The 60,948-nt window shown below is 35.7% G+C and overlaps 2 protein-coding genes across 2 annotated transcripts; one reads left to right on the top strand and one right to left on the bottom strand.

The window, feature by feature from the left end:
* The first annotated feature begins 661 nt into the window (after nt 1–661).
* LOC132303113 (uncharacterized) lies at nt 662–25,130 on the top strand. Its single transcript, XM_059800200.1, has 10 exons — nt 662–1,160; nt 8,763–8,997; nt 9,166–9,252; nt 9,405–9,574; nt 10,502–10,644; nt 11,650–11,827; nt 11,911–12,502; nt 13,581–13,693; nt 17,309–17,552; nt 24,739–25,130. The coding sequence occupies exons 1-10, from the start codon at nt 970–972 to the stop codon at nt 24,961–24,963; spliced, it is 2,178 nt and encodes a 725-aa protein (XP_059656183.1). The 5' UTR covers nt 662–969; the 3' UTR covers nt 24,964–25,130.
* A 3,053-nt stretch (nt 25,131–28,183) lies between these two features.
* Nucleotides 28,184–34,972, bottom strand: LOC132303112 (uncharacterized). Its single transcript, XM_059800199.1, has 4 exons — nt 34,544–34,972; nt 34,061–34,114; nt 30,325–30,456; nt 28,184–28,581 (listed from the first exon to the last, which is right to left on the bottom strand). The coding sequence occupies exons 1-4, from the start codon at nt 34,643–34,645 to the stop codon at nt 28,453–28,455; spliced, it is 417 nt and encodes a 138-aa protein (XP_059656182.1). The 5' UTR covers nt 34,646–34,972; the 3' UTR covers nt 28,184–28,452.
* Between the last annotated feature and the right edge of the window lie 25,976 nt (nt 34,973–60,948).

The raw sequence follows: 60,948 nt of genomic DNA, 5'->3' as shown, positions 1-60,948 counted from the left end.
AAAAATCGGACCGGATTGGATTGAATTGGACGGTTTGGGCTAATTGTATAGCGGTTTGGTCCGATCCTAGGCCAAAAATTATAGAACCGTAATTTTTTGGTCCGATCCTGGTTTAGGGTCCTACTGGACCGGACTGGCCCGGACCGAATTGTTATTATGTTATATATATATATATATATGTATATGTATATCATACCCTAAACCTAAATCAAGTAAATTCTCACGTCTCACGAGTCCTCCCTAAATGTTTAATTTCTAAAATTATCTTTAATTTTTTCTTTCTTTTGTTCTTTAAATTTCTTTAAGAAAAAGTCAATTTTTTTTTTTTTTAATCATATCTCAATTTTCTTTCCTTTTAGACATATCTCAATTTTCTTTCATTTTTTCTTTTTTTCAATTTGCTTGTTATATCAATGTTAGTTGATTTTTTTTTTTTATTTTAAAAAAACTTTGCCCCTTCTGAATTAAAATCCTAACTCCGCTCTTGGTTGCCATGAAACCTTACATATCAGGAAAAATAAGAAATTTTGTTTTTAAAAAATAAAATAAAAAAGAAATCATAATAAGATCAATTATGTGATAAAAAAGATTAATTAAATTAATTATATATATATATATATATTATAAATATTAAAAGACTTTGAGATAGCACTCCTAACTTGAACGATGCATCTTAGTAATAGGCCAGGAGTCCCTGTTATCAAGCAACGACAACTTGTTCCATCTCTCCCCACTTCGTTCCTTCCATCCACAGTTTTCTTTCTTTTCTATCTTTTTCAGGGAATTACAGTAGTTTCGTTTTCATTCACGTGCTTCGTCTCTTTTTGTTTTTGCGCATTCACACACATATATATAGCTAGATATTGTGTTTCGCATTTGGCGGGGATGCGAAATTGGATTCAAATCTTGCTCGCGTGAATGCTGAAGGAGGAGGACTTGTGATAAAGACAGACATTCATCGGAAAAAAAATGGAGAACGAAAGCGGAATATTGGAGAATTTGATGGGAGGCCAACACAAGTCCAGCAACAACTTCTTCATGAAATCAATCAACTTCTTCAACAACAAAAAGCGCGACGATGATGAATTTGCTAAAAATTCCCCAAAGCCCCTAACGTTCCTCTCATCTTTCGCTAATTCCGTCGTATTTCGCTGTTCCAAGTAACTACAATTTCTATCTCACACACACATATGTATGTATGTATCTATGTGATTAGCTGGATTCTTTAGTTATAAAGTAAAATTAATATATAATCTTGATCTGGGTGTTAGTTTTTGTCACCAAACTGGGTTCATGACATTGTCTTCTTACATAACTAGGGTTTGATGTGTACAAACAAGTAGGAAAGTACAAATGATCAACGGTGCATCTGCAAATGCGCACACCCCCCACAACATTACCCCTAGCAGGGCTAGAAATCTCAACCTCTCCTTTGGGAAGGAGAGATCATACCATGGGCTAATGGCCCGGTGGTGTTCCATGACATACATTATCATATCTGTCATTATAGATATTTCTGTATATTGCATTACTATTGGCAGGATGATGGATGGTGCATTTTACAGTAACGTATTGGAAAATGTGGATGTGTACCCTTGGTGAAATTTTTTTTTTTTTTGATAAGTACCGTTGGTGAAATTGTCACCTGTTGTTTTGATGGATCCCACACATCATCCTTTAGTTCTAGACCATTCGGATTTGTTGGCTGACATTTATCACAAATTGTTATTTTGTTTATCTTTTCGTTATAGAGTTATTTTTTGAAAAGTTCTCCTTAGCTTATTATTGGGGTAATAAGGAATTATGTTTTTTGTCCAAAAATGGACTTGGATTGGAACTCTATAAATAGATGTAACTAGTAAATTAGTTGAAACTTATGAGAATGAAAATGGGAATGAGAATGAGAGAGATGGAGTTGGAGTGTGGAATGCTGTAAATCGGAGTTACAACAATGCATGTGACTTTAGGGTTATCATTTGGACTCGTGAGATCAGTTTTACTTTTTTCTTTATAGTGGATTTGCATGTTCTGGACTAGGGCCTGGATTCTTCTGTTATAGGTTTTCCATATGAAAAATCCTTTTTTGTGTGCTTGGTTGATTGTGTTATTTTTGCTATAATGTATTTTTTGATTAATATCAAATGGTCGTATAAAATATGATAATAAATGGAATATACCTATGCACCCCACTTGAGGTCAAAACTAAACTATAATTCAACAGTCTCAAATCTTACACATCACGTCTAAAAGATTGTAACACATTTATTTCTATGAGATAGGATGATTTATCTTAGTTGTTTGAGTTGTAAACTCGATATCAATGTGACTGCATATGAAATGCATTAAACTAGATTTGATAAGTTTATATCATACAGAACTGTTATAAATGGTATTTACTTACATTAGTAAAGAAAATAACTCTTAATCTCTGAGAATAATGGACTCTTGTTTCAAGTTTTGTTTTTTGATAAATAAGTATGTAACACATTTATTTCTATGAGATAGGATGATTTATCTTAGTCATTTGAGTTGTAAACTCGAGATCAATGTGACTGCATTTGAAATGCATTAAACTAGATTTGATAAGTTTATATCATACAGAACTGTTATAAATGGTATTTACTTACATTAGTAAAGAAGATAACTCTTAATCTCTGAGAATAATGGACTCTTGTTTCAAGTTTTGTTTTTTGATTAATAAGTATGTATTAGAAAGCGTTCAAAAGGGGAACGCATCTCGAAAGTTACACAACAACCAAAGCCAAAAAGGACCTAAGAACCCAAGGAGCCCAAAAAATTAACCATCTCTTATTCTCCTCTATAGATTTACAAATTGTCCCCAAAACCTAGCATAAAAGAGAGCTAACAATAAAAAACTTTAATACCCCAAAAGAAGATTCCTCTCCATCAAAGGATCTCCTATTCTGGTCCTTCCAAATGCACCACCAAACACAAAAGGGTGCCACCCGCCAAAAATCATTGGAGTGGGGCCCCACATGGCATCCTTTCCAAGCATTAATCAATCCTCTTGAAGACCTAACCATAACCCACTGAACACCAAACAAGCCAAAAAAATGACAACAACAGTCGTGAATTGCGGGGACAATGCAAATGAGGGTGATCAACTGATTCCCCATCCCTTTTACACATGTAGCACCAATTAACAGTAACCTTTTTCTCAATCTTAGGTTATCAAATGTCAAGATCTTGCCCCAAATTGTTGTCCATACAAAAGAAGGCCACTTTAAGGGGGGCCTTTGAACGCCAAACCACCTTCCAGGGGAAGTTAGCCCTTGAAAAGCCGGATAGACAACAATACAGAGAACGGACATCAAATCTTCCTTAGGAGGAGGGCACCCAAATGAGAGAATTCGACCCTCCACCATTCAGCTTCTGCCTATATAAAAGCTCTAGAAAGGCAGAAAAATCATCCAATTCCCAGTCCTGAAAATGTCGTTGAAATTGCACATCCCAAGTAATCCTCCCATTATCAAGATGATAGTAGTCGGCAACCAAGGTGTGTCTATTGGCACCAACGGGCCAGTGGCCTAGCGGTATCAGACCCTTACCTCCCAAAGGGAGGTCAAGGGTTCAAGTCTCCATGGAGGCATGTGTGTGTGAGTATCAACTATGAAAAAAAAAGGTGTGTCTATTGGCAGCAGTCCTGAAGAGCCTGGGAAAAGAACAAGCCAAAGAACGGTCTCCACACCAAAGGTCCTCCCAAAAACGGATACTCCCGCTACTTATCCGAAAAAAAAAAAAAAACCGGATACTCCTGCTGTTTCGAACTCTGAATCTGATGTGTTAAGAAAATTCATTCCAACCATTCCGAATGCATTTTCAAACGCCAATACCTCCTGCAGGACTAACTACTTGGGAGCACGACCGGCCTCTTTCCTTCCCAAAGCGGCACAAAATAATTCTCATCCACAATCTATGGCACTCACCACTAAATCTCCACAACCATTTGCCAAGGAGAGCTCTATTGAGGGCAACAACCTCCTAACTCCCAATCCACCTATCTGAATAGGCCTGCACACCTGCTCCCCAGCGAAGATGATGCTTGAACTCCTCTCCCCTACCACCCTGTAGGAAATTCTGCTGAAGCCTCTTGATCCTTCCGCCCACCGATGAGGGATCTGAAAGAGAGAAAGAAAATATGTAGGGGGCTCGACAATGTGCTTTTCATAAGCGTGACTTTCCCAGATTTTCCGAGATCAACACTTCCGTATTTGGGCAATTAACACTTGGTTCATTTTTATTTTCTCAAGATGGAATCCATCTAACTTGATTCACCTTGGTTAATTTGGTAACATCATAGAAATCTGGATCTCATAAGAGTTTGATATAATAATTTTTACTATATTTATGCATAACAACCATTCTATGTTGATTAATTATCTTTTTAGAAAAGATTAAAGTGTGAAACGTGATAAGTCAAGTGACCAAACTGATTAGAAGTTAGACATAGGATATTCAGCAAATTTTTTATGGATCTCCATGGTTAATACATGGGGAGTGGCATATTTGTAGTTACTTAGGGACTCATTGTAATTATCCTAGTGTTGGGGTGCAATTATTTACCATATGGTGATGTTTGAAATAATTAATCAACCAAATAGTGAGGGTTAGAGTTAATTAGACAACTATTTGGCTCCATTGGAGTCAAGATTATCTAAAGATGCCACTCCTAACCCAACTAGGAGTGCCTATATAGACACAAGGGGAGTATGGGGCCGTGCATGAGGTGACATTAGAGAGTGAAAAAGGTTGAAGATTTCATAGCCTTAATCTGATGTTTTAATGATGGAGAGACCCACTAATCTCTATTTTGGTGCTTCATCAAAAGGAACATAGTAATGAAAACCGCAAGGTGCTTTAACGCTTTCATCTTCATCATATTTTGCAAGAAAAGGTATATTTGTAATTATATATATAATCTATTCCTAGTATAATACATACAAACTTGTGGGGAAGGATCCAATTGTTTCTATAATATTTTGCTTCTGTGATACAATTTTTCAACACTTGGGATGCATTCAATTGAAAGAGTAGGAGGAGCTTTGTTCTTAAGTGAAAGGTCCTACAGTAAGAGTTGGCTTGTATAAATGATCCCTACGTAAAAGTCTGAAGCAAAAAGAGAGTGAAAATAGTCCACTTACAATTGTAAGTAAGACTGGATTACTCCAATCACCGGTGGAGCCTAGTTTTCTAGAGGAAAATATGGGAAAAATTTGGAATAATAGTTGAAGAACTGAAAATGTGTTGAATTTGTATTAACAATACTTATTACAACAAAGAAAGAGGCAGTTATTCCCTTTTATAATATAACCATTAATAACCCTTAATTTTGCTTAGAATGACTTTTAGAATATCCACACTGAGTGAATACCACTTTTACCACTTCCTCTAAGTAATCACATTGTACTTCCAATACTTTTCATAGAAACAACGATGAATTTTGAGCCTTTTTTTTTTTTTTTTTTTGGGAATATAGTGAGCTTTGACATATTTAATAAATAACAAGACATTTTCAAAGCACTATTTATTATCTGCATCAAACCCTCCTCCTTGGAAAAAAGATTCACTCTCATGTTTCAAGCAAATTTACCATGATCTTAAAAAAAGTAAAAATAGAGTTTTCAAAACATTTTATGTGACCTTTCAACTCTCTTTTGCCTTTATGCTAGTTGTGTGAGTGGATCAATTAATTGACGCACAACGATGAATTTTGAGCTTTGAAGCTCCGCTTGGACAAGACCCAAATTAAAACAAAAATTACAACTTAGTGAGGTTTTGATTATTTAATTTGCCAAACATTATGCTGATTCTTAATGAGGATAGTATTTTTTTTTTCTCCTCCCATTTTTTCTTCTTCATTTCGTTTGAGCTTGACATGTTATCTTGGTTTCATTTTCTCTCATAGGTCTGCTCATGTAGATGACTGCTCAAGTTCTTGCCTTTTTTTTTTCTTGGGAGTTTGTAATTATATTATTACTTGTTCCCTAAACAATGACTCAAGAGTGGGGGTGAATTGCTATCGGGATGTGTTCCACTTTTGAACGCTTTTATATACACTTTTACTTATCAAAAAGAAAAGAAAAGAGGGAGGGGGGGGGGGGGGGGGGGGGGGGGAATAGAGTCTTTAGGCAAACTATTGTAGTTCTTGACCTTCTTCCCAAACACTTGGTGTGCAATCAAATATAGCAATAATATAAACAACAACCAAATGTAAATAGGTATGGGATAGAAGAATGAAAACACTAGGCCAAGCAACTTTCCGTGGTCCGGCTCCTCGTTCCTATGTTGATGACACAAGAGCACCTCTCTCGAGATCTCCAAACCTTCACTACCAAGCTCTCCTTCACGGATCAAGAGCAAATCCCTACAAAGCTTTACAAGCTTGTTTCTTCTTTGCTAAGTGAGCACCTCTCACCTAGACTTCTGGGTTCACAACCCTTGTACAGCAATCTCAAAGATATATAAGTTTGAGCACAAGTTGTATCCTCTTCAAGGTTGAACGTTTACAATCAAAACTCTCTTTTTAGAGCAGTAGATGTAGCAATTGATGAAAGCTCAACTCTAGATGATTGTGGTTAGTTGTGAAAGATATACAAATGTGTATCACACACTAGCAATGATCTCTCTAAGAATATGAATGCGGTTGTAAAGATCTTCTTGGTACTCTCCTTCTATGAACAAGAATGAGTGAGCTTAGCTTTTCAAAATATTTCAAATGTTTCTCAATGCTTGGATTCTCCCTAAAAGGGTCGGAGTGCTCTATCTATAGCAAGGGTGAAAAATTTGATCGTTTGACAACATTGGTGTGTGTTTTGATATTTCATTTTGAAATCCCCGACTTACAACAGATGTTTGTCTATAAAGCATAGACATCTGTGAGACTCTAAGCCCAAATAAGCACCCTATATAGGTGTTTTTCTTCTGGTCCTGAGATTATCCGACTCTTGGACAACCCTGAAATCACAGAGCCATAGACGTCTGTCAATACATTTTCAGAAAAGGTATAAAGATAAAGCTGATGGAGATCGTGAGGTGTTCCGCAGGGATATTTTATTAGGGATATTTTAGTATTTTTACTTTTAGTGTAGAGTGATTATTTTTAGTAATTATTGGGATTTTATTTTATTTTATTAGGTTTGCATATAAAAGGCCTTTATGTAATAGACTTTGGTAGTTTTTGGAGATTATTGATTATTACTTCCTCCAAGTTCTCTCTTTGTGTTTTTTTTTCTCCCATTTATTTTCTTGCCTTTTTCACCCATTTCGTCTATCTTGCCTATCTATTCACTCTATTCTCACCTCCTTCGTCCGACTCCTCATCCCCTTCTTCTACTCTCATCTCTTCTTCTATTTTCTCACCCCTTGCTTTCCTTCTTGTTCGTCATCAAAAGCTATTCGCTCATAGACTTCTGTCATAGACGTCCTAACTTCTATGAAAATGCTAACTCTTGGTACTTGGCCAAAACACTAAGGCATAGACGGTTGTTTATTTTCATAGACGCCTGTCCCTATAGGATTTTGCAACTCTAGTCCTGAGGCCATACAAACATATCCTTGATGTCTTCGTTACTTGCATCTCTAGATATGAGCTTGTATAAGCACATAGTGACTATCTCCTAGTCAAATGACCATTTTTCCCTTGAGATATATTTCATCCAAGTCCAAGGGTCAAGTCTTCCTAGGGTCCATGTATGATATGCATGCATGAATCATTTTGGCCCTAAACCAATTTTAGTGTCCTAAACTTGAGCCTTCAGTGCATATGATACATTTTCCACTTTACAATCAAGTAGCACACGCCACCCATACTACCCATGTCTTGAACTTTTATGTTCCACTGTCATCATGATCCAAGGTCCACATGAGTCTTTGAATACTTGAGTAATATGATACATCTGTGAATAACAACACGAAAGTAGATTGTCAATTCGTTCACATTAGTAGGCTGTAATCATCAAAACCATCCAACGAACCATGGGTTGAAACCTTGGGGTCAACATTACTCTCTCTCCCCCCCCCCACATGCCCTTCTCTATACTCTCCTTTAGTTACAAGTGCAACCTCAGCTGCAATACTAGTTTACAAAAAGGTATTAACTTGCACCACCATATTGTGATTCATCAGTGCATAATGTTGATGTATCAATACGTGGTATTGACATGTTGTAGCACAACAGCTGTGATACCTTGTGATTTTGGTCATGAATTAGCATATTATGCAAGAAGGTAACACACTTTTATTTTTTGTTGTTTGATAAGAAACTTCTCTAGGCTTTAGGATGAAATATTCCAGATTTATATTTTCATGGATCTGATGACATTATGAACTTTAAGCTTGGGAAAAGCTTACTGGTTGACATGGAGCATAGGAATATAATGTATGTATTTATATATATTTATAGGTATTAACCAGATTAATTGTTTGATTTAGGATGCATTTTTATTTGTCGTCTCACCGGAATATCTAGAATTCTTTAGTTGTTCTTACTATCATCCAGTTCCTTGTAGTTAGCTGTTAGATTGGAGCTTTAAAAAATAAAACTAGATAAAGGGTCTGTTGTATTTCCCAAAAACTTATACCTGACATTCGGCTATTAAAATTTCCCTTCTGAACATGCTTCAAAGAAACTTCTAGGTGCTCTGATCTAGTTAACCCCTCAGTTATATTATAAGGAAACTCCACAACTAAATGTTTTCTCTTGTTAGCTTTAATGGATAAAGCATTTTTTCTTGGCATTGCAGGATCCTTCTGATCCCTACTGAAGAATTACAGCATCGTTTTGACACCGAGTTACCTGACACCGTTAAACAACCTTCGACTTATGCGAGGAACTTTTTAGAGTTTTGTTCATACCAAGCACTGCATCTGGTAACTGGACGTCCAGATTATTTTAGTGATAAGGAGTTCCGTCAATTGACTTATGACATGATGCTTGCATGGGAGGCCCCTGGCGTGGAGAGTGAACTACTAGACAAAGTAAGACATCATCTATCACTATTTCTTACGAGTGTTCGTAAAGACATGTTAATGTTTCATATTTGCTAGTGGTGTCTTTTCCCTGATTGTTCTTTAAGGAATTTAGTACTGAAAGATTTTCTGCCTTTTTGGCTTGACAATGCTGCCTTAACTTTTCTCTGCTGACAGGAAACTGCTTCTTTCCATAACCAGGAAGCAGAGGACGAGGATAGGTGGTCGTTATTTTATTCTAATCCTACAAATATGGCTGTTCAGGTTGTGTTTTCATTTTCAGTTTAGTTTATTTCACAGTATGTGGTCTTAATCAACTGTGGTGATATCATTCTGTCTTATTCTTTGAAATTTTTTGTTACAACTAATATATTCGGGGATTGTGTATTTCTCATTCATTTCATTTTCTCCTTCAGGTTGATGACAAGAAAACTGTTGGACCAGAGGCTTTTGCAAGAATAGCTCCTGCCTGCGCTCTTGTGGCAGATATAATCACTGTCCACAATCTTTTTGATATACTGACAAGTTCTTCAGGCCATAGACTTCATTTTCTTATATATGACAAGTATCTCCGAAACCTTGAAAAGTATGCTCCAGATCCTTGGGCTGTAGCAATTGTGTAAAATCTAAATACATCGTTTTTCCCTTTTTAGTGGAACTGCCATGCCACTCACTTTTATTTCAATGTGGCGGCTATTTAAATGAATAATTTGGCTCTATATATATATATATTTATTTATTTCCTCTAACATTTGCCACCTAACACCATTTAAATTTTGCATGATGCACTTTTTAGAACTCTTTTGATTGGTAGCACATGAAGATATGTTTTTTTTTTTTTTTTCCCTTAGTTGGTACTCACACACATATGCCTCCACTGAGGCTTGAACCCCTGACCTCCCTTTGGGAAGTAGGGGTCTGGTACCGCTAGGTCACTGGCGTGTTGGTCATATGAAGATATGTTCAAACACACATTTGAGCCATTTGACTTGATTGGATGGCAGGGATGATTTATTTCCTTTCATTTCTTCGGAAACAATCTATCTTACAAATTTAAACAATTTGGCATGATGCACTTTCAATGTTTTCATGCATGGCAAAAACTCATCAATCATTCTTTGGATAATGAATGCACTTGTAGAAGATGTTTTTGGAAGGTACATATTTGGTTTGGAGTTTCTGTATGCTTTACGCACTTGTACAGTGATCATTAGTGCCTGGGTACTGCAATTTTAGATTGAACAAAAGCTATATATTTCAGGTTTTCTATGTATTAACTATTGACACAATCTTCATACTTTGACGTGGCAGGGATGATTTATTTCCTTTCATTTCTTCAGAAAAAAATTATCTTATAAATTAAGCGTACTAATAGCAAAATCTCATCAGAGGAAAAAAGTAGAGATAGATAATTGCAAAGGATGATATTGCAACATTCAAAAAAAAAAAAAAAAAGGATGATAATGCAAGAAATTCTTAATGACTCATTCAGTGGGTGCCTACTCTTACACAGGGTGATCAAAGGTGCAAAAAATGCATTGGGGCCTCAATTGTTATCCAACCTTAAGCTTGATGAGGGAGAGATAATTTTAGATGTTGATGGCACAGTTCCCACTCAACCAGTTCTGCAACATATTGGCATTTCTGCATGGCCAGGTGAGTCGTTATTTGTATTTGGATGTTTTTCAAACTTTTGCAAGATTGATTTTGTTTTTGGATATATTTACTTCGACTGTTCAAGTATGAATTATATCACTAGACTTCTTCCTATGTGATACCAAGGTCAGTCATTTGATATGCCTAGGAATATACCGAGTGAGATGGACGTGTCAAATAATGTTGTTCAAGATGGAGCAATTATCTCCTGTGGTTTGTATTGATCCTGGGTGACTTGGAGCATAACTATGATTTGCTGATCAGATTTTCTTTCATGGATGCTTTGTGATAGCCTGCCTCAACTAAGTCAGTCAGATAGGATGTGATAGAGAACGATATATGATTGGAATACATGAGATATGACTGGCATACATGTGTTAGACGTGTTTCACCTCAACTTTTGGAGAAGGGGCAATGATAGATAATAAGGGTTAATTTTTATTTATTTATTAGTTCTTGTTTTGGTAATGTTTGATTTTAGTGCTATTATAGTACTTTATTTTTTAGGTTTCTTAGGGCTTGCCTAATAAATTTTCTATATAAAGGGTATTATGTAATCAAAACAATTCAGTTTTTGAATATTGAAAATTATTGATTGTCATAATTCTCTTCTCTCTTATTCTCCTTCAGTCTATCCGGCCTATCTTTTCAATCTGTCTTCTCACACCCCCTTTGTTTGTCTCTCATCTCTTTCTTCTAGCCTCATCTCATCCCCTTCTTTCTTCTATTCTATGTCAACTTGGTTCCAGAGTATTTTGGTCCTGCATCGGGATGAGTTGGCTTAGGCATCTTAAATAAATGAGTTTGTTATAGTTTGATGATTCTATCGTATACATATTTTCATAATGTAATTGTGTAAATTTTTTCTACAGATTTATTCTCTTGAGTTTACATGACCTATATACTGATGGTTTTTTGGGTCCTAAACTTGGTTTCTAGACTTTTTCTGTGTTTTTTTGTGAATACCTATCTGGACAATGTATCTTTTCATTTTTCTTTTGGCAGGGCGGCTGATACTGACCAATTATGCTCTGTACTTTGAGTCTCTGGGAGTTGGTCTATATGAAAAAGCTGTCAGATATGATTTGGCAATGGACATGAAGCAAGTCATAAAGCCTGAACTAACTGGACCATTGGGTGCTCGCCTCTTTGACAAAGCCGTGATGTACAAATCAATATCTGTGTATGCATCTTTTTCCATTATTTGTTTGATATTTGCATATTGGTATAATTCTTGAGATTACTTCTGACTTCAATTTTGTGCAGAGCAGAGCCTGTTTATTTTGAGTTTCCTGAATTTAAAGGCAATTCACGACGGGACTATTGGTTGGACATCTGTCTTGAGGTTCTGCGTGCTCACAAGTTCATTAGGAAGTATAATCTCAAAGGTACTCAGCAATCTGAAGCACTTGCAAGGGCAATTTTAGGTATTTTCCGATGTCGTGCAGTGAGAGAAGCCTTTCACATCTTCTCATCCCACTACAGAACGTTACTATGTTTTAACTTGGCTGAAAGTCTTCCTGGGGGAGACACGATCTTGGGAACTCTATCAAGTCGCTTGGCACTTCTGAATGCCAGGACCTCTAGAGACAATTCAGTTGGGGCCAATGGAAAACAGGGGTTGATGTTTCCAGTTTCACTTTTGACACTTTGTAGGCTTGGACTTATTTTACATAAAGAGGGAATTGTGGATGGAGAAGCAATTGTTCCAGCTGCAGATGTCTGTGTTGGTGAAACAAATCCCTTGGAAGTGGCCGTAAAACAGTCGAAATGTGAGACAGGGAGAGCTGAAGCTGCACAAGCAACTGTGGACCAAGTGAAAGTGGAGGGTATTGATACAAATCTAGCTGTAATGAAGGTTAATTATAATGTCTCCAATTAAATTGTGTTTTGATGGCAAAATAAATTTTAATGTGAAATTCATGAATTTTTTTTACAGTGTTGGTCCTGTCTATTGAAGGTTAAGACTAGAGAAAGACCTAACATTTAATATAATTTTGCAAAAAGTGGCTGCTCTCACATTCAAAAATTGCAAAAGGGTGCTGTATGTGGCAGTGACCTGCATCCTCATTCTTGTCAGTCCAAGCTTTTACCATTGCATCAAGCAATGGTAAAAGGTCTTATTTCATCATTAGTCTATAAATTCAACTGTATTTATGAAGGGTTTGATAAAAATGTTTTTCATATTTTTAACTTATATCATTGCTGTTGAAGGATTTAAATATTTAAGTTACACCCTCTCTAACAACTTAAGCTTTTAGAGTAGATGCTGGTTAAAAATTGCCAAACCATATTTGTTTCAATGGTAGAGGGATAAGTGTGTGGACTTTTTTATTTATTTTTTTGTCATGCTCCTTTAGGTAGATGGCATTTTCGTTCAATCAACTCTTGGGTTGATGGCATCCTTTAAATAATTGATAGTTCATGGTGCAATGGTAAAAGCTTGAAGTTGAAAGTTCGAGTTTGAGAGCAGCCACTTTTTATCTCCACTCTTCCCTTCCCAATACGCCGCAAAGGTGATACGTAGACTGGCTAATGCGCAATTCCCAATACCTGAACATTGAATAAATTTGTGTGAAACATTGCAACATGTTCCATGAGGATGAAAGGTGAGAAATTAAGCTACTAATTTTGTCATTGTGTAACATATGTGATATTCTTCTTACATTTGCGTCATCCATTTAGAGATAGCTCTTCACATAATTTTTACAAATTTGTAGTCTAGATTTGGATGGCTAATAGTGTATTGCCATTTAGTTTCTGTAGCACAGCGATACACAGACATGGAGGCACACACTAGCCAAGATTTCAATACTATATTTTTGGCTACGACATGTCCTTAGAATTCCTATGTGATTTTGATTACTGATTTTTAACTACTTAATGATTTTTTCGATAGTCCCCGAGTTACAATTTTGCACTTTTTTTCTTTGCAGGAGTTGCTTTTCCCACTTATTGAATCATTACATTGTCTTCAACTTTTGGCCTCATGGGAAGAGCCTTCCAAATCAACGGTATTTCTGGTGTTGGTCAGCTATATGACTTATAGGTAACTTTTGACTGGATTTTGTGTTCTGCTCAGTGGCAAAAATACTTCAACCCAAGTTTGTTCAACATAAGGTTTTACTGTTCCAAATTGGTATCTTTTGAAAGAAACTACATAATTAATGCATTAACGTGTGAAATGAAATTTACCTATGAAATGAGGATGCTGAATCTTATAAAGTAAACTATTTTATTCATATGTGTAGCTTGAAAATTTTATGATTTTTTTTTTGCCCCTTTTCTTTGATAATAGTTGAAATGTAGTGCTCTAATAGATGATTGAGGAAACATAAAAAGAACTATGAATTAAAGGTAGTATAAAAAGAACTAGTAATGGCTAGTTGCTTTCTTCTGGAGATTCTATGATCTCCTGCAAGTGGATCACTTCTTATCTTGTACTTTAATTTTTATTTGTATCAATAAAATTTCCAAAATTCAGAAAAAAAAAAAAAAAGGTACTAGTAATAGCTTAATAGGTTGTACTAGTAAATTTTGGTTTTGACTTAATAAGCTTCTTATCTTGTCTTAGGGGACTTAATTCTATTGAATATTGTATATCTTGTTAAGATGGACCCTAGTTGTTAAAACTTAAGGTTGTGCTTAGGCTGGCACAGTAGAAGTTGGAGAATGTACGGGTGTCTTGTTTGTTCAAGATGTGCAGATATCCTTATTGGGTGGGTCCTGTATGACCCTTCTGGTGAGAAAGGGTGGATATGCGAATTGTGACTCTGTGTGGATGGATGGACGGGTTTTGAAAGAAGCGGGATGTTTCTTGGACAGTTTCCTGATTGCCTCGAAGTAAAGGAAAGTTTCCTGTTGCTGCACTAATTATACTTCCTCACCTCTCATCTAATTATTCCAATATTAATTTTACCCGTGCATTAATGGATACTTGATCCAATAGGTATGATATAACTACAGTGCATTATGATATGACAAGGCTCTCTTCAAGGACACCGTTCCTATTGCTTATGACAACTTAAAAAAGTCTACCTCATTGAGCTGCTATTAAAAGAAGCATCAATATTGACTTTGAAGGAGTGGGACTGGAGTCAATCTACATCCTAAATGGTGAACCCCGACCCTTTTATTTGCTGTCACATATTCCTAATAAGAACAGTCATGTGCTGCTACCTTAATCGGATTACATCAAATAAATTAAGGATTAAAGCCATTCCTATTTTTCCTGAGCCCATGACATCATTTGTGAGCTTCTATTTCTTGTCATACATTCTGGATCTCAACTTTTGGATAAGATTAGCAAATAACATTATTGGCAAATTATCTAGTCATTCACAGAGGAGGAATGAACCACATCCACATACTGTTGCTGCAAACTTTACATCCCTCTTCTATCATTGCAACTTTTCCTTGCTAAAGTAGTCCAGTAGGCAATACGTGTCAACAAGTCAAAAAGCAAAAAATCTTGAATATTTTAGGGACCTTCATATTCCATAAAGTGACAACAGATATTCCTCTAGTCCTTTTTTATGACCTTCACCTATTTTGATTATTGAAGATTTAATGGAGGAATCAGTGGAGGAAAATCTTTCAGTAATTGATGTTGTTTCCTATTATTGAAGATTGGGTGTTACTAGAGGAATCAGTGAAGAAAAATCCTCCTTGTTTTCTATTTTCTATCACTTTTCATTCTCATAATTTCTTCTCCTATATAAAGGAGCCTCCACCATTGTATTGTGTATGAGTTGAGAGAGTATTATAAAAGTGATGTAGCCCTTTGGGCTCTTTATGCGATGGATGTAGGCCTTAGTGGCTGAACCACATAATATCGGTGTGTTTTTCTTGTTTCATTTCTCTCTTCACTTCTATTTTATTATTTACAACATGGTATCAGAGCCTAATTTCTCTTCTTAGGTTTGGACCCCTATTTTGGGGTATTCCAATTTCCCTTAGCATTTGAAATGTTGCTAAGTGTTTCTCGGTGCTATTTGTGACTTGTTTGGGCTGTCGGTTTGTTCGGTAGTAATGTTCTTCGCCTTTGCCGTGTCTCCGACAGTTTTTATTGACTTGTTTGATCTGCCAGTGTGTTCAGTTGCATTATCTTCATCTTTGTCATGTCTCCGGCAGTTTTTATCGACTTGTTTGGGCTGCCGGTGTGTTTTGTAGCATTGTCCTCACCTTTACCGTGTCTCCGGCAGTTTTTTGCTGACTTGTTTGGGCTGTCGGTGTGTTCGGTAGCATTGTTCTTCGTCTTCTCTCTTCATTATTCACACTTGTTGCTACTCATCATCTCAATGGCAAGTTGGGCATTCATGCTCCAACTTGAGGGGGAGTATTGAAGATTTAATGGAGAAATCTGTGGAGGAAAATCTTTTAGTAATTGATATTATTTCCTATTATTGAAGTTTTGGTGTTACTAGCGGAATCAGTAGAGAAAAATCCTCATTTTTTCCTATTTTCTATCTCTTTCCATTCTCATAATTTCTTTTCCTATATAAAGGAGCCTCCACCATTGTATTGTGTATAAGTTGAGAGAGTATTATAGAAGTGATGTAGCCCTTTGGGCTCTTTATGCTGTGGATGTAGGCCCTAGTGGCTGAACCACGTAATATTGGTGTGTTCTTCTTGTTTCATTTCTCTCCACTTCTATTTTATTATTTACAACAGGGATTGATCTCTATTTTTATCAAGCATTACTGCCTGAGTGGTATTATTATGCATGTAATTCTGTTCGAGCCTTTTAAAAATTATATATTACTCAAGCCAGAGAGCTTATGGTTTTTATGTTTTTGGGGTTGGAGTCTTGGATAGTTTGTTGGTCACATTTTGCGTCCATTGCTTGTGTCTGGCTTCTGGATCTGCTACTATACTGGCTTTAGCATCTGCCACACCATATCCATGGGTGATAACTAATTTAAAAATGTGGCAGTAGTTGGAGCCATATGTTCTTCCATAATTTGGAAGTCACTGTTCCCAACCTGCCACCTCACTTATGGCTAGATCAAGATTGATTCTATGCTAGATGATAAAGATGAAATTTTACTGTTGACATTATTATCAACTAAAAGCTTTTTGTGAACGCATGTCCATAAAAGGATAAGCAAACTTATTAGTGAAGAAATTTTAGAGAGTATAAGTAAAAAATTCTGTTGATAAAAGATGATTCAATGATTTTATCACATTTGATTTGGACCGAGTGGCATCAAAGATTTTAAAGGTGAATGACAAGCTTCACCTACAAAGCCCCAAAATATTTCTTCCTCCTTTTGAATTACGTCAAATAATATATTTTTGGGTCTTGTGCTTTAAATCCATTAAATTTCATGTGAAGAGTGGATTGTGGGCCAAATATTTCTTTGTGCATTGTAATTGAGATTTAATTTCTGTTTCTTTATTTTAGAAGTTTTTAATGGAAGTTAGTTGAGTTGGTTTTCTGCTTATAATTATTTGATAGAGTTTATTTCAACATGCTATTTGGAATCATGGAATTTTATACATTTTGGATTGACATCCTTCAGATTTACCTTTGGTGGATGTTGTTTTGACATGTCTGTTTCTTAATATATTTCATGTTTCTAAATGAAGATTTTAGTTACAGGTGATCCAGAAAAGGTATATATATATATAATATACTGAGGCAGGTTACTATGATTTGCAGGGGATGGATCAGGTATATATTACCATTTATTTTTTTGGTTCTCGCTGTTCTCATGCTCTGGCGTAGGCATGCCAACAAAGGCGGTCCATTGGAAGCATTCAAAATCATAGCTCCCCCCAACAAAAATGCAGTAGAGCAGCTGCTGACATTACAGGAAGCCATCACCCAAGTTGAGGGTCTAATTCAAGCTGGAAACATTACTCTACTGAAACTAAGAGCTCTCCTATTTGCTGCACTTCCTCAGGTATTTGTCTAACCAATACTCGATGATATGTGTCTGTTTCTTTGAAGCGATGCTAAAAGCCTAGAATAAACTTGGCTCATTTCTCCATAATATGGTTTCTTGATGTGAAGTCAGATAATTTTTAAGCAACGATAGGAGTCTGTCCCAAATTTTACTTGAACTGTTTTATTTCGGGGAAAAAATCACATACATGCTGGTTTGTAATACGTCTCTCAGTGTATTAGTCTCCATCTCACTAAATGTACTTTGGGTGGTATTGGGGGTATGCCTTGGATTTATCTAATCCCCAAATCCAAGGATATGGGAACAGAATGAAATATTCAAATCGTTCAGAATTGTTCTGTTATTTTTGACGATATAATAGTGTTTTAAGTAAGATGGTCACTTCACTCACCCTTATAATAAAGGATCATAATAAATATTTTATTTAAACTAAATTTGAATAACCAGATATGTTATTTTGTTGCATACCCCTGTACACATACCCTTGACATGTGTTCAATATGGGCAGTCCCACACTCGGAGGGGCCCATGTAACATAGACTCCTTAATGCAATTGCTAGAATACGGTTTGCAATCCGAATCTTGTGATTCAATTTGATTTAACTCCTCTTCAATATTAATCACCAGGTTAATACCATATTGTAAGGAATCTGGATGAATCTATCTGAATCCAAAGGGAAATACACGATCCACAATTCAGAAAAGATTTGTGTGATTCCAGTAGCCCGCAGAGCCCTACAAACAAAAATACTTGCTTTCTCTTTTATACTTCTTTTTTCCCTTTCAAACTAAGCTCCTCCAGGTTCATTTATTATTTGTGTCTCCTCTTTTGATGTATTGAAGATTATAAATCACTTTTTTCTTTTTGTTTTTTCTGAAACAAAATTTGATCTCAACAAAATTCCAAATCAAAACTGTTGTTCTTCACGCTTGCTGAGGGAATCTTAACTTTCTTTTCTGAATTAGAAGTGGTTTTTGTGTTTGCCTTTGAAGTTATAATTTTATTAGAGTTTGAATCATTTCCTTTGAAGAAAATAGTGTGGGTACCAAAGAACCACGTTTGCATATGCTACAAAGGGAAAGCATGATTTGAAAAACTTTGACAGAGATAGTAAAGAAGTGGGCTGAGAATCTGCACACCGTAGAAGAAAAGAAGTGTAGTAAAATTTGGAAAGTGTAGAAATGAAAGATACGTATATGCAAAAAAGGCAGTTAAAAAGGTGGAAAGAGACACCAAGTCCAGACCATGTGAAGACCTTTATTCTAAATTAGGTACAAATGATTAGTAGAAGAGTGTCTACAATCTCAATAATCTAAGGGAAAGAAAAATTGAAAAGTTTAATAATATAAAAAAGTTCATCATGAGTAATAATCTGAATGTATTGGTAAAAAGAGTAAATCGCATAAAGGTAAAAAGTTACTTTGAGAAGTTGACTGATCATATAGAAAACTTAGGTTTAAAAGAATATGGCAATCTTATGCAGATCAGAGAAAAGGCCTCTTCGGAAAATGAGAACAGTAAGAGCTTTAAGATTAAGTGATGGAGAATGATGGTGGGCCTCGGCTAACAAATACATGATAAGATCATTAACAACTAAAAAAATGTAATAAAAGTGGTGAAAAAAATATTTTAAACATAATATATATGTATTAAACATCTTAGTTGACGTTTACTTATAAAAATAAAAAAAATTAAACATCTTACTTGATGGAAGTTTACCCTATGCTACTATTAATGCCGAGACATTCTTGGCAAATTGGATTACATGCATTTTCCCTGAGATAGAAAATGACAATCACACTGGTCCACCTTTGTCCTAGTGGCTTTAGGTCTTTTTTTCCCAAACCCTAGATCAAGGTTTCGAGACTAGTAGAGAAAAAAAAAACAAAAAAAAAAAAAAGAGAATCGCACAATACAGTTGAATATTGTTCTCAATCATCAGGATAGTTGTGGCTGGGTTGCACACAACTTGCCTATGGAATCACTCTCAAAATAACCCATTAACTACCAAGTCTTTTCACTGTTCTTTATACTTTATACTTATCAATGAATATTACTATTCAAATTGTTAATAAAACTTAAGATTGTAGAGGTTCATTTAGTTGTCATATGCGTTTCTTTGTAGATCCTCCTGTTCCTCAATATCATGCAATGCTCAAGTTCAAACAGTTCATGTCATCTTTACTCTCACCTTAATCCAGTATTGTTTAACACGTAACCCTTCCATTTGATGTCTTGAATTCTCTAATCCTTCATTTCATGATTATTTGATCCTTGAGTGTCCTTACCCAACTCTATGGATGCTCATTTTTTAGTATAGAACCTACATAGTATCATAGCTACATAGAGGATTGATTCTGTCAGAAACTGACCAATGTACCTTTCTGTAATTACTGATAAGCTTTATATTCCTATAAAAGGAATTTGATGAACTTTCGAACTATATATAATTCACTTAATTTGAATTTTGTTTGACTCTTCAGTTATTGTCTAAAAGTTTGACCATCTGCATAGCAACATGGTCAGTCGTGTGATGTTGTGGATCTGCCCCTAGGTTGTGGAGATTGGTACCCAACTCTCTCACTGTGAGAGGACTGATTTCTGAGGGCATGGATTCTTCCCCAGCCTTCTGGTCACCATGGGATCAACCCTGGCCTTAAAAAGGACCGATCGTCGTTTAAATTCCATACTATATGAATTTTCAGTCCCAAATGTCATGTTCAGGCATTTGGACCCATTCCCAAGGCCTCCATTTCATAATTTCTCAACTTTGAAGACCATAATTCATCATTCTACGCTTCTAAATCAATTTAAATCTCAGTTGATTACTTGATTAGTTTAATCTTTTTGGCAAATGGGCGAAATGTGGGGGATTTTGTGGCTCTTGCTGAGTTCTTATTCTTTTGGGTAAATGGGCGAAATTATAAATCTGGGGGATTTTGTTGATAGTGTGAGATTATAGGTAGCCGCCTTTGGCTTTTGTATTTTTTTCTTGGGAGCTCTCTCCTCTTGAGTGCCTTTAATGAAATTTCACTTGTCATAAAAAAAAAAAAAAAAAAAAATTAGTTGATCAGTTTGATCTACATTATTATATTGAATAATTTTTTATATTTGATATCTGTTCTAACTCTAGCTCTGATTGTTCTAAACATATGAATAATTCATAATCCTCGTACTATCATTTTTAATACAATGAATGATTCCTAAATTAAACTTCTATTTTATCATTGAGACTTGTATACTAAGAATGAACAAATGCAATTATCTACACAAAATTTTACATCCTCAACCACCCAAGGAAGCAAGATTGATCTATCACTTGCCTGTTTACCATTTCTGGTTTGTATACTTTTGTTAAACAATTACAGAAATCGTTACTCACTCTTACAATCGTTCACCTGTCTCTCTCTCTGCTGAAGAGAATAAGAATTAAACCCTAATTCATTAGGTTCACTATTTGTATATGTTTGCCTCCCTTTTACTATCCAACTTAACTAATATTTCGATTTTAAACTTATTCTATCCTAGTTTGGATTATCCTTATGCAAATTAATTAAGCAAGTATATATGCTATTATACACTTAAAAGATCCAATTATCGAATCTCCTCAAGCACCCAAATAAGTGTTTGAAAAATGTTGTAATTAGATGTAGGATTGCATCAATAATCAACATTAATTCTTCTCCTTTTGCCTTAGTGAGTACAGTAATAACTAAGAAACCTCTCAAAACATTTATCCCTATTATAGTATCGTCAATTGACACAATATCATCAATAAATAGAAAACATTATGAAACCTCTCCGCGAACATATTAATGTTGAAAAGAGTATCTAAATTCAAAGCGAATGTGTAGATTCCAGATTGCGGAGTGGTATTCCTGGAGTTTTATGCAAACTTGACATTGAGAAAGCATATGATCATGTGAATTGGAATTTCCTACTCTATTTGTTACAAAGAATGGGGTTTGGAAGTAAATGGAGGAAGTGGATTGAGACTTGTCTTTCGTTTGTCAAGTTTTCAGTTCTTGTGAATGGTTCTCCCGCTGGTTTCTTTGTTTGCTCTCGGGGTATAAGACAAGGTGACCCTTTGTCATCTTTCCTTTTTCTTCTTGTTATGGAGGGCTTAAGCAAACTTATGCGCAGGGCAGAAGACCTTGGTTTTATAAAAGGTTTCAGGGTGGGCAGAGATTTAGACCATCAGATGGAGATTTCTCATTTACTCTTTGCTGATGATACCCTGGTTTTATGTGATGCTGATGTGCCTCAACTTCGATACTTGAGGTGTATCTTGACTTGCTTTCAGGCAGTTTCCGGGTTTAAGGTCAATGTGGCTAAGAGTGAGCTTGTCCCAGTAGGGAATGTTCAGGACATTTCCTCTTCAGCTGCAGTCCTTGGATGCAGAGTGAGTTCTTTCCCTATTCCTTATTTGGGCTTACCCCTAGGGGTTTCTGCAAGGTTAGTGGGGAGTTGGGATTCCGTGATTGATAGGTATGCGAAGAGATTGGCAGGTTGGAAGAAGCAATACTTGTCAAAGGGGGGTAAAGTTACTCTTATCAAAAGTACTTTATCGAACCTTCCCACTTATTTTCTTTCTATGTTCCAAATTCCTTGTTCCGTTGCAGATAGGATTGAAAAAATTCAACGGGATTTCCTATGGGGAGGAAAGGGCGATGAATTCAAGTACCATCTTGTCAAATGGGAGGATGTTTGTAAGTCTGTGAAATTGGGTGGACTTGGAATAAGACGTTTAGTTCCTTTCAATCAAGCTCTCTTGGGTAAATGGTTATGGAGATATGGGAGGGAAAGACGTCGTCCATGGCGCAGGCTAGTATCTTGTCGGTTTGGGGACAAGGCTGGAGGTTGGTCTACACGTCCAGTTACCCTCGAGGGAGGAGTCGGGATGTGGAAAGCTATTCGGAAGGGTTGGGATGCTTTTTCTGCCCATATTAGATTTAAACTCCGTAATGGTCGTCGTATTCGGTTTTGGGATGATCTTTGGTGTGGGGATCAGCCACTTTCTTGTACATTTCCTAGATTATTCAGTATTGCTGTTGATAAACACGCCTACGTAGTTGATTGTTATCGGCTTGATAGCAGTGGGATTACGTGGGATGTGCATTTTCGGCGCTCTCTTCAGGACTGGGAGATGGACGAGGTATGTGTTTTTCTGGATCTCTTATATCGGCAGGAGGGCGTTGGTAAAGATAATGATGTTTTGATTTGGGTTCCTTCTTCCCACGGTCGTTTTGAAGTTAGATCCTTGTTCTTATGTTTGTCTAATTTTGTTAATCGAGAATTTCCATGGAAAACCATTTGGCGGTCTATGGCTCCAACTAGAGTGGCTTTCTTTGTTTGGACTGCTATGAGGGGAAAGATTTTGACAGTTGATAACTTGAGAAAAAGGGGTAATTATATTGTTAATCGGTGTTGTCTATGCAAGGATACTGAAGAGTCCGTTGATCACCTCCTTTTGCATTGCCCTCTAGTGACCGATTGTTGGAATCTTATTGTTGGGTTGTTTGGCATGTGTTGGGTTATGCCACAATTTACTAAGGAATTAATTCATATTTGGAGAGGATGTCGGGTGAGAAGAGATGTCTGCGATTTCTGGAGAATTGTACCTCATTGTGTATGGTGGTGCATCTGGAAGGAGAGAAATAGCAGAATGTTTGAAGGGAAAGAGTCGCCTACGGCAATGGTTAAACTTTACATTCTTCGCTCTCTTTTCTATTATGTGAAGAGAAGTTTTTGTTCTTCTTCGGATGATTTAATTACTTTCTTGGATTCGTTGGGGCCTTAGTCCTGGTCCTACTCTTGTAATTGGGACGCGTTCCCCTTTTGAACGCCTTTTCTTATATTATTTTTACTTATCAAAAAAAAAAAAAGAGGGTTTAAGATAAGTTGAACTAAACTGAATGTAGAAAATATAACTTTAAAAAGTTAGGAATCCATGTGAGGGTAGTGAAAATCAAGGGTTAAAGAGATTAAAAAGAAAAAAAGAAAAAGAAAAAGAAAAAAAGAACAGTTTTGTTCTTGATTATTTCGAGAAGGAAAATTTGAAGATGATATTGCTAACATACTTAAAGAGGATGGGTTTAGAAGAGAGATTTTAGAATACTATGTGATTGACATGTAAAGGTAGATTTAGTAAGTATTACACGAGCTATACTTTTTGGGAATGGATTTTAGCGCTAAGAAATATCATGTTCATACCATGAGTATGTTGAGGTCCGAATGTTGAGATCATTGTGTGGTGGGACAAGAAATGATAAAGTTAAAAATGAATTCATTCTTAAGATGGTGGTAGTATCACTAATTAGAGAGAAATAAAAGAGTCAACTACGATGATATGGTCAAGGGCAGTGAATACCAATAATGCATTAGTAAAGAAGAGTCATGTGATTCACATTTAGGTAATGTTAGGGGAAGAAAAAGAGCAAACTTAACATGAGATAGTAAAGATATGTAATACGGTATGGTATTAGTTAAGTTATGGCCTTAAATATAGCAAAATGGCAAAACGTGATTCATTATAGTTGACACCAAATAGTTGGACAAGGGTTCATTGAACTAAAATTGATTTATTTGCGTAACTGATTTTTCTTTTTATTCTCTGGATCGTCAATGTATCTACAATTAGCTATATGAACATAATTCGTGATTGTAACAATGATATATATCGTTTATAGGAGTCCTAATTTGACAATATAGACCATTGATATGTGTCCTATGTGACAAATATGTTCTCTCATACCTGTTGCATGGCTTATACATTCCCCATGACCAGTAAAGTGATGTGGTCTAGAAATTCTTGTTGTGCGAGAGCCCATATAATCTTGCCACTCTAGGTGCGTTTTATGAAATTGCGAGGTACAATTTTGTTCTCCAGTGGATTGAAAAAGTCGGTTTTCTCATTTTATATATGTTACTATTCATTTTATGAACTGAAACCCATATGGAGAGCAAATAGGCTTCCAAAACTTAGCACCATGATGTAACTGAGACCGAAAATGAAGATGATGGAGACCAATGCTACTGTTTTACTTTTCTGCTCTGCAAAAATCCTGGTACACATTATTCATGAAGATGCAAGTTGTTATTTATTCTGTAGGTAACACAGTCACGTTTGAGTATCACATTGATTCTTTCGGAGTTGTTTTATCGTTTTGTTTACATCTTCAGGCCACGGACAAGCTTGCTCTATTGTTGGTTCTCATGGCTGTGCTGTTGGCATTAGTACCTCTGAAATACCTAATATTGTTGATTTTCCTTGAGGCTTTCACGAGGGAGATGCCACTGAGAAAAGAAAGTAGCGACAGATGGCTGAGGCGGGTTAGAGAGTGGTGGATTAGGATACCAGCAGCTCCTGTTCAGCTAATCAAACCTGATGACAAGAAAAGGAAATGAATGGTCCAGTGAACGCCATTTCATTTGTGCATGAACAATAACTGCGAAGACTAATTTCCGATTGTGCATATTTCAGGATCTTTAGATATCCATTTGTATGAGAGAAGATTAGGGCCCGAAAGCATCTTATGTCCATTTTTTTATTATATATAATTACTAATTTGCTATATATACATCTGTGTGTGTGTGTGTAAATATGAAGGCAAACCTTGGCATGATAAGGTTGTTCCATTGTGACTTGGAGGTCATGAGTTCAAAATAAGGAAACTCAATGATTTTGTACAATCTGTGAATGAAGTATTAGATAGCTAAACTCGTGTCCTCAAGTAACTCGGTTATTCATTTAAATAAGCATATAAACTAAATTATATATAATTAAGTAGAGGGAAACTCAAAATTCTCATATGTGGAATTATTTTCCTGTTTGTTTTTCTTTATATATATATATATATCCTGGCAAACAAACAGCCAAACGGCACTTACAGGGCAAACATCATAAACAAATACAAACCACAAAGCATCACAAAAACGTACAAACCAACCAACTCCAGATAAAACTATCACTAAGTTAGGTCATGACAACAGTAATGATAACAACCTAAAATTTAAGGTAAACAAATACAAACCACAAAGCATCACAAAAACGTACAAACCAACCAACTCCAGATAAAACTATCACTAAGCTAGGTCATGACAACAGTAATGATAACAACCTAAAGCTTAAGGTATCTGAAGCATTGGGTTGTTGACGAAGAGACAAAGGGGATTCCGAATAGGACAATGGTGGGCCTGGGCTGTATGAAAACAAAGAGGCCCTCAACAAAACCTGAGGGGCCCATATGAAACTTTGTGCTGGCCAAGCCCATATTCCCCTTCAAGCGATTTTCGTGTGGGCCCATGAACAGACCACTTGTGGACAGAAGCAATACAAGTGGATGGAGAATCAAATCTGCAGAGGATGGGATAAGAACGTTGACCAGATGGAAACTGGCGACGTTAAGGAATCCTCCGACGCCGGCGCCGTCAACAGCAACCCAACGATAAACTGGCAAAATGCCCAAAATAACAGGACACCACGGCTCCTCTGCATTCCTCGAATTCAACGTATAACAGATGTACAGCAACACGTTTGATCCCATCGACGACAACCCTACAGCAAAATCCCCACCGTCAAAACCCACTGGATCCCATGGTTGAAAAAACCCATAAAACCATAGACCACCCCCAGGATTTCATGGGTGAGAATCCACGACAGCCAGTAGGTGAAACCAAAGAACCCCAAGAATAACCAACACACCCTTTGTGGACTTCGGCGCCGTCAACATCGCTATAGCCTCCATGGAATTAGACCACCAAAGAAGACAAATCAGACCACCAGATAAGAAGGAAAGCCAAAGGAAAGAAAAAACAGACCAGAAGTCCAAACAACTCACTCTGACAAGCAGAGAATCTCTTAAGAAAAGAGAAATCTTCTATGGAATGGAGGAAAGAAAACTCTGATAAACAGAAAATAGAAAACTTGATCAAAAGTGGAAGAAAGGTTTTGTTTTTCTTTATATACTCGTACAATGCATTATCACTTTGGGTGATTAGCATCTCAACATCTTTCCAATAATTTCAAGTTATTGTTCTTGGAATAATGGGAAGGGGAAACTGAAACGTTGAGCTTTAAGAGGCTCTGTGATTGATAACGGCATGGATATAAAGGGTTATAACCCTTAAACACACATTATGAAGATTACATATCATGTATATAAAAACATAAAAATTATACACACTTTGATAAAGTAGTATACATAGATATATATTTGGTTAACATTTGGATAAATGAACGAATTTGGGTATATTTCAAATCAGTCAATGAATCTAGATTTCTTTCATTTTTAATCTTTCAATCTTGATAACAATACGTATGTAGCATCCGAACATGAAATACTCCAACCATTTGTTCATGCATTAGCTCAATCATGCATCCAACACATGAAATATATTTATATTTAGGGTAAGAACATGTAATACTCATACTGTTGGACCTAATGCAGTCATACATTCATGCGGCAATAGACCCGGGAGGGAGTCAAGGAGGGTATTTCTAGTTTTGATCATGGTTCATTGACATTAATTAATTGATCTTTAGCTAATATAATCAATGAACGAAATATGTAATGAAAAACTAACCGTAAAATCAAGTAAATTAATGAGAGAAAATAACGTGGAAAATCCTAACGAGAAAAAGTTGGGTCATTACTTTGCTGCTGACTAATTCATAAACGAATGGTGAAAAAGTTGGGCCATTACTTTGCTGCGGACTAATTCATAAACTGTTTGACAACCGCTTATGTTTCGTGTTTTTTTGCTTCGGACAGTATCCTGTAGCGAAACAAAATACGGAAGCTTGTTTGATAACATTGTTGCGATTTGAATTGTGCCAATATGTTTTCAAAAAAGAGGTCAAAAACAGAAGCACCAAATTGGTGTTTCCGGTTGCTTCTACACGGTAGCAAAAGCACGGTAACGATTAACATACCCTTAAAAAGAGCAGTATTGAACACCCACCTAAGCAGAAACGTTGTTTTTATTTTGAGTCAAAATAAAAACACGGAACAAAAGCAAATGCCAAACATACCCTAATAGAACTAATGTGATTTATCCTTGAAACAACGTTCATGCCGATTCATACAGAAAACCCTACGGCTGCTCGTCACTAGTGCAATGGGAATGATCCAACTTATACAGTGATCTTCAATCCTCATATTAACCACATGAACAAACCTGTTGTTTTTTATGAGATGAATATTCGCAAGTTTGTTGTTCTTTTGAAATCGTAAACACAAACTAATAACAAACTTTAAAACCACATACAAATAAAATACGCAAGTGCGTGTGCAAGACCCATTCTTCCAATATACAATTGTTCAAGGCTCCAAAAGGAAACTCTCGAAGCCTCTAAAGACCGAGTTGGTATTTGGTGCGCTGGCTTGAAGCCTCTAAAGACCGAGTAGGTATTCGGTGCACCATGACCTAGGTTAATCAGAACTGTGCATAATCGGAACTGTACGTGTGCAAGCACCATCAGGCGCACTGAATATCTATTCCTCAAGACCAGTCTCCACTCCAACTCATCCGCTGAGCCTAATGCTGATAGGATAGGAATCGATCCTTGGAATCAGTACTTCAATGAAATATAGCACTTGCAAAATCCCTCGAAATGGTAAGGATGTGAACTAAATCAATAATTAATTAAATATTAAATTTGAGTACCACAAAGATGCAAAATAATAATACATTTCTGCATTTAAGAAATAATAATTCAGGCCAAACGTTAAGAGACTTCTGTTGCTCCATTTATAGGTTATATACATATACACCATTTGAAGGGATGCTTTCCACCCTGCTGCCTGATGTTTTAAAATCAAGGAAGAATGAAACAAAAATATGGTCTCTCTCATTAGCTAAAAAAAACTAGCTGGAGGAGAGACAATGGAACCGTCAAACGTTATCTGGCCAAAATTCCCTGAAAAAGGCCTGTTCAAATTCCTTCTCCTTTAGCCGCTCTTCAAACTCTTGCATCTTTTTCATCCTTTTAGAAATGGCCTTTGCTTTATTTTTAGAAGGCACCTGATATAAGATGTGACATCAGTAGAAACACAGAGAAGGGGAAGCAGAATGGATTTCCTTTTAGGTCTCTAGCCATGTACATAATAAAGGAAAATCAACAATGCAGACATGTCATAACTCATCTAAAATGAATAATTGGATGGCCAACTCCTTGATCAGAAAAAAGTTATATGCTAAAGTTTTATCTAGTTGCAATATAGAGCAGTGCTACATGAAGGGCATTCTGGGCGCTCTGATGGCGAGCTTGTGCCCTCATCTATCATATTGAGGGTGTTAAGTTATCTTGCACTCCATCCAATGGATGAGGACACAAGTTCACCTGAGAGCGCCCTAATCGTAGCATTTTCCATTGCTATATCACAAGGATTCACTAGTGATTGAAAAGTCAAACTATACAACTCTTTTCTCAGTGAAGCTAGGCTATCAAAACAATATAAAAACATATTTTAATTGCCTTTTCAAATAAATACTACATACTTCTATACTACTTGCAAATAAACATATGCAATTACATATAGAGGCTAAGCACATTAAGTACTTCCAGACATAATTTGCTGATGTGTTGAGTAAAGATGATTAAAAATGGAAATTTCTTCAGTTTTGCACGATTGATTTTGATGAAAATTTTGTATGGCGCATTCTTCCCCCACTCCCCCCTCCCCTTCCTTTTTTTTGATAAGGTAATAATATTTGTATAAAAGAGCGTTCAATGGGGAGTGTGCATGATGCATTCTTCTTATGTTTATTTAGTTGCAAACAAAATAAATAAAATGAAATTTAAATTTTTCAGTAAGGAAAGAACATTTTTTAATATATATATATATATATATATATATATATATATATATATATATTACTATTTTTATTAGTGGTATGATTAATTTATGCATTCTTCTTATTTTATTTAGTCATAAAAAAAATTAAAATAAAAAAAAATTAAAATGAAGTTTAGAATTTTCAGTAATCCAAGAACATTTTTCAAATTTTTTTTTTTTCCTATTATGATTAGTTGTATGATTAATTTATTTTGGTTTAGGATGTACTTATTCTATTTGAAGCATTTTTCCATGAAAGCAAAAATTGTCAATTCCAATGCTTCAAGCACCATTAGTAAAAAACCAAGCATCAGACTCTGATTTTCGCTAATCTAGTTGGCCCCAAGATTTCTCAATGTTCAAAACATGATTTTTCTATGCACCATTGACATCCAAGCCATGTAAAACCCCCCATAACTTCTCTCATGCACTCAATCATCCTTTTTTCAGCCTTGCAACAAAAATTCCCAAGAATTATTTTGTTCGTCTTTCTAGTACTTTAATACATAATCTTTTTACAAGAGATGGAAATTTGGCTTCTCAATTGTTCTCTTGAACCATTTTATCATTTTAGTCCTTTTCTATCTGTCACTTGCAACCAAAGGCTTTCAACGCTTTAACTAGAAAGGTCATTAACCGATGCTGGTCCGGCACTTCTGTCTATGTGGGGTGCTTTCCTTAACTTGAACTGTGACAGCTGAATTCTCAAATCAGCCTCTCTTCCGAGGGGTTCACTTTAACTTGTTTCATAGTTCAGTAAATCTCTCACATTTTGTTCGCCTTTTTTCATGGTTTTCTAAGAACTCACGTAAGCTCTCTAGTTATGTCCATTACCGAATAACATATATAGATATATGTATATAAAGATATAACAAATAAACAGGTAAAACAAATATTCCAGATTTTTGCAAGTGCTAATGAAACTTACTTTGTCATTTTTCCCATCGGAAGCGAGCTTCTCAATATTTTCTGAACGTTGTGGCATCTTCTTCTTTACTTTATCTGCACCCAACCCTCGCTTATTCTTCTTCAAATAAGCCTGTATAGGTTCTAGTCTCCCCTGTTTGCACCATGAATTAATTAATTACATTCACATAGAATTACAATCAAATTGAGGTTAAAAGGACAACGCAAAGTGAATTAAGATAGAGAATAGCTACTATATAAAGATGCAGGAAGAATTAAATATTTATATCCTCCAACCAGTAAAATGGAGTAGTTTCTAATAACTTGATGGAAAATATTATTCTCATATCCAAATTCAGGTCCCAACACAAAAATTACCATAGTAGAGTCCAAGTTCAATAGATCAATGACTTAGCATGCCTTCAGCATCATAATCCAACTTACAGAAGACTTTCCTTTTACCAGAACACAATTCACTAAAGAGGGAAGGCAAAAAAGTAAGATAGGAAATCAAAACAACCTTCAAAGATACTTTCTGATACGATAACAAAGCTAGTTCACCATCAAAGTAATGCACTAAGATTTGAAACAACTTAATTATAATGTTTTCTCACTCAATGTCAAGTCAATTCATGTAATTAATTGGGGTAAAGCAATTTATATGGTAGCTATATATTGGTCAAAGAAAAGTTGCATACCAGCCAACATGTTTCATATTCCTATAACATCATCATCCATGAAAAGGCCCGTGAAACAATTATTTGTATACCTTGTGAAAACACCACATATGAGATTCTTTTAGGGATTATTATCCTATGCTATCCGGACTCGCCGATGCCGGCAAGAGTGTCCGTATCGACATGACACAACACGGACACGGGATGACAAAAACACACAAAAAGGATATGTAGGTTTACTGGTTGACGCTTGAGAAGGATTAGGATTTTTTTTCATGTTTTATTTCTTAAATCGGCTGCCATTCACGGTGTTAGGAAGCTCACGTTCCAAAATAGTGTCTTTGAAAGGTTCAAGATGTCACACCCCCAAACATGTAAAGCTCTAAAACCTGAGCTAATCTCAAGATCAAAAATCCAAATCATCGAGTGTGATTCTAGCTATGAATGTTAATGTCACAAAATTAAAAATAAATCAATTAAGTAGTCCCACAAATATAGAGGTCAAGCTACTCGCAAATTCACTTCAAATGGTCTAGAGTCACAACATTATTAATTACAATAATGTAATAGTTTTTTTTTAATACAAGTCCTAAAGCCATAAATCTTGTAAAAATAAGTCAACTATCAACCATTATTTTGCAAGTTGGATCAAGTGTTGTATAACTTTTCTTTCCTATTCTATCAATATCAATGTAGAATTGAATGGGTATTTTAGGAGCATGAGGAGTTTGAGGCAAGGTGATCCCCTCTCACCTTCAGTCTTGTCTTATCTATGGATGTTCTCTTTGGTACAATTGCTCTAATATAGACCAATGCCCTTTCAGATATTACTAGAGATGTCGAAAGAGAAATATTTCATATTTGCTGCAAGTGACCCTCAGTCAGTTGCAACTCAATGCTTCTCTTCAGGTTTTCAGCAGCGAGACAAGCCTCAATCCTATTAGCAAGAACAGATGTGTCTTCATGTCAAGAAAATGACTCAGATGCTGATGCTATTAAGTAGATTCTTAATTTCCAGAAAGAGGTATTATCTATTGAATACCTAGCAGTGCCTTTAATCACTTCAAGCTTGGAATATGAAGATTGCAACTCTCTGGTTAGTAGGATTACCTATAGAGTTAATCATGGACCAACAAGTTCCCATCCTTTGTGGATACTTATGTCTCTCCAACTTAAAATTCAGGCCACTTTGTAACTACATCTTATTTTTCAATTCAAAATTAGTTGATTATGGTCAAACAAGCTTAACTAAAGAACCATTAAAAAATTCTCTCTTTGAAAAATGTACTGTTAAAAATCACCTGCAAAACTTAGTTCTACAGTGTTAGATTATGACAGACCCAATCCATTGTCAATATTAAAGAGGTTTATGAGGAAAAATTCAAGAGAAGTTGTAATATCACCTTCGTCACTCTATTTTCCAGGACAACAGGTAGGGCAGTTAATTATACCAAGCTACCTCCAAGTCAGTTGAAGTTCTGTTTGTCACAAGCACGCTTAACATAATTCATCAACTAATATGAGCTGAGCTTGAGTCAAATACTTGGGCTTGTTAGTTAGTTAGTTTTCTGTTTTCATGGCTCATTAGTTATATAAGAGAACATAATCAACCAACAATTCGGCTAAGGGAAGCTCGGACTTTGCACCATATGTAATATGACTAATAGCACAATGACAACAAATTCAGATCATATTTAATAGGCTGTTTCACAATTTTCTATTCTCAGTGTCATTCTCAATCTATTTGAATTTCCTATGGCCTAAGAGTCTAATAATATGAAAATACACTAGATGGTACCCTGAGGCTCTCATAGGTCAAAGTGAAACCAATGAATTTGACCTAGGGGAGGGAGAGGGCGAATAGGTCTTATAGAATATAGATGGTTTCCAACTTTCAACTATCTTTTCAATTTCAGTTATTTTAATTTAAATTCCAGTTAGTTTATTTGTGAGGATTGATTCTCCAATTCCAATTAGTTTTTAATATCAATCAATCAAACCACAAATAAGCATAAAACAGGAAGTAGAGTAGAGAAGAATGAAGACGCATGATTTTCCGTGAAAAACCCTAGAAAAGCATGGAACCTAGTCCAGTCATACACAATCCACCATCAAGGAAGTGATTACAACTAGGTTCACAGTTAACTCACCCTCGAAGCCATAGTTACCTCTAGACACAAATGATGCCAAACTTTCCCCCGAAAGTCTCGAGATCATTTGTTCGATCATCTACAACATCCGCTACTCACAAATCAGCTTCTCTAATGATTGCTCGCCCATGTCTGCTCTGTTATCCGGTTGAATAGGATTAGATTGAAAATATGCTCCTTGTAGAGTGTTCAATCACACAGATGGTCATTGGGAAAACCTAGATTGAATAATCTCACAAGCTCGCTCTCTTTCTAGGACTTTTCTCTCTCTAGAATATGATGAAGCAACATGGAGCATATGTGACATAAATTTGAATCAAATGCATTTGCAGCATCAGGGTTCCATGATCAATTTTCTTCTAGATGGAAAGAATACTTCTCAAAAGCTGAGAGTTACTTTTCGCTTGTACTACTAGCTACATATGCAACAAATGACATCAACAATGTATATGGGAAACTGAACTAACAAGTTTTTAAATTTACCAAAAAGAAATCATGACACATATCAAAGCAGTTCCTGTAAGCTGGCAGAGTTAATACATACTGTAGAAGGATATAATAACTCTGTGAAATTCTATTCAATGAATTGCAAGAGTGACATTGAGGACAAGGCTGGAAAAAACACACACACACACACAAATTATCTCAATGACATAAAAGATAAGGTTAGTACTCAACAAGGAATATTATCAGCCAAATTATAACAAAGTGCAAGAACGTAAAAGGCAGACAATTAATTATGCAATTAGAGAATAAAACAAACACAGGATGAACCCATTATTAGTTTCAAACTCATTAACAGAACATTTATGTAGTACCAACTATTAAATATCATAAACAGCTGTAAGAACTGATTAGAATGAACATGTAAAAATAAAAATGAAAAAATAAAAATAAAAAAGGATTTAGAGAGAGAAAGGGGCAAGGGCACCTGCTCAGAGATACCTAGGCCGGTTCCTTCTTTCCAACCATGTTTCTTCAGAAGCTGCAATATTCCAATCATATGCCAACAGTCAAAATCGTTCCACGACAAAACAACAAATAGATGGAAAACACATATACATGCTACACACACATATATGTATGTGTGTGTTTATGCATGTATGTAGTTTCTGATAATTACAGAAGTAAACAAAACCCTAATCTAGGCAGTTTATATATGTGTGTTTATGCATGTATGTAATTTCTGATAATTAAAGAACAAGTAAACAAAACCCTAATTTAGGTAGTGTATATATATGTGTGTGTGATTCCAGATAATTAAAGAAGTAAACAAAACCCTAATCTAGGCAGTATATACATAAATATATGTGTGCGTAATTCCAGACAATTAAAGAAGAAGTAAACAAAACCCTAACCTAGGCAAAACCCCCACAAATACATATCCAGAGAGAAGGGAAAGAAAAGAGGAAACCTGGAAACCAATATTAGAGGAATCGATGGGTGTAGTAGATGAAGTGGAAGCCCCGGGTTCATTCCCAACCCCAATTCCACGGAAACCGTCAACTTCTCTCATTTCCTTTTCCTTTCTTAGTTCATTACCAGCGATTCCCTTTCTATTCAAACACTTTTCCCTTTCCTTCGTCACCTGACCTTTCTGCTGTACAGTAGTATCATAAAACGATATAAATCGAAATCAGAAATTTACGTATGTTATACGTCGGTGTTTGGCTGAAAAGTCCGTGTCCGGGATTCTCAGAACTCCGATCAACTCAAACTTGATGAAGATTTATTGTTTTTTTTTCCCCTGAAACTTGATGAAGACGATCGATGGGTTATTTTTAAGAGCGGTTTGAGCCGCCTCCAATTTTCTCGTGTAGCGGCGGACCGTCAAATAGACTAACCGACCTGTTTAATTTATTTAAATACCCTCAATTTTTTATAATAAATGACTGAAATACCCAAAATATTATTATTATTATTATTATTAGGGAAATGCGTATGTGCTCAATTTCTCTCCTCTAAACCATTGCAACCAAGACCGGTTGAAGCTTCGCGACAGAAAAGGAGAGGGATTTGAGAGTTGACAAAGAGAAGGAAACATCATTAGGCGTAAACATCATCTCCCAGATGAGAAGGAATTATCCAAATCCCATCATCATCCTGAGACATGACCTGAATTGGTAGGAGGCATGGAGAGGAGAAAGAAAACAAAGAGGAGAGAGAAACAATCATTGGTATGGATAAGGATATAATGGGTATTTTACTTAATTAAGTGAATAATTTGTCGTGGAAGAGATGTCCGTCTAGAATAGTTTCATTTTTAAGAGATGTCCATGTAAATTCCTAAACCAATGGGGAGGTCCGTGAAATTAAGGCAAATTATAGGAAAGGTCTGTATAAATTACCTTTTTTAAAGGGTTAAGTACAAAAAAAATCCCCTCATTATATACCAAATGCGCAAGAAACCCTATTAGAAAAATAAAAAATTAAAAAATACATATAACTCCCTGTATTATCTATCTCATCTAATAATCACTTTTTAGTAATTTATTTATTTATTTTTATTTATAAAAATTCTAAAATACCCTTCTAAGCAACAATTAAATATCTATCTATATCTATACTATTAATAAAAGTGTAAAGAGTTTCAATATTTCATTTTTTATTTATAAATATAAAAAATATTTATTAATTAATATAAAAAAGAGTTTTAAAAATAGTTTCCATAAAACTCTAATACAAATTACATATTTATTATGAGTTCTTAAAATGTTTAGAAGAGTTTTTATAAAATTAGTAATTAAAAAATAAATAAAAATTCATAATAAATAGATAAATAGGTAATTTGTGTTACAGTTTTATAGAAATTTTTTAAAAACTCTTTTTATATCAATAAATAAATATTTTTTTATTAATAAATAAATACTGAAATGCTGAAGCTCTAAAAGTGTAAAGAGTTTCAGTACTTTAGTATTTCAGTATTTATTTATAAATATAAAAAATATTTATTAATTAATATAAAAAAGAGTTTTTAAAATAGTTCCTATAAAAGTCTAATACAAATTACCTATTTATTATGAGTTTTTAAGGTGTTTAAAAGAGTTTCTATAAAACTATTAATAAAACTGTAAAGAGTTTCAGTATTTATTTATAAATATAAAAAATATTTATTAATTACTATAAAAATGAGTTTTTAAAAGAGTTCTAATAAAACTCTAACCCAAATCACCTATTTATTATGAGTTTTTGTTTTTTCAATTAATATAAGGTGCTTAGAAGAGTTTCTATAAAACTTAAATTACCTATTTATTGTGAGTTTTTTTAATAAAATAAAATATAATTAGACAAGAAAATATATAAAGAAAATAAATAATTTAGTATCTCTAATTAGACAAGAAAATATATATAAGAAATATATACAATGAGTTTTTTAATAAAAGAAAATCTAATTAGACAAGGATATATATAAAGAAATGAATAATTTATTCTCTCTAATTAGACAAGAAAATATATAATTTATTATTTTAAAAATTTTGTAACTTATTATCATTATTTAATCTTGTCATCTGTTTATCTTAATTAATATATCAGTGTAATTATTAAAAAAAATCAATTTTAATTACTATTGAGAAAATAATTATTTAATTACTTTGTTGAATATTAATTTTAAATTACATTTTACTTACGTGCAATATATACATACATATATTAATATATGGGTGAAGTGCAGATAACACCTCTAATGTATACTTCCGATAGCACTTTTACCTTTATTTGAAAATGGGTGCAAATAAACCCTTTAATCTTTTAACATTGTACGAAAATACTCCTCAAATAGAAATTTGACCTAAAATAATGTTGTAATGCCCATTTTGCCTTTTTACTATTCCGAAATTGACCAAGGAAGTTTTGTGTATATTTTTTTCTTGATGGGTTGACCCGTTTCAATTTGGGTCAGACCCAAATTAAAGTGGGCTCACCTACATACACTCACACCGGATCTCAGCAAGCTGGGACCACGTGGGTGCAACCATATCAAATCCCAACCCTTGCTTGGATTTGTTTCGGGAACCAGAGAGCTAATAAGTGCTCAAATGTTGCACATTTTAGCACCGAAGTTAGGGTATTCTAGTCCATTCATCTATCTCACTTTCCCGTTTTAGTTCTAATTCATGTTTTTGTCTATTTCAGGTCAATAAGGTTCAAATGAGCTAAAAACAGCTTATTAAGTCTTCTTTGGAGTTAAGAAGAAATTCCGAAAGAAGTCTGAAAATTGGCCTTGGAGTAGTCTCGATTGATCAAAGATTCACCCTCGATCGTTCGAAGCTTCACGATCCTTTGAAGCCACGTCAGCAAAGGGATAAGACTGCCACCTCATTGTTCGAGAAGATTCTCGATCGATCGAAACCCTTTTCGATCGATCACAGTGCCACGTCAATGCCAGCTAAGCGGATAAGGTTGCAGTTGTCAAGATAAGCATGCCACATCATTCTCGATCATTCGAAGATAATCTCGATCCTTTGAGGTCCCTTTCGATCGATTGAAATCCTGCTGGCAGTGAGCTGTTTAATTCCCGAGTGTGCTCAAACTTCGCCTAACTTTTGGCTACGGGATTAGACTAATGAAAAGGTTATTTTCTGACTTGTTGCCTACACAAAGAGGCTTGTATTTAAATCAAATTAAATAATTTTTTGTAGGGTTCTCAACTTTTAGCTAGCTTTTACATCGATTATACATAGTTTTTTCTCTCTAGATTAGAGTTTTTGGGAGCAAGAGAAGAGGCAAGAAAGGAGCAAGAAGATGAACTCAACCATGAAGATAGCCTTTGAGGGTTGCAAGACAACACCCATGAGTGGCTAGATCCTCATTTTTGGGCTTGGAAAAGCCCATAGGCTTGCCTTCTAAACCCTAGACTCTTAACTCATTTGGGAATTTTTGTTGCAAATAATGTATTGACCTTGTGATTTAATAAATCTTGTGATTTTCATGATTTAATTATTCCAATTAACCTTTCAATTTTATTTACATGTCTATATGTGATGAAATGGATGGTTATGTCTCTATATTAGATTATACAAATTTGATGCATGTCTATGTGTGTTGGAATTGTAAATCTAGTGATGGTCATGCATAGTGCTTATTGGTTACACTTGTGATTGATTTGATGGATTACACTTATGCTTGATGGGTTGTTTCACACCCTTAGTTAATTAGTTTAATTTTCTTGTCATTAGAGTAATTGTAGTGTAATTACATTTAATTTCATAGATAGGTTGACAATTCATGCTTGTATTTGATGATTCATATTTGTTGTCACATGATATGCATTTCTTTAGATTGTTGTATGCTACAATTGTAGATTTATTGAATGGTTAATGTCTTCACTTGATGGGTTGTGCTACACAGTAGTCTAAGTAGACAATTCACACTTGTTTAGTTATCCATGCTCATTGTTTTAATTGTTAGCACACACTTAGTTTACAACATTTGATTTCCCCAAATTTGTTAAGAACTAGTGGTTTAGAAGAAGAGCTTAGCAGTAATTTCAATGCCCTAAGGCCTCTCTCTTATTCTCTCACCTTAATCATATTTTAGCTTATTTAAATTGCATGTTTTCAATTCATTTGTAGTTTAATTAAACCAACTAAACATCTTTTTGATCATTCGACCTACTAATCTGAATTTGATTCCAAAATACACTTGCGATTTCTTGGGATGGTCTCTACTCTCTATGCTACATTAGTAGTAGTAGTTGTAGTGGTTTATAAATTTAAATTTAACTAAAGGCTTCTTGAATCGACCACTTTCTCGCAGTTTGAACATTGATGCCATGGCACTGTCAAGTTTTGGCGCCGTTGCCGGGAATTGCTAACGTCGTATTTGGAATTGAATAGGAATTATTACTCTTTTGATCCTTGTTTTTACTTTTTATTTTTATTTTATTACTTGTTACTCTTGTCAATTAGGTACTTAGAGCTAAAAGGAAGCAAACATTGGGCCTTGAAGCAAACATAAAAGGCAAGCAAGCATATATATCAAAAAAGGAAAAAAAAAAGGCATAAAAATTCTTGAAGTTGCCTAAGGACCTTTGTGAGTATATCTTAACTCTTCTACTTAATTGAACATCGGCCCGTGTGGAGGCCTTATTAATATTGTTAAATCATCAGCCCGTGTAGAGGCCATTTATTTCTTGTATTGTTGAAAGCATGGGATTATGGGAACAATGTATGTGGAGGTTTGTTGATTGATTGTTTATTGTTATAGAGGAGGAGTTATTGTTTTTGTTGTTCGTTATTTGTGAATGCTTGGTAGGAGATCACTTCATCCATCTCTTGTTCCGTTGAATCCTAATATTGAATCCATTTTTCGTAATCTAAGGGGTAAAGGAACTTCTAGTGATAATCTTTCTACTGTTGATCACCCCATTACATCAATGGATGATCATATTGAGGATCTCGATCATGTAGACCAACAAGGAATCTACCACCCTAATGTGCAATAACATATAATATGCACATTCTTTTAGGGATGCCTAGACCACTTATTCCTCCTCAACCAATTGGCCAAGTTCCACTTGGAATGCCAAGGTCACTCTTTGCACCACCTCCCGTTGTTCAAGTTAATCATGGAGCTCAAGTAGAGCAATAAACCCAAAATCCTCCCATGGTTTTGAAAGATCACTATGTGCCTAATGAATATAATGCGCCCACATGCATTCGGCTTCCTCTATTTAGAGCACACCATTATGAGATCAAGCCACAAACCATCCAAATGCTTCCGAACTTCTATGGCTTAAGCAATAAGGAACCATACAAGCATTTAGATGAGTTTCTTGAGGTGTGTTCCACCGTGAAATACACGGATATGCTGGAAGAGGTTTTAAGGTTGAAACTCTTCCCATTTACTCTAAAAGATAAGGCTAAGTATTGGTTTGCCAACTTGAGGCCTCTTTCCATAAATTCTTAGGTAGAAATGCAACAAGACTTTTTGAAAAAGTATTATCCCGCCTTTAAAACCAACTCTATGCGAACTTTAATTCGTGAATTTGCACATAAGGATAGGGAGCTTCTTCATGAGGCTTGGGAAAGATTAAATGATTTGCTTAGGAAATGTCTCTACCATGACATTCCTAAGTGGCAAATTGTTTAACATTTTTATGAAAGTTTATTGGAGACCCACAAGGGCATGGTTGATGCTTCAATGAGAGGGTCTTACTTAGATAAGCATGAGGATGATGTTTGGCGATTATTTGAAAGCATGAGTGAAAACTCTATACATCGATCATTATCCTCTCGCAATGGTAGAAATTCCATAGGAGAGAAGAAGAGCTCTCACTTATGTCAAGTAGAGAGTTCTAAAGACATTTTCGCCGAGGTAAAGACTTTAACTCAAAGATTTGACCAATTCTTGGCTAATCAAAATTCGGCCATCAAGCATCTTCCTATCCCCATCATCATCATCATCATTCTAATGAGACTTGCATGACATGTTCTAGTTTGCTTCACAATTCTCCCAATTGTCCCCATGGACATGTTTCAAGTGAGTAACATGAACAAGTCAATGCCGCTTTCACAAATCAAGGGAACAATCCATTTTCAAATCAATATAATCTGGGTTGGAGAAATCACCCAAACTTTTCTTGGAAAAACCAATGAGATGGTGCAAACCCTCCTTAAAATCAAAGTGGTTTCCAAGCAAAATATGTTCCCCCTCCTTTGCAAAGTCAAAATGATCAAGGTTATCGTCCATCCTATCCATCTCAAAATGTGAATCAATATTCTTATCATAAAAGTTCCAATCCTCAATCCTATTCTCAAAGTTTATCTAGAAGTTCCGCCTTTGAGGAAAAAGTCTTTTCGGCGTTGGGAAGTTTGGAGGCTAATACTCAATTGCTCCATTCCCATTCTCAATCCATTGCCAAGCTAGAAACCTAAGTAGGGCAAATAGTTAGCACCTTGAATGCTAGAGAGAGAGAGAAAATGCCTCTTCATCCTGAGCCTAAGCCCCCATGTATGGTGGAGACAACTACCTCATCGAGATGTCCCCAACATGAGCAAGTTAATGCGGTCACTACCTTGAGGAGTGGGAGAGTGATAGACAATCAAGTTGAAGTACCTAGTGAAGAGAGTGAACCGGTGCAGTCAAGTGTTGACACCCGTCCCGTTTCCATTCCTATTCCTCCTTCACCTAGGCAAAAAGATCACATTAAAGAAAATCCATCATCTAAAGCCTTTAAAAATCCTTGTGAGCCAAAAGCTCCATTTCCACAAGCTTTTGTTAAAATCCACATCTTTAGAGAAACAACAAGGTAAGGTCAATGAAATGATTAAAATGTTTCAACAAGTTAAAATCAATCTTCCTCTCTTAGATGCCATTAGACAAATTCCGGCTTACGTAAAGTTCTTAAAGGAATTGTGCACTCTTAAGAGAAAGAACAAAAGCCAAGCACCTAAGAAAGTCTTACTTACCGAGCAATTGAGCTCGATCTTGCAACACAACACTCTCCCTAAATTTATAGATCCCGGTTCAACTACCACTTCTTGTACCATTGGTGATCATGTCATCAATAGGGCTCTCTTGGATTTAGGGGCAAGTGTGAACCTTCTTCCATATTCGGTATATGTCCAATTGGTTTGGGTGATTTAAAGCTAACGTCGGTAATTATGATACCCCCTAATTTCGGAACACGGGTTGATCAAGTCCGCGCACAAAATTAGGGGATATCAAAACAATTAAAGTATTTAAGCAAGTATATATTACAAAAAGAATTAAAAAGAATAGATGACTCGCTGAAGAAAACTAATAAATAATAAAATTCTCCAAATGTTACAACTCGGGAATCCCATAATTCAAGGACCCCTTAACTAACATCCACTATCCAGAAATCCAAAAATAAAACTTAAGTCAAAATAATAATATCCTACTTTGACATAAATAAGAGTAAATGATAAATAAGCCTCCCAAGATGCGGATCCTCAACCTTGAGACTTGAACCTCTAATACCTGAAAGATAAAAAATAAGTGGGTCAAACCCACGAGCAAGTTCTCTCTACCAGGCCTCTGAAAACCAATATAAATATCATCTGACCAAAGTCAATCCTAATAAAGTTTTTTATCTTTAATATACAATGACACACACACACACACACACACAAATAATAATCATTTAACAATGATTAAATAATAATCATTCTTAGACCAATCCACGATTTCCTTTAAAGAAAAGTTCCTTAACCTCAATTCCGTCCTAGACAATTAATTAAACATTTAAACAATATAATTAAAGAATATTATATTTAATTCAAAACCCAATAATGATTTAATTATTTAAATCACACAGCCAATTTCTAGACTTTGACAAATCATCCATGTCTCCACCAACATTATTTTATTAATATATATAAAATAATACATTAACATAAATTATTCTAATTTAAGAATATCTAATCCTAATCCAACCTACACCTACAATAATCATAAATGAAATTTTAATCATTTAACACATAACAATTTAATTATGCATTGGCAATTCAACCATGCCATTATAAATATATTTATTTATATACTGGCAACTCAACCATGCTTCCTTAAATATATTTGTTTAGATATTTATACTTTTAAACTAGCAATTCATCTATACTTCCTATGTATGTATTTTATTCATACAAATAATAAGGCAGTATATTTAACCCTTTGGCAACTTATCCATGCCTACGATTCAACTACGTACCAACCTTAAACTTAATTAATATGCCAAATCATACATAGACATCTTATACATATAATAAGCATATCATTAATTAATAACTAGCCTAATCTAAATATACCAAATAAGAATAATGATGTAATCATCTTAAATAATATATACATATACATATATATTATTTAATATATTTATGTGTTTAACACCATCCTTAATAATCATTGATTATTTAAAATTATACATACATATATATATACATATCATTCCATACAACTTATAAATGAATTAAACTATATATACACATATATAAATAATTATATATATATATATATACACACACATTTCCTTCCATAACAAATTATTAATTTATTATATTTACATAAATTAAATGCTACTAAATATGTCAGAAATAGTTTCTCCTAAATACTCCATCTCGGTTTAATAGTTTTCCGACACCGTCTCATTAAAACGTAAATATCTCCTAGTAGGATGGGAATCTAATAATGAAATTGGAACCATCGGAATGAGGACGAAAAATCATTGAATTTGAGCTCAAGAATGACCTAATTTTGATTTAAAATGACTTCTCCTCTGCAGAATTTGATATATGGATGATTAGGTAAGGAGTGAATCTGACTTTCAATAGTAAAAGTGAGTTATGATCGTTTTAATTTTGTGTCACAAAACAGGCAAAAGGGATCAGCACGCGCGCCCACGCGCTTTCCACGCACTTGCATGCATCGGATCCAAGTCTCCATGTGTACTGCGCGTTCTGATTGACTGGAGTCTTTCAGTTGCTGTGAGCTCGTCCACATCAAATTATTTCTATGTTGACTAGACCACATCTACGGTCCAGATACACATGCGTACCCTTTTCCATACGCCGGAATGCACCGAATCATTCTACTTATATTAAATTAATCAAATGGCCTAGATTAGCGTGTGTAACATCTTATCATATGCCGCAATGCACCGGATTATTCCACCTAAGATTAAATAATCTAAAGATCTAGATCAGCATGTGTACCACCATTCCATGCGCTGCAATGCACCGTATCAATCCACATAAGTTCAACTAATATAATGGCCTGATTGGCAGGTACACCATCTTCCCATGCACACGCCCACACCGAATCATTTCCCTATTAAGGCGCCGATTCACAGACAGTGTATATATGTATAAATAATATATATATATATATATATATTTTTTTTTTTTTTCAATAAATATAGAAAAATAAATTCTAATAAATTCCTAAAAATACCAGAAAAATATCAGAAAATTTCAGAAAATTCCAAAAATTTCAGAAACCATAAAAAACCATCTTAGGTTATAAATCAACCTATAAATTGATTTAAAATATATGCAACACCTATATATTACAATTAAACCATAAAACTCATAAATATTAAACAATAATAATTCATGCTTTTAACTATTCCAATTAAATCTAGATTTAATCAAATAAAATTAACTTAATGTATTCGATTAATCCGTTCTAACCATGATTTAAATTAATAAATTTAATGTAAAGCCTTGATACTCAAGGTAAAATACTTGTGAGTTCTAAGAGGAAAAATAAAGAAAACTCGCCTGAAAGTTTTGAAACGAAACCGATGCTTCAAGCATTGATCGTCTTTTCCAAATCCGACGTCCTCTTTCTCTAATCCGGCCTCCTCTTTGTCAGCCTTCTCTTCTTCTCTCTCTACCTCTCTTATATTTCTAACGTATAAACTTTTAATAATAAAACCTTATTTGTATATTTATATACATTAACCTAATCTTATTCCTAGTATAACTACCAATTGAAAAATAATAATAATAATTTTTAAATAATATATATATATATATATATATATATATATATATATATATAAACATATATTATTGTAACGACCCAAGTTTTTCAACCCTGGTATGTCAGCGATGACCCGAAAGTTGACCCAGTAACGGATCCAAATTTTGGGGGCGAAAGATAAACCAAAGTCTCTAGAGATATAAATCATCTCTAAGACACAAGAGTAACCTTCCATGAAGTCATGGAACTCAAGGAATAACCGAAAGTGAAAGCTAACATGAAAAGGGTCAAATGGTACCCTATGACTGACAACCAAAGGAACAAAATCTAGTTCAAACTAGACCAGGTACACCACTAAATGGTTTAAACAAGATCAACAAGGTTAAATGGCAATGAACGAAGCAAGGTTAACCTGTTTAGGCAACAACCCAACCAAAACTTGTAAGGCAGCTCAATTTCGGTCAACCAAATTGGAGCATCGGTTTGCTGAAATGAACCTGGAAAAAAAGAGAAAAGAACTCTCAGTTCGGTCGACCGAAGTGACAAACCGGTCGACTGGTTTAAGGCTCGAGATAAAAAAAATGAGTTTTGGTCGACCGATGTAGAGAATCGATCGACCGAAATAAGCCTCAAAGTGAAAAAGGCTACTGGAATTGGGATTTTTTTTGCTGAACCATGAAAACCAAGAGAGGTTCGGTCGACCGAAACAGGCCACCGGTCGACCAAAACTGGGCAAAAATGAAAAGATGAACCTGCTATGCACCAAAACTGAAAAAGAGACTTTAAGCCTCACTTGAATCCCCCATAGCATGATCAAACTTAATTATATGCTAATGTGTGATGATGTGAACATACACGCAAGTGTAAAATAGTGTTTTAAACATGCTACAATGGCCCATGGCCTTATTACATTTCATTTACTCTAAATTACATGTCAACCTTTTAAGGTTAGAAAAGTTACCTTTCTTAAACAAAATGTGGCACCAAATGAGTAAAAGTGTAAATATAAACATACTTGGTCCTTGGCCTCATGTCATATACATCAATTACCTTACGAAAAGTGCACTTATGTTCACATTAGATAAATGAAATCATAGAATACAAGTTTTGTCATACAAAGCTACAAATAGGATTTCACGCCAATATTTTCATGAAAGTGATACTTCAAGTCTACAAACTTCCATGGCTTACTGTGCATCCCAAATCAAGGTCCCTGTACCTGAAAAATGTCCCCACTACGTGGTTGAGTAACATAAAGCTACTAGTAGGAGATGAGCATGCATCAACCTAACATTTTACAATTATATCACTTTAAGGTGAAACGTGTTAAAGGGGCTCATGCCATCTATGTCAAAGTGAGACTCAGGGATCATCCTAAGCTACTCATGCAATTGAAATGGACAACGTCGTACTAGTATACATGCTCGAGTACACTAAGTCATGTTAAACAAGTTATGCATTGTCTAAGCATGCATATACAAATATACAATTAACATAGAAAACTCATGAATCAAGTATACAGGTACAAGTATATTAAGCTAAATGAATTACGCATAAGACAAGCATACACGACACAAGTATACATAATGAAGTCTGATTGCACAAACCAAACATACAATGCGTAAGTATACTAACTAGGGTTTGGATACACAACTAAGGATACAAGATCAAGTATACTAAATGAGATCTAAATACATAAAACAAGTATACAGTTTCAAGTATACTAAATAGGATTCAAAGACTCAAGTAGGCATCAATTCTCAAGCGACAAGTAATCCATGATTAATAACTTGAAATTAAATGCGAAATCGAATAGTGGAATGACTAGGATCCTTGGCTGCTGACCAATCGAGTTATTCTAGATTACTAGCCCGCAAGTTACTACCTAGTGTGCACGTGTATAAGTTATTCTGGGTAATTACGACCCACAAGGTACTACCTATTGCGCACTTCATATGACTTAGGAAACTCACGAATCCGTACTAGGGCCAAACCCTAGCCATCACATGAACATGATATTTACAAGCCTCCAAATACAATAAGTTCAAAATTTATGTAAAATCAATAAGTTAAACCAAACTTATACATTTCAAATAATGTCTAGGAATCAATTTACATGCACAAGTAAGGTGGAATCCACACAAACCATGTCCTAGAGTTCAAGTCTACAATGACATTCACAATGTCGAATCTTTAGTGTGTTATTCGTTACACGCTATGACAATTTCATTTCAATTTTAAAATGCCATCTCATTCAAACGATCCCTAATTCAAATATGTTAAACAACATGGTATGGTCACTGCACAAACTAACTCAAAAACTAATTTGGATCATTGAGACAACAAAATAGAGTTTAATTGAAACATGGTAATTAAATCTCTAGATTTTCTAAAACAATCCCGAATGGCCCCAAATGGATATATACAAGTGAACAAGCCCAAGTCACTACCATTATCAAGTTAAAACTCAATCAAACTAGTGGAACCATTAATTAGATTTTAATTAATTCATTTAATTTAAAATCTCTAGATTTATAAACTTATCCAAATGCTCTCAATTTAACATAGGTTAGAGAACATGCCAAGGCCTATTTTGATATCGCATTACAAGTTGATTTCATGCTTGTTTCAACTATGTGAATTAAACTTTCATAAAAGATAAATATTAAATAAGTTTTGCAATTCTTATTCAAATTTAATATATATTACACAACTCACCAAGGCCTAATTTACTAGCATGCCATAATTTAATTCTAAACTATATACCATCATTAGAATTGAAATCTAAAACAAAGAAAATAAATAAATTAAATTCTAAAAACTTGAACAAGGCATGCTCATAAGTTGTATATGCTTATAAAATAATCAATAAAATAATAATATAAACCTAAGACATCTCCTACCTCATTTTGAGATGAAATCTTAAATCCCCATCGAATTGAAATTTCTCCGAATCCGACGAAACTCCTAGGTTTTGTCGGGGACAACACGATCTACATGAACCCCCAAGAAGCCCCATCAAAATCAGAACTTGACTTCAAACCTGAACTCAAGAAATGGTCAGAAATGAATCCTAAGAAGGGGGAAAGGTAGAGCACGTCGAGGGGAACGATAAACGTTAAGGCCGAAGAGTTTCCACTAAGGAAATCAAGTGGAGAAGAAGAAAGAATGCAGGTAGCCCCTTGGGCTCCCATGGCTGCCGGCCAAGAGGGTGAAGAAGATGATGGAAATCTGACCTTTTGACTTAAGACCCCCTATTTATAGAAAATCTCAAAAAGTGCCCTGAAAGGGCCCCTCCAGGACTAGAAAAGTGAATTTGAGCAAACGCGCTCAAATGACAAAACTCTATGAACAAAAAAGATTCAAAATGAGAAAATATGAACAACGGAAGAAACAGCATAAAAAACTGAGTCCCGAGTAGAGAGATATGCCCCGAACAAGTTCGGTAGCAATTGGGCCAACTGGAGAAAAACGACCAGAAGGAAATTTTATGAGTACACGACTCGAGGAAATGTGAAAATGAATCTTGTATGAGGATCCAGGCTCAAAACAAGATATTTTGCAATAACTTTCGTTAATTGCACAATGGCCCCTCCAAAAAGTGAAATTTGCACAACTGCCCCAGAATGAAAATATCTTCCAAAAATATTTTCTTAAAAACCCCTGAAATAAAATATCTTCAAAATATATTTACGAAAAATACCCCAAGAAAAGAAAAAGATTATAAAGAACTGTGCATCTGTGCCCCTATGGACACCGGGAGCAATTAGGGTACTTTCCTGCAAAAGTAAATATACGTATTTCATGGAAACCACTTATAATGAAGATACGTGAAGTCAAAAACCAACTCCGAACACAAGGAGTGATGTTTTGCCAACAAAATGACAAACGGGGAAAAGACAAAATAGGAAAAAGGACAAAACAGGGAAAAGGATGAAAAGTGAATAGTGTAGAAAAACGAAAAATGTGGAAATGACTCGGTCCTCAATGGAAGTTGTCAATCCAAAGGAAAGAGTCTCAGAAACCATTTCCGAGCACTTGAGACGACACTAAGCAAAGAGAAACCGAACTTAGAAAAGGAATTTCAACGAAAAAAATTCATCCGTAAAATCCTAAGGAAAAAGGAAAGGAAGGAAATGACCGGGTCATTACAACCTACCCTCTTTAAAGAGATTTCATCCCCGAAATTAGGAACATTCCCAGAAGAACCGAGCAAGGACCGTATACAAGGTCACACCAAGGAACAGATCATAAAGTACCCAAGGATAACTCCAAAGGTCTCGAGATCAACGAAGAGATACGAAACCGCGAATAGTGAGACCCCTCTCCAACGAGTTGACGTACTAACCCAATGTCAACCACCCAAAAGAGATCAAGGCAACTACACATCGAAACAAGGAACACAACCAGAAGCAACATGGCAGCACGAATACTGACTAGAACCCGCCCACAACGTACCCAAGGTATGGTAGCATCCACAGTGTCAAGTGCCCGCCTACACTTACATGACTAGCTAAGTAATGCAAGGTAGCATCGACGGCAACTAGCACTCGCCCACCACACATAACTTGTACGGTAACATGGCAGTGTGACGACCCTGGTTTTTAGGCCAGCGTGTCCTGTGATGAATCGAAGATTGACCCGATAACGGATCTGATATGAGGAAGCGAAAACAGAAAATAAGACTCTAAGAAGTCAAAGTGACCTTCCATAAGGTCGTGGAACTCAATGAGAACTGATGCGGAAGCAAAATATCAAAAATATGACAAATAAGCCCCCAGTGGCAAAATAGTCATTTCTAAAAAATGTGGATACGGGTGCCATCGAGCACACCGCTGGAAAGAAAACAAAAAAATAGTCAGGATGGACTCAAGAATCGCATGATTCGGAGTCCGGACAAAGAAGAAACGGCATGACGAAGAAAAACGAGCACTTAAGGCTAAAATGGTAAACTGGTAATTATCCAAGAAGATCCGGGTGCAACCGAGCACACCGTTGGAAAGACAGCAAAAAATTTGTCAAGTTCAAAAAAAAGTTCACTCGATTTGGAGTCTGGACAAGGGAGAAACGAGGGTTTGAAGTTGAGACGTTGCGGCGGCCCGACGAAGGCCATGGCGCACAACGCGCCCATGCACGAGCCCATCGGCGCCCATGCCGGCACCTAATGGCATGCACCAGCTGACAGCAAGAAAAAAAAAAAAAGTGAGGTTCTAGAACTGAGGCTTGAAACGGAGGTCGAAACGAATTTTTCTGGAAAAACACGAAGAAGAAACCCCCCCTAAAATTGAGTTTTCTACCCGACTTAGCAAACGGAATCAGAAAAAACTCACTGTGAAATCCCCAAAATACCCCTAGATCAGAACTGAACAAGAGGGTTAAAAGTTGCTATAGTGACTGTCTGCAACTGAGAGCAAAAACGGGCTAGAAGATGAATTTTTATGGAAAAACACACAGAAGAAACCCCCCTCAAAATTGAATTTTCTATGTGACTCTTATGAGAATTTTAAAAAAATGCAATGTAGAATGACCGAAATGCCCCTCCATGAAATCTGGTTATGGAGGCCCAAAAAGCTGCTAAAAAAACAGAAAGCTGAACTTTGCGATCGATTTCCATCACCAAAACGACATTTTCTGGAAAAACACGAAAAATAAACCCCCCCTAAAATCACGTTTTCTAGGTGGCCATAAGGAGACCGGAATTTATTTCCAGAAGGAAAACCCCAAAGTGCCCCTAAACCAGATTATGCAAAAAAAATGCAAAATGAATCCCTAGGAGGTTCAAATTGCCAAGGAAGAGGTTTTTCCCGGAAACGATCATGCACACTGACGTAAATGGTGATTTTGAGTGCGCGGGAATGGTCCGCGGCTCCCGGAAATGGTTGAGTCAAAATCCGACCCCCTAACGGCCAAAAAGGCGAAAATGAACTTGAAATGGAAAATATGGAAACCAAAATTAGGAAATGGTTTCAAATGACCGTTTGACCCTTGGCTACACTTCATATAAGATAAATAAGACCTAGTGGAGGTGCCGGAACACACTTTGCATCACCTGATTTGAAAATAAACCCTTAAAGACTCGGATCTACTATTTTAGCCCAAAATGCAATATGTGAACTAAAATGAAAAAATGAACACTCAATGGTGTTTGGCCCTTGGCCACACCTCATACATGATTATAGAATCCCTATGAAAAAGAAAGAGTGGAATTCCCATGCCCAATGCAAAAGTTATGAAGAAAAGACTTGTGAATTTTCAATGTTTTCATAATAAACTTTGAAAGTAAAGTGCATAGAATACATAATACATGTTATTGGCCACCGGCCTCATCTTATACATGTTGAATACAATGAAAAGAGTGTACTTATGCACACTTTACATACATAGAATCAAAGAATACAAGTTTTTTCATGAGAAGATACAAATCATCCAAGGCAATGAAACCTTCAAGTCTTGAGTCCTGTACCTGAAATATGCCCCAGTAACGTAGGGGTGAGCAACATAAAGCTACTCGTAGGAGATAAGCATGCATCGACCTAGCATTTTACAATTTTATCACCTTAAGGTGAAACATGTCAGAGGGGCTCATGCCACCTAACGTCTATGTCACAATGAGACTCAGGGAGCATCCTAAGCTACCCTAGAGTAATAATCAACAAGAATCATGATACTTAAACACGTATGAAACGAATCAAGATTTGGATAATTCAAAGAACATGACAAGAAGGATGCTTGAATACAAGTTAACAAGAATTAAATTATCAATGTAATTAGGCAAAGTTTGGAATAATCCATACAACACGACAAGGAGTTACTAGAATACAAGTTCACATTGTCAAGGCACTTTACATGATTGGAACATACTATTTAACACGACAAGAAGTATATTCGGATATAAGTTAGCAAGAATTACATTATAAATGCAATTGGCCCGATTGGAGCATTTCACATACACGAAAAGTTTAAATCTTCAAAGAATAGCAACTTGAAATTTAAAAAGTGAAATCAAACAATGTGAAAACTTGGATATCGCCCGGATTAAAACCGTACTCTTGGGATTACTTTAGGGTTACTAACCCAAGGGTACCTTCCCCTATTCTTGGGATCACTTTAGGGATTATCAACCTAAGGGTACCTTCCCCTATTCTTGGGATCACTTTAGGGATTATCAACCCAAGGGTACCTTCCCATATTCTTGATTGATATCCCAAGTTCCAAAATCAACAAGTTGTGCAAGTCAAGATTGTATCAAATACAATAAATACATTAACCACGTTTCATGCACAACCAAGATTTTGGAACATGCAAGTCATGCCCCTAGTTCATCAACTATCATGGCATGTGAGATGACAAGAAATCATAGTATGCAACTATATAGACAACATCCAAGATATATAGCACATGGAGTTCATTGAAGTAAATATAGCACAAGTATAAGATACATAATTTAATTACTTTCTAAGCAACATATGAGTAATTAAATCATTCCAAGACAAGTGTGCATGTTCATTAAGCACATTAATGAAACCTAGATACAAGGGGTCATGATTAAACCGATGAAAGTATAAAAAGGAAAATTTAATCAACCTAAGGGATTAAATTATCACGATTACAAGGCAAGTCCAAATGTTCTATGAACAAGGTGTGTCAAGGATCATATCAAGGTCAAGTTCAATGTCAAGTTACAAGTCCATTTCATGTAAGACATAACCATGTGAATTAAGTTCCATATAAAGGAAGTAAATGAATATAAGTTTCAAACTTATCCAATTATTCTCAATTTGATACATGTGAAGGAATTTGTCACGAAAAGCATGAATTCCAAGTTAGAAACTTAATCAAGATCAATGAGCTATTGAATGGATTTTAATTATTACACTTAATTAAAATCTCTAAATTTTGAAATTCATCCAAATGATCTCAAATTTAAATATATTATACAACATACCATGACATGATTTAAAAGCACGACACAAGTGAATTCCATGCAATGAATGGCCATGAGCATTAAACTTTAATACTAGAAAAATAATAAATGATAGATTTCAAAACCTAACCAAATATCCTAGATTTAATATATGTGAAACCATATAGCATGCATATCAAGAATGTCAAGTCGGAATTCCAATGGGGTGAATAGTACACCCGGAATAAATAATTAAATATTACTAGATTTCAAAACTTCTCCGATTACTCTCAATTTAATCTATGTTGAAGAGCATACTAGGGCCTAATATAATATGCTAACACACATCGATTTCAAGCTAGTTAAGGCCACATGAATAAATATTTTATTCTAGTAAAATATTAAATAAAATCTTCGTTACTTGTCCAATTTCTCTCAATTTAATATATGTTAATCAACATATCAAGGGGTAATATTCTATCGTGCCACAATATTAAACAAAGTTATGGACAACCGGGAAAATTAAATACTTCACAAGAAAATTAAATAATAAAATCTCTAGATTTCATATTTAAGCATGTAAACAAGTTGTATAAGCATCAATAGCATGTTATATAATAATAATTAAACCTATAACACCCCCTACCTCAATTTGAGATGAAAACCTCAAAGGCCCACTGAAAAAAAAGTGTTCCGAATCCGCCGAAACCGAAGGGTTTTGTCAGGGACAACACGATCTACATGAATCCGAAGGAAGCCCCATGAAAATCACAACTTGACCTCAAATCCAAACTCAAGAAATGGTCAAAAATGAATTCTAATAAGGGGGAATGGTAGAACACGTCGAGGGGAACAAAAACCGTGAAGGTCGAAGACTTTTTACTCAGGAAAAGTAAATCAAAGGAGGAGAAAGAAGGTGGCAGCTCCATGGGCATCCACGGCTACTTCAAGTCATGCAAGGACAATGGGGAAGATGAAAAATAAAATATTTCACCCCCCTTTTATAGAAATCTCGAAAAGTGCCCCGAACGGACCCCGCCGGGTCCGGAAAAGTGGAATTTGAGCAAACGCCCTCAAATGGCAAAACTCAGTGAACAAAAAAGATTCAAAATGAGAAAATATAAGTAACAAAAGAAATGGCATCGAAAACCGAGTCCCGACCAGAAAGTTATGCCCCGAACAAGTTCGGCGGCAACCGGGTCCAGAAACTCTGAAACTGGAGAAAAACGACAAGAAGGAAATTCTATGAATTTACAAGTCAACGAAAAGTGAAAATAAATCCCGTACGAGGATCTAGGCTCCAGACAAGATATTTTGTAATAACTTTCGTTAATTGCACAATGGCCCCTACAAAAAGGGTTAACTGCTAAACTGTCCAAGAATGAAAATATCTTCCAAAAGATATTTTCTTAGATACCCCTGAAATAAAATATCTTCAAAAGATATTTATGAAAAACACCCTAAGAAAAGAAAAGGATTCTGAAGAATTGTGCATCCACGCCCCTATGGACACCGGGAGCAACCAGAGTACTTTCTTGCAAAAGTGAAGATACGTATTTCAAGGAAACCACTCAAGATGAAGGCATGAGAAGTGAAGCTGTGCCAACAATTTGACAAATGGGGAAAAGACAGAATAGGGAAAAAGACGAAACAGGGAAAAGGACGAAAGACGCATAGTGTCCGAAAAGTGAAAATGCGAAAATGACTCGGTCCTCAAAGAAAGTTGTTAATTCATATGAAAGAGTCTCAGAAACCAATTCTGAGCACTTGAGATGACACTAAGCGACATGAAACAGAGCTCAGAAAAGAAAATTAAACGAAAAAAATTCATTCGTAAAATTTCAAGAAAAAGGAAAGGGAGGCAAATAACTGGGTCGTTACAGACAGTATAAAGCCCTAATTCGTCACCTGCCCCCAACAAGCTTACCCGTGAAACCTATCGATACAAATGACATCAATGTCAAACAATAATTACCAAAAGCACCACGGAAACCAGGCATTTTGTGAAAGTTGAGATATGGTCCAAAGATGTCCGGCCGGACCATCCTTGCCAATCCCAAAACTCTGACAACAATGTCATAGGCACCGTTACGCTTAAGGCCTTAAATCCTAAATACTGGAAACTAACAATCCCAAGTCTCAAAAACACCATTGTCAACCACATTAGTCACGAATCCAAAGCCTGACAAGTCTATGCCCTCAAGCCAATGGATCGGACTTTACAAAATCAAACAACATCACCTCTACCCTAGTCACAACGACTCCTAACAAGACAATGCACCCGAAATCCTCCACGTCATCCTAAAGCTGACCTACTACAAGGCTACGCCTAGGAATCAAGACATCGGATCAAGTCACACACACAATCCCGACAACCAAGGTCATACAACCCCAAGCACAGTGCTGAATGATAAAGGAAATGAACTAATAAAGCAATTAATCATGAAATATATATACATATGCAAGTATACACAATGATACTAAGCAAAATCAAAATAGAAACGCAACATATATATACGTACAAGTATACATCCACAAGTATACTAAGCAGTACTAAATCCATGGTAAATAAGTATATAGGCTTAGGTATACTAAACCAAAATAAACTGAAATAAACGATGTGCAAGCATACTAGGTACAAGTATACTAAATGTTAATGAAAATCCATGCACCAATCAACTAAACACATAGTATACAAGGACAATTAAATATACTACCTATCACATAGGGGTCAAGCATCAGAGACATGCTACACGTCACCTATGTCGCTAGCATGACAAACAAATATAATAAATGGAAAACACACCATCTATACCAGCACATAGCTATCAAATAGTCACATCCCCTAACATGTTTCTAAGGCATGCTTAAAAAAATAAGGCATATAAAAATGTAGGAATCATTATACAAATAACAACCCCACAATAACAAAAGCAAGAAGGTATGAAATGCCTCTAAAAAAGACAAACTCACCAAAAGTGAATCACAAAAACCCAGATGAGTCAAATCTCTCATCGCGAGGAATTAAATCATCTCTTAGAATGAACACTAAGGTCCCTGAAACAAAGAGTCTACAAGTCTTTTCCAAGACTGGCCCCCAACATAAGGTGGAATCCTAACACCACACAAAACAAAATGATGCAATGGATAGTCTATAAGACACCAACAAGAGTACTCAACTCAAGATGTCGATAAGTTCGGTGAGAACTCTATAGGATCCTATCGGAGCCTTAAACACAACCCCAAGACTCCAATGACGAGGAAGAGTAATTGATTGCACCAATGCAATTAATTACACAGAAACACTCACACCCCAACCTTAGCTCATAAGAGCTGCCCAAGGCAAGACAAAAAGAATCCTAGGTTAAAACGCCTATCAAATCCCTAACTATCACTCTAAGAAGAAACGACACGAAAACCCCGTTGTTGAGGCTCAAGAAAATAAACCTCCTAATCCTCAATGAAGGACTCGAGTCAATCCGACTCATCGTCCCATGACACTAGAAACAAGACCCCAATGACATCATCACATTAAGGTCACCATAAAACCCCAAGTGACGATACCAACACCCTAGACGCTCCCCGACCACGTCATGAAGCCACGAAGGAAAAGGAAAATGAAACAGTGCCTCCCTAGCCCATGTCTCATTCTACCAGACAAAGACTGCTACTCTACGCTCATATGAGCCTTACTTGCTTCAAACATCATACCAAAGTCTTAAAACACCCAAACCAACAAAACAGACAAGAAGATTCCCAACACATGGTCCTTACAGAATGAATTTCTCCTGCCTACGGAGGAAACTCTACAAGACAAGGATGTATCTAAGGGATACAATGACCCTAAGAGACAATGCCCTAGCATCAATCTCCACCAACCAAACTGGAATAACCCACAATGCCTAAGCAAGACACAGGAATAAATAGCTACAAAGTAACATAGCAATGGACTATATACTCACACAAGTAGTAAGGAATCATATAAGGCATGTCAATGTATACATCACACAGTCATGCTAAAAATAATAAGCACATATAATTCGCCAAGGCAAACAAGCATAACCCTCATGCTAAGCAGACAAACGTAAATCAACATGCTAAAACAGATAAGCACATACAATGTACTAAGACTTACAAGTATATACAATGTACTCAGACAGACTAGCACATACAAGATACTAAAGCAACCACCATATATATCATGCTGAGACAGTTAAGGTAAACTTCTAAACATATGTCCACATAAGCACGTAAACATGCGATCACATTCAACATATTATCAAAAAGCAAATAAAAACATAGAGCATGGCAACACAAGCATGATACGCACCCAAAACCCGTCGTCCTAAAGTTTTCGAACCAAGGAGCTTTGATACCACTTGTAACGACCCGAGTTTTTCAATCCTAGTACGTCAGCAATGACCCGAAAGTTGACTCGGTAACGGATCCAAATTTCGGGGGCGAAAGATAAACCAAAGTCTCTAGAGATACAGATCATCTCTAAGACACAAAAGTGACCTTCCATGAAGTCACGGAACTTAAGGAATAACCGAAAGTGAAAGCTAACATGAAAAGGGTCAAATGGTACCCTATGGCACCAATGACAACCAAAGGAACAAGATCTAGTTCAAACTAGACCAGGTACACCATTAAATGGTTTAAACAAGATCAACAAGGTTAAATGGCAATGAACAAAGCAAGGTTAACCTGTTTAGGCAACAACCCAACCAAAACTCGCAAGGCAGCTTCATTTCGGTCGACCGAAATAGAGCATCGGTCTGCCGAAATGAGCTTGGAAAAATAAGAGAAAAGAACTCTCAGTTCGGTCGATCGAAGTGACAAACCGGTTGACCGGTTTAAGGCTTGAGATAAAAAAAAATGAGTTTCGATCGACCGATGTAGAGAACCGGTCGACCGAAATAAGCCTCGAAGTGAAAAAGGCTACTGGAATTGGGATTTTTTTTGCTGAACCATGAAAACCAAGAGAGGTTTGGTCGACCGAAACAGGCCACCGGTCGACCGAAACTGGGCAAAAATGCAAAGATGAACCTGCTATGCACCAAAACTGAAAAAGAGACTTTAAGCCTCACTTGAATCCCCCATAGCATGATCAAACTTAATTATGTGCTAATATGTGATGATGTGAACATACACGCAAGTGTAAAATAGTGTTTTAAACATACTACAATGGCCCATGGCCTTATTACATTTCATTTACTCTAAATTACATGTCAACCCTTTAAGGTTAAAAAAGTTACCTCTCTTAAACAAAATGTGGCACCAAATGAGTAAAAGTGTAAATATAAACATACTTGGTCCTTGGCCTCATGTCATACACATCAATTACCTTACGAAAAGTGCACTTATGTACACATTAGATAAATGAAATCATAGAATACAAGTTTTGTCATACAAAGCTACAAATAGAATTTCACGCCAATATTTTCATGAAAGTGATACTTCAAGTCTACGAACTTCCATGGCTTATTGTGCATCCCAAATCAAGGTTCCTGTACCAGAAAAATGTCCCCATTACGTGGGTGAGTAACATAAAGTTACTAGTAGGAGATGAGCATGCATCGACTTAACATTTTACAATTATATCACTTTAAGGTGAAACATGTTAAAGGGGCTCATGCCATTTATGTCAAAGTGAGACTCAGGGATCATCCTAAGCTACTCATGCAATTGAAATGAACAACGTCGTACTAGTATACATGCTCGAGTACACTAAGTCATGTTAAACAAGTTATGCATTGTCTCAGCATGCATATACAAATATACAATTAACATAGAAAACTCATGAATCAAGTATACAGGCATAAGTATATTAAGCTAAATGAATTACGCATAAGACAAGCATACATGACACAAGTATACATAATGAAGTCTAATTGCACAAACCAAACATACAATGCGTAAATATACTAACTAGGGTTTGCAAGGATACAAGATCAAGTATACTAAATGAGGTATAAATACACAAAACAAGTATACAGTTTCAAGTATACTAAACAAGATTCAAATACCCAAGTAGGCATCAATTCTCAAGCTACAAGTAATCCATGATTAACAACTTGAAATTAAATGCGAAATCAAATAGTGGAAAGACTAGGATCCTTGGCTGCAGACCAATCGAGTTATTTCGGGTTACTAGCCCACAAGGTAGTGCCTAGTGCGCACGTGTATAAGTTATTCTGGGTAATTATGACCCACAAGGTACTACCTACTACACACTTCATATGACTTAGGAAACTCACAAATCCGTACTAGGGCCAGACCCTAGCCATCACATGAACATGATCCTTACAAGCCTCCAAAAACAATAAGTTCAAAACTTATGCAAAATCAATAAGTTAAACCAAACTTATACATTTCAAATAATGTCTAGGAATTAATTTACATACATAAGTAAGGTTGAATCCAAACAAACCATGTCCTAGAGTTCAAGTCTACAATGACATTCACAATGTCGAATCTTCAGTATGCGATTCGTTACACGCTATGACAATTTCATTTCAATATTAAAATGCAATCTCATTTAAACGATTCCTAATTCAAATATGTTAAACAACATGGTATGGTAATTACACAAACCGACTTAAAAACTAATTTGGATCATTGAGACAACAAAATAGAGTTTAATTGAAGCATGGTAATTAAATCTCTAGATTTTCTAAAACAACCCTGAATGGCCCCAAATGGATATATACAAGTGAACAAGCCCAAGTCACTACCATTATCAAGTTAAAACTCAATCAAACTAGTGGAACCATTAATTAGATTTTAATTAATTCATTTAATTCAAAATCTCTAGATTTATAAACTTATCCAAATGCTCTCAATTTAACATAGGTTAGAGAACATGCCAAAGCCTATTTTAATATTACATTACAAGTTGATTTCATGCTTGTTTCAACTATGTGAATTAAACTTTCATAAAAGATAAATATTAAATAAGTTTTGCAATTCTTATTCAAATTTAATATATGTTACACAACTCACCAAGGCCTAATTTACTAGCATGTCACAATTTAATTCTAAACTATATACCATCATTAGAATTAAATCCTAAACAAAGAAAATAAATAAATTAAATTCTAAAAACTTGAACAAGGCATGCTCACAAGTTGTATATGCTTATAAAACAATCAATACAACAATAATATAAACCTAAGACATCCCCTACCTCATTTTGAGATGAAATCTCAAATCCCCACCGAATTGAAACTGCTCCGAATCCGACGAAACTGCTAGGTTTTGTCGGGGACAACACGATCTACATGAACCCCCAAGAAGCCCCATCAAAATCACAACTTGAATTCAAACCCGAACTCAAAAAATGGTCAGAAATGATGTAATGACCCGGTCATTTTCATTTCTTTCCCTTTCTTCAAATTTTGTGGATAATTTTTTTTTTCATTGTCTTTTCCTTTTCGGGTTCGATTTCCCGCCTCTTAGTGTCGTCTCGAGTGCTCGGAAATGGTTTCTGAGACTCTTTCCTTTGAATTGACAAGTTCCTTTGAGGATCGAGTCATTTCCAGTATGGCTAAGGGCCAAACGGTAATTTGAAACCATTTGTTGATTTTAGTTTACAAGTTTTCTATTTTGAGTTCATTTTCGCCTTTTTGGCCGTTGGGGGGGGGGGTCGGATTTTTACTCGGCCATTGTCGGGAGTCGTGGACCAATCCTGCATGCTCAAAATTACTATTTACGTTTGTGTTCATGATCATTTTCATGAAAAACCCTTTCGTATGCGTTTTGAGCCTCCTACGGATTCATTTCACCTGTTTGTTGAAAATTCTAGCTTAAGGGTATTTTGGGTATTTTCTTTGGGAAATAAATTCCGTTCTTGACTCTGTCACATAGAAAATGTGATTTTAGGGAGAGTTTCTTCTCTGTGTTTTTGTCGAAAAATGTCATCTTGGCCTCGAAAACCTCGTCGCAAACTCGTTTTTTGCTAAAACACTGTTTCTGCATTTTACCCAGGGTTCTGCCCATTTGGGCGAGCACCCGCGGGTCTTGGGTGGGCCCCCGCCATGCACAGGGTTGCTCCGCACCATTTCCCACGGTTCTGCCCATTTGGGCGGGCGCTCGCGGTTATTGTTCCTGCTCCAAACACCATTCTACAACGGGCCATATCTCACTCGTTTTAACTTAGAATTGGTCCATTCTTGTGTCTAAACTGACCGCGTCGAAATAAGATTTCCAATGGTACCAATTAGAGATTCATATTCCATTTGTAGCTCAAGTTATTCATGTTTTAGTGAAGTAGTGTCAGAATTTAGTTTGAACCGGGATAGGGTTTCCCTTCCTTCGACTTCGGGACTTGATATCTTTGCCATCCAGACTCCGAATTAGGTGATTCTTGAGTCTAAATTCATTAATTTTTCGTTGTTTTTCCAATGGTATGCTTGGTAGCATCCATTTCTCTATGAAATGACCATTTTATCCCTAGGTTTGTTCTTATC

Source organism: Cornus florida, unplaced genomic scaffold, assembly GCF_030987335.1.
Source record: "Cornus florida cultivar Cherokee Brave unplaced genomic scaffold, ASM3098733v1 CherokeeBrave_3.0.0_Hap2_Chr04, whole genome shotgun sequence".
Taxonomy (NCBI): Eukaryota; Viridiplantae; Streptophyta; class Magnoliopsida; order Cornales; family Cornaceae; genus Cornus; species Cornus florida.
Note: the sequence above shows the minus strand (reverse complement) of the source record. Positions and strands in the feature narration are given on the sequence as shown.

Excerpts from the sequence above, each read along its gene's own strand:
- LOC132303113 (XM_059800200.1), top strand. The coding sequence starts at position 970 with ATGGAGAACGAAAGCGGAATATTGGAGAATTTGATGGGAGGCCAACAC. Across the intron at positions 9,253-9,404 it reads CTACAAATATGGCTGTTCAG|GTTGATGACAAGAAAACTGT; the intron begins GTTGTGTTTTCA and ends TTTCTCCTTCAG. Across the intron at positions 13,694-17,308 it reads GTCAGCTATATGACTTATAG|GGGATGGATCAGGTATATAT; the intron begins GTAACTTTTGAC and ends TATGATTTGCAG.
- LOC132303112 (XM_059800199.1), bottom strand. The coding sequence starts at position 34,645 with ATGAGAGAAGTTGACGGTTTCCGTGGAATTGGGGTTGGGAATGAACCC. Across the intron at positions 34,115-34,543 it reads CCTCTAATATTGGTTTCCAG|CTTCTGAAGAAACATGGTTG; the intron begins GTTTCCTCTTTT and ends GGAATATTGCAG. Across the intron at positions 30,457-34,060 it reads GCCTAGGTATCTCTGAGCAG|GGGAGACTAGAACCTATACA; the intron begins GTGCCCTTGCCC and ends TGGTGCAAACAG.